The 71879-nt window shown below is 34.7% G+C and overlaps 6 protein-coding genes and 3 long non-coding RNA genes across 9 annotated transcripts in view; 5 read left to right on the forward strand and 4 right to left on the reverse strand.

The window, feature by feature from the left end:
- The first annotated feature begins 3429 nt into the window (after positions 1 to 3429).
- On the forward strand, positions 3430 to 4455 carry LOC125576878. Its single transcript, XM_048737384.1, has 2 exons — positions 3430 to 4224; positions 4327 to 4455. Exons 1-2 carry the CDS (start codon positions 3430 to 3432, stop codon positions 4453 to 4455), a joined length of 924 nt encoding a protein of 307 aa, XP_048593341.1.
- Positions 4456 to 5724: 1269 nt separating this feature from the next.
- On the reverse strand, positions 5725 to 6875 carry LOC125577016. The gene is made up of 2 exons (XR_007315346.1): positions 6075 to 6875; positions 5725 to 5914 (listed from the first exon to the last, which is right to left on the reverse strand). It is a non-coding gene; the product is annotated as an uncharacterized LOC125577016 (long non-coding RNA).
- A 2756-nt stretch (positions 6876 to 9631) lies between these two features.
- LOC106370486 (heat stress transcription factor B-4-like) lies at positions 9632 to 11045 on the reverse strand. The gene is made up of 2 exons (XM_013810485.3): positions 10595 to 11045; positions 9632 to 10496 (listed from the first exon to the last, which is right to left on the reverse strand). Exons 1-2 carry the CDS (start codon positions 10871 to 10873, stop codon positions 9768 to 9770), a joined length of 1008 nt encoding a protein of 335 aa, XP_013665939.2. The 5' UTR covers positions 10874 to 11045; the 3' UTR covers positions 9632 to 9767.
- A 14028-nt stretch (positions 11046 to 25073) lies between these two features.
- On the forward strand, positions 25074 to 28165 carry LOC106369797. Its single transcript, XM_048737385.1, has 2 exons — positions 25074 to 25111; positions 25753 to 28165. The coding sequence occupies exons 1-2, from the start codon at positions 25074 to 25076 to the stop codon at positions 26249 to 26251; spliced, it is 537 nt and encodes a 178-aa protein (XP_048593342.1). The 3' UTR covers positions 26252 to 28165.
- On the forward strand, positions 26319 to 27424 carry LOC125575406 (glutathione S-transferase T3-like). Its single transcript, XM_048737386.1, has 2 exons — positions 26319 to 26386; positions 26941 to 27424. The coding sequence occupies exons 1-2, from the start codon at positions 26319 to 26321 to the stop codon at positions 27422 to 27424; spliced, it is 552 nt and encodes a 183-aa protein (XP_048593343.1).
- A 3683-nt stretch (positions 28166 to 31848) lies between the features above and the next one.
- Positions 31849 to 33529, reverse strand: LOC106371869 (probable BOI-related E3 ubiquitin-protein ligase 3). Its single transcript, XM_013811970.3, has 4 exons — positions 33332 to 33529; positions 33141 to 33235; positions 32761 to 33056; positions 31849 to 32443 (listed from the first exon to the last, which is right to left on the reverse strand). Exons 1-4 carry the CDS (start codon positions 33382 to 33384, stop codon positions 31952 to 31954), a joined length of 936 nt encoding a protein of 311 aa, XP_013667424.2. The 5' UTR covers positions 33385 to 33529; the 3' UTR covers positions 31849 to 31951.
- A 53-nt stretch (positions 33530 to 33582) lies between these two features.
- LOC106371870 lies at positions 33583 to 34208 on the forward strand. The gene is made up of 2 exons (XR_001274656.3): positions 33583 to 33721; positions 33813 to 34208. It is a non-coding gene; the product is annotated as an uncharacterized LOC106371870 (long non-coding RNA).
- A 17213-nt stretch (positions 34209 to 51421) lies between these two features.
- On the reverse strand, positions 51422 to 53460 carry LOC106371871. Its single transcript, XM_013811971.3, has 3 exons — positions 52835 to 53460; positions 52581 to 52766; positions 51422 to 52030 (listed from the first exon to the last, which is right to left on the reverse strand). Exons 1-3 carry the CDS (start codon positions 53315 to 53317, stop codon positions 51674 to 51676), a joined length of 1026 nt encoding a protein of 341 aa, XP_013667425.2. The 5' UTR covers positions 53318 to 53460; the 3' UTR covers positions 51422 to 51673.
- A 17117-nt stretch (positions 53461 to 70577) lies between these two features.
- The window catches only part of LOC125577017, a 2137-nt gene continuing 835 nt past the window's right edge, over positions 70578 to 71879 (forward strand). Inside the window, exons 1-2 of the long non-coding RNA XR_007315347.1 lie at positions 70578 to 71386; positions 71697 to 71879. The exon at positions 71697 to 71879 is cut by the window's right edge and continues 835 nt beyond it. This is a non-coding gene — a long non-coding RNA (uncharacterized LOC125577017). The remainder of the gene's footprint in view (positions 71387 to 71696) is intronic.

The following is a 71879-nucleotide window of genomic DNA, read 5'->3' on the forward strand; positions in this document are numbered from 1 at the left end:
CGCAGCCCCAATCTTATCGCGTTCTATTTTTAGAAGAGCGAGAAAACCATTTACCACTGACCTTTTCAACCATTAATTCCGCCTAACTCACCTTACTTGCCTAACTTGCTAGGCCACTCGCTAGAACCTCACGCTGTAAGCTCATGGTTCTAACAAGCTGGGGGGCTAACTGTTGGGGTCAAAATCGGTCACGACGGAATCAATGCCTGAAAGTCCGTAAAAGTCAGCATAACCGTTTTTACGAAAAGTAATCTTCGTAAAGATATCTTTACGAACAGCCTTGCAGTAAAATATCGTCCAAATCTCAATCGAACCACTAAATACCGATTGTCCGAAGGAAACGGACATGTATCCAAATCGGCCGCGGACAAGCTCGAGTATGGATATCAGACCGCTGTCAAGCCAAGCTCGATCGATACGCGGCGACCAAGCATGCACACAGCTCGGTCGCTACGTAGCGACCGAGCATCCGTCTCGCTCGGTCGCTACGTAGCGACCGAGCGATCGTCCTGCTCGGTCGCTATGTAGCGACCGAGCTCGAGCCAAAGCTCGGTCGCTACGTAGCGACCGAGCGATCGTCCCGCTCGGTCGCTACGTAGCGACCGAGGGCTCGTCCCGCTCGGTCGCTACGAAGCGACCGGGCTCGAGCCAAAGTTCGGTCGCTGTGTAGCGATTGAACCTTTCCGAACGTCAATACGACACCAGTTCTTGCATTCTCGTCAAAACCTTCGAATGCTATCTCCCGAAGACCGTAGCAAGCTCAGTCCATGTTTCCCGCCATTCTAATTCATCGATCAAACTTCGCGGATTAGAAACCACGGAAAACTCGTAGTAAACGTGTCGAGTCGGAAGACGGCCCAAAGGGACCTAAAACACGACTCGAGGTCCATCCTATGATTTTCCTAACCAAAAGCCCGTAAACCACAGACTGGTTTACGCTTGGTCCACAAGGAAGGATAAATGTCAAGTTTCCGCGGATAAATACGGAAGTTTTGAAGATAATTGTGAAGAGCGGGAAAAATGAAATATCTTCATTTTTATGCTATGACGGCTTAAGGGCAGAAGAGTAAAAGCGTAAACCGACCTTGGAGCTAGTATATAAGGAGTCCTAGGCGCGGAGCAAGAGGGTGAGAACTTTTTAGATTCGGAATTCTCTGCACTTAGAAACTTTAGGCTTATTCTCGACAAGTTCGGTTTCTATGACTGGCACTCAATTACTTGACGAACTCGCCCAGGCAGTTCGATCTCTTGTCCAGCTCTATCAATTGAACTACGTTCGGCTTGATCCTCGAAAGGGGTACGTAGGCAGCCTTTAACAAGGTTCAGTCCGAAATCAATCTAAGCCTTTTAGATATCTTTTTCGTCCTTTGTTATCGAGCTGCGACTCAACTAGGATTAGGGTTTTATGTTGCTAGAACTAGGTAACTCGCTGACGGCACCTGCGGCCAAAGCCTTTGTATTCTCTTGTAATGATCGCAACGCTCTTACGCGGACTCGAAATAAGATCTACTGTTTTCTCTAAACTCGTTTGTTATCTTTTCATGATTTCCGCATATATTCGATCACTTGTCGTTGGCTCTCGCAGAGATCCGGGACCTCTGGGAAATTAGGGTTTTCCTAGTTTCCTTATTTAAACGGAAATCGACAGTGCGAATTTCGGTTCCCACAGATAGACCTAACTATGATATATTAAAAATGTTTATTACTCCCTCTATTTTATAAAGATTGTTATTTTAAAAAAATTTCTTGTTACACAAAGAATGTTACATCAGAATTCCTATGCAGTTTATACTTAATTTAATATTAATTTTAATTAAAAAATACATTGATCTTATAAATAATTTTATTTATCTCATATTATTGGTTAAATAAATATCATTATTAAAAACATAAATGTATTTCAATCATTTTATCAATTCATATGAAAATGATCAAATGACACTTTCATGTCAAGGAGAGAGTATAATACCAAATGACAACGTAGAATCATAAAAGTGACAATTTATTAGTTAAACAACTAATTTTTTTTAATTAAAAATCAATTGAGCCTAAAATCATGTGTGATATAAATTTATTCGAATTTAAAATATTAATGAAAGAAATAGCATTTGCAGACATGCTCATAAAGCCAATGAGGAAATAAAAAAAAGTTCAAGTTTGATAAAAGATAGATGGATAATGAGGAGTTAAGGCAAGTATTCTTGAGAGATGGAAATCTCCTGATCTCCCTTCCAATGCGACTATTATGGAACATATTTCCAGCTATAGAAAAGCCTTGAACGAATGGAGGAAACAACATAATATTAACTCGGCAAAATTAGTGGAGGAGCTTAAAGAAAAAGTGGAGGGTTTGTACGCAGATGATAATGCTACAACTGAGAAAATTGCAGCAGCGTTGAAGAAACTCTCTGATGCTCTTAAAGCAGAAGAAATATTCTGGAAACAGAAGAGTCGTGTGTTTTGGCTGAGAAAAGGTGATAGAAATACAAAAAAAATTCATGCCTTAACAAAGCAAAGAAGAGCAAGGAATAAAATCACACAGCTCCTAGATGCAAATGGAAATATAGTTGAGGATGAAGAAGGATTAGTAGCCATTGATACTAGCTACTTTAGGCAGATCTTTGAATCATCAAAAGCAGAGGACATTGAAGAGGCATTAGCTCAAGTTCCTACGACGATCACTGGAGCAATGAATGACAATCTTACAGCTCCGGTCTCTGAATGGGAGGTCAAATTAGCGCTCTTTGCTATGCATCCAGAAAAGACCCCAGGACCAGATGGGATGACTGCGCTTTTCTATTAAAAATTATGGGATATAGTAAAGGAAGATTTAATTATTATGGTTAATAAATTCCTTTTTGAGGGGACGGTGGCGAATGGACTGAATGATACGAATATATGTCTCATCCCAAAGACAACAAAGCCAATGAAATGGCTCAGTTTAGACCCATTAGCGTGTGCAACGTCAGCTACAAGATAATCTCTAAGATCTTATGCCAGAGATTGAAGAAAGTGCTACCAGACTTTATATCGGAAACCCAGTCAGCTTTTGTTGCTGGGAGACAGATTTCAGACAACATTATGATTGCTCAAGAAGTGTTCCACGCTCTGAGAACCAAACCAAGTGGAACCAGTAAAAGGATGACCATCAAGACATACATGAGCAAAGCATACAACATGATGGAATAATTTTTTATTGAAGCAGTCATGCGCAAGATGGGTTTCTCAAAAACATGGATCACCTGGATAATGCGATGCATTACGTCGGTGAAATATAAGGTCCTCATGAATGGAGAGCCAAGAGGAAATATTGTTCCAGGTAGAGGCCTACGCCAAGGAGATCCTTTGTCTCATTTCATTTTTATTCTATGCACGGAAGCTCTCGTTAGCCTTCTCAATCATGTAGAGAACCAAGGGAAGATAACGAGGATGTGCGTCACACGCGCGTGTCTGTCGGTATCCCAGCTTCTCTTTGCTGATGATATCCTTTTCTTCTGTAAGGCGGAGTCCTGTGAATGTGAAAAAGTAATGAGAGTAGTGAGAAAATATGGCAAAGCATCAAGTCAATGTATCAACTTTGATAAATCGTCCTTACTCTTTGGTAAGCGGATTAATGCAACTATTAGACAAGAGATAAAAGATGCACTTGGAATACAGAACGAAGGAGGAATGGGAACTTACTTAGGTATCCCAGAAGACATAAGTGGATCCAAGTGCAAACTTTTTGCATTTCTAAAGGTTAAGTTGATGCATAGAGTGAATGGATGGACAGGTAGATGGCTCCAAAAAGGAGGGAAAGAAGTGATGATTAAATCCATTTTGTTCGCTCTTCCGACATACGTTATGTCTACTTTCCTGCTCCCATTGGAGATATGTGAAAACCAGCCAGTGCCATTGCCCAATTCTGGTGGAAATCCACCAAAAAGAGGAATACACTGGGTGAAATGGAAAAAAGTTTGTTTACCAAGAGAGGAGGGTGGGATTGGTTTCCGTATGATCCATGAGTTCAGTGTGGCACTACTGGCAAAACAACTATGGAGACTAGTTCAATTTCCTGATTCTTTGGTTGCCCGGGTTTTGAGGGGAAGATACTATAGATTGAGTTCTCCACTAAGAGTAAACACTGCTAGCAGCCCATCCTATGTGTGGACAAGAATTTCTGGTGCAAGGAAGTTGTTATTACTGGGAATCAGACATAAGATACATTCAAGTTATGAAGTCAAGGTGTGAGAGGACCTGTGGATTCCAACGACCCCTGCGAGATCAGCTATCCCTCTCGCGCCAGTTATGCATCCTAATATGAGAGTCAGCGATCTCATTGATCAGGTATCGAAGGATTGGGATGTTGGTCTATTGGAAAACTACGTCAATATTGAGGACATACCACTCATAAGGAGTTTGGCCATAAGCTCAACTCATCGTCGTGATACATTGCTGGAACTACAAAAGAAATGACCAATACACGGTTAAATCTGGATATTGGGTGGCTCATAATTTATGAAAGACAGCGGAAGAAAATGAAGTTTTGGAGCCAAGCATCACTAAGTTTCAATCCTTTGCTTGGAAGTTAAAGTCACCTAAGAGGATATGTCATCTTATATGGCAATTGTTGACTGGTCATGTGGCAGAGTAACAAGGAACTTAACAAGACGCAATAGGAGGTGTGACAACTACTGCCCAAGGTGTGGAAAACTAGAAGAAACTGTAACCCATGCCATATTCGAATGTCCGCCAGCTCTCCAAGTTTGGTCATTATCATCGACTCCAACAAGCCCAGATATATTTCTAGTACCAAGCGTCTACACAAAAATGGACTACCTATTCTGGAGGAAAAACAGCATTATCGAGCCAGAACAAGACATGGATCCTTATCCCTGGATAATATGGTATATTTGGAAGGCTATGAATGACAAACTTTTCAGAGGGATAGATAGAGATCCTTTGGAGCTAGTTCGACATGCAGAAAGTGAATGCCAAGCCTGGTTTGATGCCAACGAAGTGGTACAACCAGTAATACAAGATAACAATAGTGATGAACCCCAGGCCATAAGCTTGGGTAATATTGGCTTGTTATACGGATCTTGGACATCCTCTGCTTACTTTAGTGGATGCAGATGGGTCTGGATAGACAGTCATGGGAACATTCACCTTATGGGGACAAGAAATTTCACTCGACGCGAATCAGCTTTGCATTCGGAAGTAGAAGCACTACGATGGAGAATATGCTTCAACATTCAACATGCCAGAGCTTCAAAACAGACTGTAAGAAGATGATTGCAATGATAAAGGAACCTTAGGCTTGCCCAAGCTTTGCGGCGGAATTGGAGAGGATAGAGACACTACAGATATGCTTCCCGGATTTTGACATCATGCATGTTCCACGGGCGCGCAATGAGATTTCAGCCTTTTTAGCTAAGACTGCTAGATCCTTCCATAGGGAGTTACATTTTATTGGTTGTTTTATTCTGGTTTGGTTATCTAGACCACCTTAAGCTTGAGTAATTGGAGAGGATAGAGACACTACAGATATGCTTCCCGGATTTTGACATCATGCATGTTCCACGGGCGCGCAATGAGATTTCAGCCTTTTTAGCTAAGACTGCTAGATCCTTCCATAGGGAGTTACATTTTATTGGTTGTTTTATTCCGGTTTGGTTATCTAGACCACCTTAAGCTTGAGTAATAGAATGACATTTCGACGTAAAAAAAATGAAAGAAATAGCATTAATAAAATTTTTTAGAACTCATTTTATTTCAGTGGCACAATTCGTGATATACAAGGTCAAATTTCTTTTTAACTAGAATTCATTTCACATTGAAGAATACATGATGTGATGAGATGCGTTGATGAGATACAGATGGTGGCAGGGATCAACCCTCCACGACCAAAGCCTTAAAACAAGGAGACATAGCCCTAAAACAAAAACCAAAATAATTTTAGCATACCAGACAGAAAATTCATGAAAATGACTCTGAGATCTACTTTAAAACATTCAAGACACACGATCAAAGAACATAGACAAATCTGATTGTAGAAGAACCACGAAACTGGATAAATATGAAAAGCTCCTTACGAAAAAACCATTAGAGGGCCTTGATAAACTGCTCCGAAAACAGAGTCCCAAGGACAACATTGACATATCCAAATCATGAGAACTCTTTATATTGCTCTGGAGAAGCGGAGCCAACGAGACTGCAAAGAAAAGCCAGAACGAAAATGCAATATATTCTTCTCGAGAGAACATAACAAGGAGAAAACTAGCGATGGTGGAGACTTCTACAACTGAAGCGAAAAAGTACTGGTAGATGAACCACCTCTGCCGAAATGAAAACGGCCAGATCTGCAACAATAACAAACCAAAAAAAGTAGCCAGATCCAGACTTGAAAGGCATAAACGATCTTTAATTTGTGTCTACAAGCAGAAACCCGGAACCAAAACAGAGAAAATACACGTCTACACCAAGTTAGAAACAACGACAAACCCCCTTCTTAAACACTATCTCCTTTCCGATTAGGTTATCAAACTAAAGAGATCTTTAGATTTCGCCATTAATACAAGAAAAAGATCCCCACCGTAGCATGAGACAAAACTTAAGCAAGACATATCTTAAAAGAACCACACCGAAATGATTTACAAACATGAGAGCACTACCGGAGCTGAAGATTTGAAAATCTGAAAGGTTTTTGGTGAAGAGAGAAGATGAAGAGTTTAGGGTAGAGAAAGAAGATAAGGTTAATTTAGGGCTTATTTGCAGAATAGCCATATTTTGAACATAAATTAGGTGACTGACAATGATTTTGACATAATGCAATGTCAGACATTTAAACTTTAAATTGTCCAATCTTATCCCTTCGCTTAACAAGTTTCCAGTTGCAAGTGAGAGATTAGATGATGTCGTGCTTTTAATGGTATATTTACAATCACATATGGAAACAAAGCGCATGTTCCCGATTATTTATCACTTAAATTTTAACGTTATGCAGTAAAAAAAATAGTAGACGCTTTAATGTAAAAAGTGTATTCAAAGTACGTAACATATGTGAACTTACATGAAGAATTGAAAGTTACAAAATTCACATTCTCTATAACCAAAATAGTATAGGACAACCATATCAATGACATAGTAACAACGAATAGCATATTACATATTGTTCAAATTTTGAAATGTTTAAGATTGCATGGAAGTAAGTAATGCTTATCCCATCATTTACCCAAACCTTCTATAAACTAAATCCAAAACATTAATCACTAAACAGAAATATGAACCCAAATCCAAGTATCAAAATATGCAAAATAGTACATATGAAGCATTATCAAAATAAAATAGTAATAAATGAACTAGCATAGCATATATTGTTCAAATTTTAAAATATCTATGATTACATGGAATAAAGTAATGCTTACCATAAACGTCAACCCAAACAGTACATAAACTAAACCCAAAAAATTAATCACTAAACCCTAAAAGAAAATATAAACCCTAACCCAAATATCAAAATATGGATAGTACACATATGAAGCACTACTAAAATATAAAACTTAAACCCAAATAGAATGGAACAAAATAAATAGAATAATAAACCCTAAACTCAATTATAAATAGAATAATAAACTTAAACCCAAATATTGGTGAAATTATGAAATGACTATGCTTACTCGAAATAAGTTAATGCTAACCCAAACTTCAACATCCGCCTTCCAAGTAATCCCTAAATCTTAATCAATAAACCCTAAACTCAATTATAAACCCCAAATTTAAATATAAATCTTAAATCCAAACAAAATAGATAGAATAATACATATTGGTGAAATTATTAAATGTTTATGATTGCATAAAAGAAGTTAATTGCTGACCCCAAATTCAGATTGATTGTAGAGAAATATGCGAAGATTAACGGCATTAGAGGAAAGAGGTGGAAAAGACAACATCATATAAATATCATTCCATTCAACATCACATTGTATTCTGTTTTATTTGATGTGATAGTCAATTTTATTCAATTTATGTTTAATATACTATTTCACTTTACCAAATCATATTCACATCAATGTAAAACACATACATACACAAATACAAAACTCATATCAATAGAACATGAAACAATAACTAACAAGATTGAACTTTTTTTCCAAGCATCAAATGAAATATAACATTGCAAATAGTACATTATATATTAATAAACATGGCAAATAAGAGAATAGTCAAATTTTAAAGAAAACAATCTATTTCATTTCATAAAATAGTATAGAATTCATCTCTTTCTTCGTCTTCGAACGCGAAATCCAAGCTTATATGTTTTCACGTTTCGTCTTCACTCAATGAAATATCTCAGATTGAGAAGTTGGATGCATAGAGCAGCAACGTCGTCGGTCATGGTATGCTCCTTGCCGCATCAGCTGTAACTGCAGCGGCGAGCTGGTGGTTTCAGAAACAGAAAATGTTGAAATTTTGGGGGAAAATTTTCGATCACAAAATACTCCAAGAAATCCCAGATAGACAATTTCATCAACAATCCCACAAATCTGAGAAGAAACAGATTCACCTTCTCCAAATTAAAAAAATTAATTACAAAGGGTGAATGAATATCAAAAAGCCACGAGTAACTTTTGACAGGTAAAATAGAATTATTATACAAAAGTGAAGTCGTGTATAAGTGTACTAGGAAAATTGGTTATGTAGCTAATTAGTGTTTTTTCATAGTCATACAGTCCAATTTCCCTTAATTTTATGTTTTAATTTAATTTTAATATTATAGATGTATCACTATTACGAAACTAATAAAATAAACATAATATAAATGTAAGACTTATCAAATTATTTATTAAAATTAAAAATTCAACATAAAATTATAGATAATATGCAAAATAGCAAAATCAATTTACAAAATAATATTTTCTCCGTTTCTTAATGATAGATTTTTTAGAAGAAAAAAAAGAAGTTTGTTTCAAAAAGATGTATTTTTGTGTTTTTTATTACAAAAATGTAAATTTCAAGAAATTTAATTGATTTTATTAAATTACTATTAGTTAAAAGTTATTGAAAATTAAAAATTACAGAAAATGATATATTTATTATGGTAGTTCAATATGTTTTCTTAATATATGTGAAAATATTAAAAAATTTATCTTTGTGGAACAGTGGAAGTAGTACGGTTGTTTGGAATATGTGCCAATACTAGGACAATCTAAGGAACTTTTTGAAGAGGCCCAAACTTGTTAGAAGTTAGGACTGAACTTTTTGAAAAGGCCCAAACTTGTTAGAAGTTAGGACCAGCCTTTTGTGCCACAATTTATTAATCAAAGATGTAGCCCATTTGAAGGCTTTTCTTTGGGTGGCTAAAATTGCAAAACAACAAAAAAAAATGCTTTATTAAATAAGAAATTCCTGGGAACTTGAAACTGAGAAAAGATGATGTGGATAGATCCAAAAAAATAAAGAGAGAAAAATAAAACACATGCAAGGAAAGAAGACGTGAAAGCATTAAATAAGAAATTAATAAACTCGATAGGTCCGATACACATGAAAATTTCGAAAATGCATGATAAAATAACCTAAAAGTAAACTACATTAGACCCCACTGACATTCTCATTTTCCACAAAACAGAACAAGCCAAAAGTTAATAACATAAAAGTTAAACGAAGATTATTAATCAGGGAATCAAAAAAGTAAGATCGAAGTCCATCATAAACATACACTAGTAGAAGTGCTATAATAATGCTGAGTCTTAACGAGATAAAAGAAAAAAAGAAAAGAAAAAAGACTTTTAACGTGTAGAAGCAGTCATGAGATTCAATCCAAGGTCTGAATTATCCAACACCAGTCGAGTTTTGCTACTTTGATGTGAAAAATGATGTGATCTTTTCTTGGTAGAAGGCAATGAAACACCAAAAAGCTTTGTCTTCCTCGTATTATTCTCCTTGTAATTAGTCTCATTTTCCAGAACACTAATGGAGCTTTGAGAAGTAGGAGGAGAGTGATTAGGGACAGTGGCATTATTGTAATAATCGAGCGGAGGAGGAGGTTGTTGCTGTTTCTGTAGGAAAGATGGTAAGTAAGAGTTACTTGGAGCAACAGGCTTGACATGATTCTGAACAAAGTAGATAATGTCGTTGTATAGTTTCTTCATATGAGCAAGCTCTGACATTAGGACCGTGTTGCTCCGTCGTAATCTCTCGTTGTCTTCGGTTAAAGCGGTGACTTGCGCATCCACGGTAGTGGGTATGGCTCGTGGTCTCGGCGGCGGAGATTCGCACCAGTAACGCTCGTCCATTGAAGCGGCGGCGGCGTCGACACGCGGTGGTAAAGGGAAGAAAGAAGCGCCGCCGGAGAATGGAATCTGCGGCGGAGGATGGTGAGTAATGAACGGAGAGTGTTGGTTTGGTATCATCTGAGATGTTTTTCTCCGGTGGATCTCGCAGAGTAAATGCTTTTCTCCTCTCTTGAAAAACTCGTTAGCGAACTCCCATCTGTCTGGAACAATCTTTCTGAAACCCTAGAATCCAAATAAAAATAGTTCCTTAAAAGAAAAAAAGAAAAAAAGCAACCAAAAAGTATATGAAAAAAATAAAAAATCGCTTTTGCTTTACTTACATAAGTATTGAGCTGACGAACGAAGCTAGAAAAGTTGTTGTGTTTAAAGTACTTAGGAAGAAGATCACGAGCAAACTCCGGTGGACGCCAAACGATGAAAGTAGTGTCATCGTCTCCCCAAGAAACGACATGATCCGTCGCTGGATCATCGACAAGCTGGTACGTCTTAGTCAGAAACGGCGCAGGAACCGCCTTGCCTTGACCTTCCACCATTAACTGTATCCTTTCTCCGGTGCCTCCACTACCGTAACCATAGCTATTCTCCACCATCATCGCCATTACTGAAAGGGATGAGATACAGAAAGAGAGGAGAGAGAAAGAGTCGATCGTGTTTGTTTTCTAAGACTGTGTATAGTGAGTGAGCAATTCTTCGGTTTTCGGCTTTATATTTATTTGGAGGTCATCGTGTGTTGCCCCGCGTGTGTAACTACTAAATACTAACTTTTTTTTTTGCTTTAAATATTTTCATTTATATATTTGTAATAGTTTAGGAATATCTCTCCTGCTATATATGAAATTGGAAGACTCGTGTATTTACTTTAGCATGTCCAGAAAAAATAATTATAATGGCTACAAAATTTGAGATGAAAAAAGTATATGAATAAAAGCATCTCTAATCCTACTCTATTTTATATCATACATTTTATTATAAAATATTTTTTTTCCAATTCTACCGTAGAAGTAGTGGATAAATTTAATCTATATGTATAGAGTAACTCATTTTTTTTTACTTTATTTTCGAGAGGAATTTTTATTTATATTTTAGTTCTTTTAGTTTTTAATCTTTTTATTTCTTATTTACATTATTTAATTATGTAAACGATACATAATTACATCCAACACAGTATATATACGTTTGAAGTCCTATCACTTTTGTGTAACAGTTTTATAACATATAATTTATTTATCACATTTGAAGTAAAAAAAAAAATGAAACACTTGAAGCATATAGTTTTTATAAGATTAGCGAAAGAAAATAAGTACTAAATTTAAAAATAAGCAACATAACCTAAAATTAAAACCATAGAGAGTAATTACTTAATATTCTGGTAAATTGTTTAAAGATTCACCTAATTTGTTAAAATATTATCCAAATTAGGTAGATGGAGGAGCTTGTTGATCGTGTTGTTGACCATGTCATTTTTTTAGATTAGTGTTTGTTCCGCTTGACCATGTCGTTTTGTAATGTAATGTTTAATATAATAAATACTTAATATACAATATCATAATTCATAAAATTTTGTCAAAAATCAAATATATAGAATCAAACTGTAAATTTTATAAACAAAATTCAGTGTTATATATTTTTATGCACCCTGAAATATAAATATTTATATAGTATATGCTTAATTTTGATAAGTATCCTAATTGATGAAAAAAAATTAAATAAATAACATTATTTTAAATTTTATATAAATGTGTTATGGATAAAACATAAAAATATTTTTTAAAAATCTTTTTAATATAAAAGTAAAATTAAATGAATTGAGAGAAAATAATTTATTTTCTACAGAGAAAAGTACATTAGAGATTGTCTTAGTTGGTATATTGACAAAATTATATGTAGGAGAATCATGTCAATTACTACAAATGTTCACACTTATTAGAGATGATTCAAAGGAATGAGATGTGGAAATGCTGGAGAATTTTGTTGTGCCAGAGAACATACCACTAATACGGAGCTTGGCCATAAGCCAAATTACACATTGAAAAATGTATTGTTGGAGCTATATGAATAATGATCAATACATTGTTAAGTCTGGATATGTAGTCACTAGAAATATCCTTAAGCATGAAACTGAAATAGTATAGTTAGAGCCTAGTATCACTAAGCTTCAAACCTTCGTTGGAGAATGAGAACATACCACTAATACAGAGCTTGGCCATAAGCCAAATTACACATCGAAATATGTATTGTTGGAGCTATATGAATAGTGATCAATATATTGTTAAGTCTGGATACTTAGTTACTAGAAATATCCTAAATCATGAAACTGAGGTAGTATAGTTAGAGCCTAGTATCACTAAGCTTCAAACTTTCGTTTGGAAAATTAATGCTCCTCTGAATATGCAAAATTTTATATGTCAAATGGTAACAGATCATGTAGCGATAACAAAGAATCTGGCACGTTGTCATATTTGATGTGATAATCAGTGTCCTAGACGTGGAGAACCTGATGAATATGTGACTCATCCTATTTTTGAATGTCCTCTAGTTTTAGAAGTATGGGCCTTATCAAGCACACTCCAAACATGTTCCAGTCTTGAGTGTCTACACTAATATGGACTATCTCTTCTTGCCGGAAACAACATTGAGGATCCGGTTTTGATAGAGATCATTAGCTATGGATAATTTGTGTCTTTGGAAAACACTAAATAATAAATTATTTAGAGGAATTGGCAGACAACCACTAGAGCTGATTAGACATGTGGAAGGATAATGTAATGCTTGGTTCTTGGCACATGCAACAACTATTTTAGAGGCTCAGTCACCAGGTATTATTAATTCATAAGTTGTATGCTTGTAGAATATATGTTTGGTATATGGTTCTTGGACTTCTACATCGGAATTTAGTGGTTGTGGATGGATTTGGAAATACGCGTTTGGACAAATCCAACTTTTGGGTTCAAGAAATCAAAGAAGGGAGTCCTCTCTGCATTCAGAACTAGAAGAACTTGGTCGGAAAATGGAAAGTATGCCATGTCATTCTACCTATCGAACCTTTAGAATGGACTGCAAGAACTTAATCGCAATGCTTAGGGATCCTCATGCATGGCCAAATTTCTCTACTAGCACAAGGAAACTGATATGCTCTTGCTTGATCAACATGGTCTTGAGGAAGGTCATGAAAATAACAACAACTTTAGGGTTTTAGAAAGCTCTAGAGGAAGATTATCAAACCCAAACACTACCAAATCGCATATAATTGAAACAAAAGTCTTGCAAGATATAAAATGGTGGAGAGTAAGAGTATTAAAGAAAATCCAAAGCTAACTGATGATCTGACTAGCCTCAACATCAAGCCATTCAAATCCTCACAAGTATTGCTCCTCAATATCATTCGTTGGTACACACGCTGAAGTATAAAAACGGGAAAGAAACCTTGACGGTAAAGGATGTTACTACATCAACTTAAGCTAAAAAAATTGAACTAAATGAGAAAAGCCTCACAAGTAGGTCAAGATCAAATGCAGAGGCTCTAATGGCTATTAGAGGAAGACCAGAAAAGAAGCTTTGGCTGAGTCGGTTAGAATGGCCCAGGTCATCTGATAAGAGTAAGATGCTCTAACAGTTTTAACATCCATCGTCTTATTCATGTGTAGAGAGAGAGAGAGAGAGAAAACATAGCAAACAGAAAAAACAAATTAAGAGAGAGAGAGAAAGAGAGAGATCTGGTGTGATCAATAGCTCGTGAGATTGATAGCTTTCTATTGGTGGATAGGATACGAACATTTGTTCCGGTTGACAAAGTATCATTGGTTGAGTACGCGATGTTGCTGTCGTCTTCACTGTTGTAACCTTCTCTACTAAGCTCTTCAGACAGGTAACACCTGAAAGAAACAGTATATGAGTTAACTAATGTATCAAATTGATCAATAATGGATGATGAGAGTTTTGTTCCCTCTCTAGACATGTAAAAAATAAAGTATGGTAAACATTTGTCTAGTGTTCTTAATTTTTCGTGTTGCGGTTGACTGATCAATAAATTTAGATCGAAATTAAGATCAAACTTGAAATTGAATCGGATTTAACTTGAATATTAACACTGTTCAGCTGAGATTTGAAGTAACAACTTTCAAACATTTAAGCTTTAGTGGTTAAAAAAAATTGGAGACATATACAATTTATTTTACAATATATCTTGTTTCCAAACATCATATCTGCCTTTTTTAAAAACAAATCCGGCCATAACATGAATGCATTATAAAAGGTGTTGGAAATATTCAAAATAGAAACTTTGGACTATATAAAATTAATTCATATTTTGGAAAGCATTATGCATCCTCTCCATTGTTAATGGCCAAAACAATTTGGAATGAGCCTGAAGAAATTAAAAGTGTTATCAAAGAAATAAATTTGAAAAAGGTAAAGGATATCATTTCTCTAAATCTGATGTGCTCCTGCCCGGTAAGTAAGGAAAGTTAATTAGACTAATTAGAATATGTGTATTTGTAAATTTCACAAAATATTCGATACAAATAACCATTAACAACCGTCGTTTGTTGTCCATATGGATATGGAGCTATTAGTTTGTTTTACATAATATGTATGAGTCTGTTATGTTGCTGACAAAAAAACCGTTAACATGTTTGGTTATTTTTAAACAAAATACAATAAAATATTTCATGTAAACGTAAAATAATTGTAAACGAAATGAACCACCATATTTTTGGAACTGCTAATTTCAGTTGTTGGAAATAATTCGGTCTATTTGTAGTTCGAATTGTTGGAACTGCTAATTTCAGTATTTTACCAAATTTTTACTTGTAACTTTTTGTAGTGATAACCTTTTGGGAAATATTAATAAATATTTACTTTAATTCTTTTTTATAAAAAGTGACGATAAAAATTGTAAAAGATACTTTAATTGATATTAAATTAAATTACTCTAAATAGGGATGTCAATATATTTTACATTCAATTTATTACTCTGTAAAATTAAGTCATATTGCTTCTCAACAATCATGTGGATACATATTTTTGTTTTGGGTCTATTTGCTTATTCATAAAATAATATTTCTAGATATGAATCTTTGTTTTCGGTCTATTTGTATATTCAAAAAAAAATTTTAAGTTATATCTTATTTTAAGGATTAGCTTAAGCTATTTTAAAGATCAATGATACTTAAATTAATTTAAATATTTTTTAATTTTGGATCAGAGCGAATGGGCTGAAAAATAAAGAAATTTTAAGCAAAAAAGTGAGTAAAATGTAAAAATATGTTTTTGGAAGTTAGCAACCTCGATTGATGAGCAGACGGAGGGAATATGTGTCTGAGTGTCTGAAATTAAAATAAACTAAATTAAGAAAGAAAAAGTGGCTTTCAAGGCAAACCCGTGACGCCTTCTTCCTTCTTTCTTTTCTGACACGACGATCCCTTCCGTCACCCACCACTTCCTTCTCTTGTTTTCCTAAACAATCCAATAATACAAGCTTAGTAGTATATAGTATATATACCAATTCTATGACTGTATTTACCCTTTTTGCTATATTTTTTTGTCTGTTGAGTCAACACTTTTTTCTTTATGAGGTTTCTTCTATGTTCTTCTCTACATGAAATGGCATTCCTTCGTTTCATCCACAACAAACTGGTTTCTTTTCTTTCTTTTATCCCATCGAATAATCAAATATAAAGTCATTTTCCATATATATACAGTTTGCATCTTTATTTGAATACTTCAGCAAATATATTATCTGTAAAACCTCACACACAGACACACACAAAAGCTCTTAAAACTTATACATATCATTCATAATAATATTACATATATCATTGTTAAATGAACTGTCCATTGGTAATTTAAAAGTCTATACGAGTTCCTTCATCTTTCTGGATCTTGCAAAGTGTAACGTTACTTATTAAATCTGACATAGATTTATGTGAATAACATAAATTATGTAATTTTAAACTAAAAGTATGTCATGTGTATATCCCCTCTTCTTTTAGTTTCCTAGGTCATGTGTCTATCACATGAGGCTCTGCTTTTCCTCGGGCAACTAGCAGTTGTTTCTCCCTCATATTATATCACGGTAAATAAACTTTTTCTTTTTGCTTTAAAAATAAGAAGATGAAGTATACGTAAAAGTTCTTAAGCAGCCAACAAAAGAATTCGTGATATAATATGAGGGAGAAACAACTGCTAGATTTCATCTGTTGGCTCAGTCTTTCACCTCTATCTCTTTTTTTTTTCATTCCAAGTTTAGCGAAATCAGCGTTGTATCACCTAAGTTCTTCTGCTCTCGAGTAGAATAAACATCGAGCTTAATATAAGCTTGTTTTGATCAAAAGAAATAATATATATAGTGCTTTCATATCATCTATATTTTCATGTATTCTATAAAAATGTCATTTCTAAATTTATAGAAGTAAATAGAAAATAGCATCTATATTTTCATGTAAAACAATCCTTTACTTTTGAACTTGTGCCTAGGAAAGCCTTAAGAGAAATAAAATTTCACTCAATACTGAAAAATGACAGCCATAAAAACAATCTAGACGGAAAAGGAACAAAAATAGACAGAAGATGAAGTATATGTAAAAGTTCTTAAACAGCCAACAAAAGAATTCGTGATTTAATAAGAATCTATAGCGGGAAACTTACACAAAATGTAGAAAGATAAAAGCTTTAAGTGGTGGTGGCTATTAAAATAAATTATGATGAATTTATTGTTCATCAGATTTTATACCAATTAGGTTAAAATTTTGTAAAATTATTGATACATAAACTTTCATTTCATTTTTTTCATTTTTTATATCAGAAATTTTTAATTTTCTTTTTGTATGTATAGTCACTGAGAATAAATTGCCAAATGTTTTAAATAATATTAAATAAAATTTATTATTGTTTATCAATCAATCACCAATCAAATTAGTTGTTCTTTTTTAAGAGAAGATAAGCTTAGCCATTTTGTTGATAAATCAAAGACAAATATCCCTTCTTAAGAAATTACAAGTTAAGTTAATATCCCTACTATACTCATAAATATCCTTACTATACTCATAAATATCCCTTGTTAAGAAATTAATCTATGCCCCGTGATATTAATGAAAATGTTGATATTGAATATCAACTACACTAGAAAGAGACTGTAAACACAATTTGAATATATAACTTGATCAATCATATTTTCATCTATTCAAACAAAACGAGAAGAGAGAATCTAGAGGGATGCGACTCCTATTTACATCTTTTACCCCTTTTTGGTCTGCGCCCATTCAATAGGATCAAATGGTAGTCAACATATTGAGTCGTTATAGAAAACGTTCGCTCCCACCGAATCTGATTTACATGAGAAAAGAAAACACTATTTTTTGTCTGCTTATCAAGAGAATCTGCACGCACATTTCTTGATCCAAAAATATGAAATATGTTGAATTCCAAATAAATGCCAGCCAGTCAACAGGATTAACAGTCATCTACATCAGATTATCTAAATATTTTGTGACATTTTTTTTTTTTTGGTTTTGAGCCATCAGACTCGCTATGAACAATTTGGATTAAAACAATAAAATGTTTTTGTTCTGCATAATTTAGATAACTAACCCCACATCATACTATCTAAATATTTATCAGTCTTAATTATCTATATACAAAGTTGGTTTTATTCTCTCCACAAACCTCCAGATTAGTAAATAAATTATCATATTTCTGATATGTCAGCATGCCAGAAAACATCATTTACACGAGAGTGCTAAATGGGTTTGGCTGATTTGTTTCATTCATATATAATATATGATTTTTAAAAAAAAAAATATCATTGAAAATATAATTTAAATTTAATTTTTGCAATTATAAATAAAACAGATTAAATTTAATTAGTTACACCATTTTGATAAAATTAAAATTATCTAAATATATAAATATAACTTATAGGAATATTGTGAAATAACAAAAAGTTCTAAAATATGTTACATATTGAATGAGAGAAAATAGAATATAGTCGGTTATGTAAAATTGTTTATTTTGGTTATTTTGTTTTGTAGATTTTCAAGAAGAACGATTGAGGTTATAATAGAATATACTCGGTTATGTAAAATTGTTTATTTTGGTTATTTTGTTTTGTAGATTTTCAAGAAGAACTATTGAGGTTTTCGATGGAGAAACAGACATACTCCAAACTTTTCTTGCAAACTATTTTTCTCTTCGAGCCCTTTCATATATGATTTTTTTTTTTATAAAAGGCTAGGACCCTTTCATGATTTCGATACAGGAGTTCACATATTATATGTTCTTAATTACTTCATATTTGTTATATTCTATATTCTATAGTGATTAAGAGTATGGTGCATATCTCCACAAAAATATCTCATTAGAGAAAATGAAAAGGATATCGAACGATACGATTTTAAGAGATAACTAGATTTTGATCCGCACGTCTGTGCATATATTTTTTTATTTTATAAATAAATTTGATATTATTATAAGTTTTTTAAATATATATAATTTTCATTTTAGTGTTATATATTGTACAACTCTATAATTTTAATCTATTAATTTATTGTCATGTTTTTATCTACTATTAACAAGTCATAGTAGCATCATTTAAGGAATTAGTTAATATGATATATTTGATTATTTACATTAATATTAAATCAGCTATAAATTTAATTTCTTTAATTGTAATAATTTCTGTTCAGAAAAAATCTAACAGAATGTTACTAAATATTTAAGTATTTTTTATAAAATAACACGTTAATTAATTTCATTATTGGTAATCTAATATTATTATAAATTAGTGCTAATTAGAATTTTATTTTAAAACAAGAAAATAAAAAATAGATACTATATTTTTATAATTTTTTTAATTATATTCTGTATTATATAAAATAAAAGTGATTTATGATTTTTTTTTGTCATCTACTTATACAAACTCGTACTGACTATGTAAACCAAATCGGAAGATCTTGAGCCATGTGAACTACGAAAAATTGTTGTTTTTTGATACTGCGTGCTAGGCTATCCGTCTTTGTATTTTGCGTCCTTGATACATAGATAATCTCTGATTGGAGGAAACTTTCTTTCATAACCTTAATATCTTCCAAATAATTTGCAAAAGCTGTCCATTTTTCTGGTTCCGAAACCATCTTCATTAATTGAGAGCAATACGTTGCAAACGTGATCTAAAAGTGACGTAATTTTCTCATGCATTCCATTGTCAAGAGTAGTGATTCCATCTCCGCATGAAAAGGAGAAAGACTAGCCCGAACATTCCTCGCCCCTAACAGCCTGAGAAGTGATTTATGAATTAAATAGAACAAAATTATATTAAATAAGTAAATTACCAAATTTTATTTTTTAAATTATTTCTTTTAAATAAATTATCACTTATCGTTAAAATGATTTAAAATTGGTAAAATAATTAACTTTTTATACAAAAATAAATTTACTAACATAGTTAAGCTTTTATACTACAACTATATGTTATCTCTTTTTTTTTGAAACTCTCAACAATATATTGTTTAAAAATGTTTATACACAAATATATAATAGTATATAATAACTTTTTAGTTCATATAATATGTTATTAGAAAACTATAAAACTTTCCTTAAACATCACCTATTTTGAAATGAAGGGAGTACTTTTTAAGTGGTCCCACTATGACTTGTTAATCCCCTATATATTAATCGAAGATCATTTAAAAAATTATAACCTTAATTTTGTACTAATTAAAAAGAGACCTTGCTTAGATGTTACTCAATTAGGATGTCAGTTTATCTTATGTGGCAGCTTAAGAATAAATTGAAAAAATATTGGTCCAAATTAAATTACTAGAGAATATTATATTAACGCAAAATATAAGAAATATGTATTATTTCCTTAATTAAAAGCTACGAAATTATCTAATATGATTAACATATATATGACAATTAATGACTATGAATAAGAAAGATTTGATAATTTTTGCATCTTTCTTTATTTTTGTTTAATTTTATATTATTAAAGAAATTAAACAATCACATTAACCATATAATAATAAAAATAGATTTTTATATTTTAAATTTTTTAAATGACTTTAAATTACAAAAATGAGAAAACCTTATATGTTATAAAAATTTTAAAACGACTTTAAATTACAAAATTGAGGAAACCTTATATGTTATATTTTTCTTAATGTTATATTTTGAATTTTTAAAATAACTTTAAATTACAAAAATGTAAATATTACTTAAGCATACGACTAAAATCATTAAAATGATATGTATCAATTCAATGGTTGATCTGAAACCTTTCAAAACCATATGGAAGATAAAAGTTAAATAATTCAACTGTGGAAACAATACTGTTCACTTTGTTCATAAGAATGTTTTCGGAGGAAAAAAGAATAAGATTTTTGTGTCATAATTTGCTTAATGTCCAATCCGATCAATTCATGATATATTAATTATAGTTTAGTTCCATAATTTTTAACAAAAATTGATCCGGTCTATCGAAAAAAAATTATATAATAACAACAAAAAATATTGTATATGTATAAATAAAATGATCAAATATATAAAAAAAATTATCGATAATATATGTAAATAAACTCATATTGTGCAAGGCGCATGTCTTATCCTTGTAGTAGATAAAAATAAGAATTTAAATTAATAGATTAGATTACTCAACAACAAATATCATAAAACGCGATGATTACAAGAAAATTATATCATAAAAACGCGATGATTACAAAAAGATATAATTTAAGGAAAAAAAAAAGATTGTGGAATGTGGAAACGAAGATCAAATAGACAAAAGGGAATCGTCTAGTGTCACTAAAAGTAAATAAAAACATCCATATCAATAGTGACTGTGACAGTTGAGTTAAGTATTGGGCGAGTTTTTTTTTTTTTTTAAATATTGGACGAGTTGAATATGTTCGTGCTGATACTATATAAAATAATAATTAGAAAATCAAGACAAGCGCAGACTATCTTTCCTTTCTTGTTCATTTTCCTTTGTTAATCCTATGAAAATGTTTTTTCATGCATGAATTTGACTTGATACAATCATATAACTTGAATTTTTGTTGGACTCTTGATTATTGCATACGCACCACCTTTTGGCGATAGTGGTCTCATATATAATACGTCATGTGTGTGTGCGCGCGCGCGCGCGTATCAGTGCATTACATGCCCCTATGGTGTTTGGAGAGCTAGAAGATTCTATTCTAATCTCGAAAGTGAACTAAAGTTTGAAACCACGAATGGCTTCTTTCATCACATGACTTCTCTGCTTCTTCTAAAATCTAATGTATAAGATAATAATTCACATTCCTGTTTTCAAAATTAGAACGTGAAGGGTAAAACAAAGAGAAAAATACAAATCGAATGGCGTGAAACTATGAGTCTAATTTATAACCCGAGACACGTGAATCTCCAAAAGTTCACAAAGCGAATAAGGATAAAAGGAAACATCTGCACCCAAAAGTTCTTTTTTAATTAAACACATATTTTATATATTTCCGCAAGATGTTTTCATTTGTTTTTTTTTTTACCGAAACCTCTTTTGTTTGATTATATCTCTTTATATTTTGTCCCCAAATACAAATTAATAATGTAAATAATATACAATTTTAACATTTCGGAAGACTTAAAATCATGTGGTATGTACGACAAGGTGGGTACCCCTACAAGGTTCTCTCTCGTGTCTCTTCTACTTGCTTCCTTCTTTTGTCTTATTCAAGAACTTATTCAATGACACGAGTTTCCATGCTTTTGCTTAAATATGTTCTCTAACAACTCAGTACTATTACTAAATATGTTTTGTAATAAGAAATTTCATAAGAAAGACATATGAATCAAATTTATTCTTTAGTTACAAATTATTACAAGATAAATATATCAAATATATTTCATGCATTTGAATCATGGTCTTTTGTCATCCAGGTGCACACATATTTATCAGTTTAGTTTGCAGAGTCTTAAAAATCTATTTATATTGCTGACGAAAAAAGAATCATTGACTTGTTGAAAAATGTTTTCCAATTTGAAAAATACACTTAAATTATGTATCAACCGAAAACGTCAAATAGGTCATCAATATAGCGCTAGTTGTTGGTACCAAACTGCATTCAGATTTATATTTAGGTCGCTTGTTGGCCTGCCATCTACACGTCAGATATAGTAAGACCGTCAGGTCGTGTGTTTGGTATAATTATATTCATGATTTTTTTTATTGGGGGATGTCGGAGCTGACCTCCAAACTATTTTTAGAGATTGATACCGACTAATACGCAGTAGCTCAGTTTTAAGTTTTGTTTTTAGATAAATCTTAAGGCATATATGGTTCTATGTTTGTATGTTTAGGAGGCAGATATCTTTTCAGTACCAAGTATTTGCGCTAATATGAATTATCTCTTCTGGAGAAAGAACATCATTGTTGAGCCATGATTAGACAGAGATCCTTATTCCTGGACAATATGGTATATTAAAGATGAATAGCTATATTCAGGTGGTTTGGTGAACAAGACAGGTTTGGTGAATAATGCAGTTGTTCAGATGATTGGTTTTAGGTTTTAAGCAATTAAAGATGAATAGCTAGATTCAGGTGGTTTCTCAGATATGACAAGTTATGCTTTCTATGAATTATTAGGAGTTTATAAATGTTAATTGTTCTTGAACTCAAACTTAAATTATAATCTATCAACTTTTTTTTTATTTAGATTATCTATTGTCTAGATCTCAGATTTCAACTCTCGTTTGTTAATCATGAGAAAGTGTCGATCAATGTTCTATTTGAATGTCGATCAATACACCTTTTAAAACGTCAATCGATATAACAACTGTTACGTCGATCGATGTTTATTCTAGCAGGCTTTACGAGTGGGTTTGATAGGTTATCTAGTCTCATAGACAAACTTTTGTGTGTATCTACTTAATTAGATCATACTAGTTTAGTTTCATGTAATTATCCAAGCTTCCGCTTGCGCCAATTAATCCTAAGATCTAAGTTCAGGGTGATCAAGCCTAGAATTAGCAGTAAAAACAATTAGATGAACAACTATTTACTTTTCTAATTATTATTCATTTTAGCAATACATATATCAACCTTTGAAGAACCCTAAATCTAACAGTAAGACTACTCAGACATATTCATAAGAAACATTATGATGGTCTGAATAATACTCAATAATATAAATATGAAAAGCAAACAGAATAGAGTAATAGGACAAGGGAGTTTAAGATCTTTTATGTTTATGAAGTTCAGATCTCTCTCTCCAATCCTAAGCTTTCTTCCTCATGTAAAAATTTCTGCCTCCAAAAATATCTCTCTCTAAAAGTTTGTGTCTAGGTAAAACATAAGAAACCCTAATAATTAGCCTAACAGGCGGCCAAGGATTTATGGTGCAACAAATCATGGAACTTCTGAGTAAAACTCGTAATTTCCTTAAGTTGGTTTCGCGGATGGCTTGCCGTCGATCGACATTGATATTGATCCATCGATCGATGTTTTCTTTAATCGACTCCGCTTTGATGTTTTCAGCAATGCTTTCATAAAAGCTCCAAATTGTCCCAAAATCATCACTTTACTCCAATAGGTACATGAACCTGTAATTACTCTAAAAGACTCCAAAATGCATATATAATACTCTATAAACACATATAAATTATGGGTAAAAGTGAGTAAAATCCAAGGTATATCATGTAGCCAAGGTCGGTCTAATATAGCGTCGAAGGGGATGAAATGCTTCGTTACTGCAAACTCGGCCTTGAGTTGGAGGTCGCAGGTTTTGACGATCAGCGACGCGGTTCCTAACGGTTGTACCATTACTCTGCCGGCGTTGTTCCGTGAGTCATTATGAGCTCAGGATAGCAGATTGTTTTGAAGGCTTCCAGTAAAAGGATGTTACTTGCGCTCGTTGATTAGAATCTTCGAGAAGGTGGTCCCTCCTAAGTCCAATTCAACGACTAGGACATCGTCGTGAGGTTTATCGATTTTAATCGTTTCATGTTCATGTAAAACAATCTAATCCTTTTGGATTGGTTATCGTCGGAAATGGTGAGTCGTTTTCGAACAGATTTTTCTGTTTTGGCTCGGCCATCGCTTCGTATTTTAGCGGTTAGGCATGTATAGTTGGGCCCCCATCGATGTTCGGTTTCTCGGTTCTGGTTTAGAGAAACAGAAGTTAGTTACTCCCGGTTTGACGGAACTGAATGGGATTTGAGTGGGATCCATGATCGTGCTTAGGAACCTTAAATCGGGTTCTTAGCAAGGATGTTTTTCTTTCTCTTGTCCTGCAGAGGCGCCAAAATGTGGATCCTAAAACTCACGCTAAGTATTTGATATTGATTGTTTGTAAAGATTTAGAAAGAAATAACGCGGGCAACGATCTAATCAGATTCCGGTTGACCTAAATGGACTTTTATTGATAAAGTTTGGCAAATATAATGGTGAGATGAAATCAAAAATATAATTTAAGAAAAACTAAGATCAAATACAAAGTCTGAAAAGCAGAATAAGAGAGCTTGAGATTGAGGTCAATATGTTTGAGGTAAATCGCTAGGGTTTTATGTGTCTTCTCTACTTTGGTTCCCTCCCTTCTTATATGATCGGGATTTTGCCCTCATCGTGTTGACCTTGTCTTCCTCTTATTAATGGAGTGTTCTCGACCGGGCCTCTCCTAGGCTGAACTGCTAACCTCCACTATCTGTAACTCGTCTAAATCGGGTTTGGTCGAAGTCAAACGCTAATGGGCTTGGGCTGCCGGTTTTTTGTTTATTGAGTCCAACAATTATGTGGTGATGAAAAGAAGGGAAGTAATAAGAGCACCCGCAATGGGGGATGATAACGAATCCTTAGCGCTAATTCTTAGGTTAGTTCTGATATAATAATATTAATTATCCTAATTAATCTAAGGATTGGTCCGTCGCGAAGGATTTTAAGGACTTGATCCTTGTGTACGTGGCAGTGTGTGAGTGGGTCGTGGTCGGTTTGTGTTTGTGTTGGGTCAAAAAAAAATCTTCAGTCTCGACCGAAGCCGGAAAAAAAAGAACTCTCGAGGGAAAGGCGACATCTCGGTGATTTCTCTCTGTTGGCTTTAGCAAGGAGAATCGAAGCCTAAACTTGTAGATTTCTCGATTTGGATCAGTTTTCATCTTGTTTCCTCTCAATTAAGGGTTGGGCTATGGGGTTTCAATCGATTTGGGTTTACTTTTGAAATTAGGGTTTCAAAACGATTTGGGTATAATTCGATTTGGGGATTCTTTGTGTTTGTAGATTGGGTTTCGAAACTATTTTGGTTTCAATCGGAAGCGGATCTTATTTTTTTTTCTTATACGGTTTCAAAACCCATTGATTGTCATTTTTGTTCAATCGATATGTTATTTGCTTTCTTGCTCGATGATTTCGTTGCTCTAAGATGTACTCTTCTCTTTATGTTTTCTAACTCGTTGCTTTCGTTGGTTTCGTGATGATTATTGTTGTTTAACAATGTTCTTACATCATTTCTTTCAGGTTAACGAAAATCGGAAAAGATTACAGCTACAGCCAGCCATCTTCATCATCAGACTCTCTAAACATAACCTCCCTTCTTCAAGCAGAAGCTGAGATGTACGCCGATGAAGCTGACAGTAGCGACTGCAATGCAGAGCCGGTTCAGTACCAACTTCAACCAGAGGCTGATGATGGAATTCCGGCATGCTACTGTGGTGCTGAGCCTGTTCTCGGATGCTCTTACACTCCTAAAGATCCATACAGAAGGTACTTTACGTGCCACAATGTTGACGATGGAAACTGCCACGTTTGGAAATGGTGGGACGTGGCAGTCATGGAGGAGATGAGGGACTTTCAGACACAACTTAGGCAGCTCAAGGAGGAAGGTGATGAGAGTGAGCAGAAGCTGCTTAATCTTGAGAAGACAGTATATGAGCTATCAAAGAAGAAATCAAGAGCTAAGCTAATGGTGTGTCTATTAGTTTTAATAGGTTTGGTCATATTGATTCTGCGTGGTTAGTATCTGTCCTTATGCTTTTTCGTTGTAGTTTATGGAATTTGGATAACACATTTGACTGTTTTATCTCATGTTTTTCAGGAATAGTTGCAAAGGGTTCAAAGGAGCGTGGCGTACCTCGCGAGTTTCTGTAATAAGGTACCTCATAGTCTTTGTTCTTTGAATTTTTTTAAAAACAAATAGTAATCTACTTTTGCTTTCTACCTTCCTATCAGAAATAAAAGCTAAAACTCATTTAATGAATTGGTGTGAAATGTTAATTATTTACTTTCTACCTTCCTATCTGCTCTGATTTGATTGGCTTTAATGGGTTCTTAGTTAGTACTTACTCGGATTGATAGTACTTAGTCTAGCTAGTATAGTACTTAGTCGAATTAGATTGGTGTTAAATTAAACTTATTTGCTTTCTATCTTCCCAACTGCTATGATTTGATTGTTTTTAATTGGTTCTTAGTTATAGATGTCTTACTTAATGCTCTGTGTCGCTAGTAGAATGGCACAGAGCATCCTCTAACCATAGCTAACACGTCTAGCTATGTAGACCTACTACATAGTCAAATTCCAGTTGAGCTTGAGTCACCCGAACCTGTTAGGTTTGGTATCCAAGTTCCTGATGAGTCTGGTGTGAAGGAGAGGAGGAAATAGTCTCCGAAAGAGGATAAAATCCTTATTGGTGTTTGGCTTAACACCAGTAAGGACCCTGTCGTCAGCAACGAGCAGAAAGCTGATGCTTTCTGGAAGCGGATTGTCGACTACTTCAACGCAAGCCCTCACCTGGTTGGGACAATACCGAGAGAGCTTGGTCCTTGCAAGCAGAGGTGGGCTAGGATTAACGAGCAAGTATCCAAGTTTGCTGGATGCTATGATGCGGCTCTGAGGGAGCAGAGAAGTGGTCAAAATGATGATGATGTGATGAAAGCTGCGTTAGACATATTCTTCAATAATAACGACTACAAGTTCACCCTGGATCACTGCTGGAGGGAGCTGAGGCATGACCAGAAATGGTCCTCTACCTATCTGGCTAAGGACGGAGGAAAGGAAAAGCGCAAACAAGTGTTTGAGGGTGATAGAGAAGAAGAGAAAGTGGGAGAAGCAGAGGGTAGACTTATCGGGGTAAAGGCTGCGGAAGCTGGTAATAAGAAGAAGAAGAGTGGTAGAGAAGAGGAGTTGTCATAGCTACATGGTCTTTTAGAAATGAAAGAAAAACTCTCTAGACATAAACTCCTTGAGCGTTTACTCGCGAAGAAGGAGCCACTCTCTGAAATGAAAACAAGTCTTAAACTCAAACTAATGTCTGAAATGTTATGATGTATTAATCTTGTTTTCAGGTATTAATCTTGTTTTGAGTACTTGCGACTTTAAAACTATACTAACTGTTGTCTTATTTGTTGTGTCAGGTTCAGCTCATGTGAACCAAGTCACGGGTTCTTCTTGGAGGTGTGAAACAAGTCACAGGTGCATTTGGAGGTGTGAAAGTCTTTTGGTATTTAGCTCATGTCACGGATTCTTCTTGTCACGGGTTCTTCTTGTTTCACGTTATGTATTATAAGTAGTAGTCATGCCTCAAGTTGTATTCTCAAGTTGTATTCTCTTGTTCATCAAAACTTGTATTCTCTTGTTTCCTCAAGTTCTTGTGTTGCTCGGAGAGTTTGTAATATTTTGGTACAATGTACTTGTAAGAACAAGAAGTTGCTTCTCTTTCTTCTGTTGCTTCACTTTATATCCCCAATATCGCAAACACTTGCTCTTCTCTTGCGCCTCAGTTTAGGTAACACAAACACTTGCAAACACTTGCGCCTCTGTTTAGGTAACACAAACACTTGGGCCCTGTTCGTTTGTACATCTGGAAGATGCATCCAGATGGTCCATCTAGATGTCTTATCAAGATGCTCCATTTGGGTGTTGTTTGTTTCTTCATTTCGTCCATCCATCCAGATGAATCATCTGAATGCAACTATGTTCGTTTGCTTTTTATTTTTTAACTTCCATCTGCATCCAGGTGGACTTATTAATAAAATGACCAAAATATAATTTTTTTACGTTTCGCCGGAAAAATAACATTTTTACGGTTTTGGCCTTTGCGGTTTTTGAGGAAATATGTGTTTTTCGCAAAAAAGTGAATTTTTATGGTTTTGGCAGAAAAATACGTTTTATGGGTTTGGCGAAAAAAATACGTTTTTACGGTTTGGACGGAAAAAGTGTGTTATGAAGTTTTGGCGGGAAAAGTGTTTTTGACGGGAAAAGTTTTTTTTTACGATTTTGACGGGAAAAGTTTTTTTCGCGATTTTGGCAGGAAAATGCGTTTTTGCGGTTTTGGCAGGAATATACATTTTTCGGTTTTGGAGGGAAAATACATTTTTCCGGTTTTGGCCGAAAAATGCGTTTTTCCGGTTTTGGCGGGAAAATGTGTTTTTCCAGTTTTGGCGGGAAAATGCGTTTTTCCGGTTTTGGCGGGAAAATGTGTTTTTCCGTTTTGGTGGAAAATGCATTTTTCCGGTTTTGGCGGGAAAATGCGTTTTTTCTGTTTTAGCGGAAAATGCGTTTTTCTGTTTTGGCGGGAAAATGTGTATTCCGGTTTTAGCGGGAAAATGTGTTTTCCGGTTTTGGCGGGAAATTTTCATTTTCCGGTTTTGGCAGTATAATTGTGTTTTTCAGTTTTGGCGGGAAATTGCGTTTTCCGGTTTTGGCGGAAAAATTCTGTTTTCCGGTTTTGGCGGGACAATTCCTTTTCTGGTTTTGGCGGGAAATTGTATTTTCCGGTTTTGGCGAGAAAATACGTATTTTCTGGTTTTGGTGGGAAAATTGCGTTTTCCGGTTTTGGCGAGAAAATGCTTTTTGCGGTTTTGGCCGGAAAATGCTTTTTGGAGTTTTGGCGGGAATATGCGTTTTTGGGTTTTGGCGGGAAAATGCGTTTTTTTTTGTTTTGACGGAAAAATGCGTTTTTTCGGTTTTGGTCGAAAAGTACAGTTTTACTGGTTTAGCCAAAAAATGTGTTTTTATGAAAAATATGTGTTTTATGTTTTTTTTTTTGCGAAAAAACGCATCTTGTGGTTTTGGCGGGTATGTTTGTTTTTTTAGTTTTTGCTAGAAAATGCATTTTTTGGTTGTAGCGAAAAAATGTATATGCAAAAAATTAGAATTTACGGTTTGAAAATAATATTTTGATTTTAAAAGGTCATTTTTGTCATTTATCATTTTGGACTGAACTAGATGCATATGCATCCATATGCACCATCAATATTCGCCTTCATTTGGGTGATAATTTGAAATGAATTTTAAAAAATTCAGCTGGGTGATCCATTTTGATGTAGCATTATAATGCACAAAACGAACATCAATTTGCATCTTCACCCATATGGATCACCTGGGTGAGCAAACGAACAGGGCCTTGCTCTTCTCTTTAACTACAAGAACTGGAAATATAAATGAACCCATTCACATATAATTGCGAGTTGCGACTTTAACGGTTATTAGTGTAGTATATAACTTGAGACTTTAACTTGAGATATAAATGAAGACATTCACATATAATCGCTTCTGTATAGTTATAACTTGAGATATGACTTTAACTTGAGATATAAATGAAGACATTCACATATATAAGTTTGGAAGTTCGGTTCCTATTAGTTCACTTATATAACTTGTGTACTAAATATATTTTAGACAATAATTTAGTAATGTTTAAATTTATATGATTGAAAATTTGTAACTAACATTTAAAATTTGTAACTAAAATTTGGAACTAAATATATTACAATTTAAAATTTGTAACTATAAGTTGGAACAAAATATATTTTAGAGAATAATTTAGTACATAATATTTTTTAAAAATATATGATTGAAAATTTTGAACGGAATATTTTTTTAAGGAAGGATACCTAAAATGTCATCATCTTCATCCGATGGAGTCAAAGAAAGATTGGACGAACTTTTCGACGAAATCTTCGAAGATACATACGACGACATAGTGGAGGCCCAAACCAGTAAGCACAGGAAACGGTATATAGAACGAAACCGTGAAGCGGGACACGACCGTTTATGGAATGACTACTTCAGCGAAGATTCGACATTCTCGACATATTTATTTAGGCGCCGCTTCTGCATGAATAAGGAATTATTCTTGCGTATTGTCCATGGCCTCTCAGAGAACGTTCCATTCTTTCGACAAAGAAGAGATGCAGCCGGGAGGTTTGGTCTTTCTCCACTTCAAAAATGTACGGCTGCTATTCGTCTCCTTGCTTATAGTTCTGCGGCTGCCACGGTAGACGAATATCTCCGACTTGGTGAAAGCACGGCACTTTCGTGTTTACACCATTTCACTGACGGAATAATAGGGTTATTTGGAGAAGAGTATCTACAAAGACCCACACCAGAGGATCTTCAACGACTACTCGATATTGGAGAGAAACGCAGGTTTCCTGGCATGGTAGGAAGTATTGACTGCATACATTGGGAGTGGAAGAATTGCCCAACCGCTTGGAAAGGACAGTACGCACGTGGATCAGGAAAACCGACAATTGTCTTAGAGGCTGTGGTTTCACAAGATCTTTGGATATGGCACGCTTTTTTTGGTCCTCCAGGTACCTTAAACGATATTAATGTCCTCGATCGATCTCCTGTTGTTGATGACATTTTCCAAGGCCGAGCTCCCAGGTTAGAGTACGTGGTCAACGGAAACCTGTATAAGTTGGCGTACTACCTCACAGATGGTATATATCCCAAATGGTCAACATTTATCCAATCTATCTCGCACCCTCAAGGTCCTAAAGCAGAGTTATTTGCTAGAATTCAAGAAGCAACCCGAAAAGATGTGGAACGGGCTTTTCGAGTATTGCAAGCTTGATTTGCGATTGTGAGAAACTCGGCTCTTTCATTAGAGAAAGAAAAGATAGGAAAGATTATGAGAGCATGTATCATACTACACAATATGATAGTCGAAAATGAACGAGACGGATACATTTGATACGATTTATCTGAATTTGAAGAAGAAGACGTCACCAGAAGTTCACGGGTAGATACCAACAGGCCTACAACTATCGCTAATATGCTCGGCATTCGGAATGATGTTCACGATAAGCGTTTACATCAACGATTGAAAAATGATTTAATTGAAAATATTTGGAACAAATTTGGTGATTGAATATTAATAAATATTGTATCTTTATATTTATTCATATAATAAATAAAATAATTGAATTTCATTTATTAATTAAAAAAATTATTTTTTTATTACTAAAGACTCCAAATTAGATAATACCATCGGACATGGCATTTGGATTAGGGTCCTTAACTATTCAAACAAAAATTTTTAAAAAAATATTAGTATAATAAGGCTAAGGACTCCATGATGAAGCTCACCATTGCGGGTGTTCTAAGTAAGAAGAAAAAAGATGATGAAATTTAAGTTGTTTGGAAAAACTTATATTATAGGGAGGGATCAGGTCTTGTCTTGCATTGGTTCCAAGCGTCATATGGATTTTTCTGGGAGACTCCTATCGGGGTTCGGAAATGGGTACTTAGTGCTATAAACTTTGGTATGACTTGTATTTTGTAAGAAACAGTTTTTGTATGGTTTTTTTTATCGGTATGCCAATCTAGAAAACGAAACAACAGAAGTTAATATTAACAAACAAAAGAAAGCAAGATAAGTTACAAACGAGTTCGTTAGCTAATTAGAGTTTTTAGCTTGGATCAAATATCATCTCACATGTAGACTTCCATCCCTAGAAACTTAGAAGATTGACACAAAGGACAAGAGCTAAGCTTCCTCTCACACTCCTTACACAAACACATATGCTTACACGGCAACAACAACATACACACCTCTCTCACTCCACAAAACCTGCACATCATCATCGTCGCCTTACCATTGAAGCAAGAGGCTGTGTCATCCAATTCGCTGTCTCCACATCCTTCCTCCATATTGCTCTCTCTCGGCCAACCGTGAGCGCGTTCGAGATTGTAGTTGAGAGCAGCGATCATGTTCTCGTTGTAGTTCGCACGTTGTTGCCATGCCTCGGCTTCCAGTGTCAGCTGTTCAATTCGCACCTCGAGTTCCTTGTTCTTTCGGTTTATCATCTCGAGTTCCTCGTCTTTTCCACGAAGTTTCTGGATCACTCTTTCCTCCATGAGTGACACGGTTTTACGCTGACTCGTCTGGATCTTCTCGAGGATAGATTGCCGTAATTGGTCTCCCTGTTGAAGATACAGAGACTTCAATAAGTTAAACGTAAAAAAAAACAAATCAATTAATCTTCCTCATATATCCAAGAAGCTATACAATATATGGATTAAAAGCATATATATGCAGAGAAACCATTTCATACAAAGACACAAACATGTGTCCTATTCAAACAGATCGTATTTTATTAAACCAATAACAAACTGGTCAAAGAGCAGATAGAGACAAGTCAGACAACCTAACTTGATCAAACAAGATCCACTTCATACAAAGACACAAGAACGTGTCCTAATCAGACATCAAACTGTCATAAGAGTATCAAAAAACTCACCTGAATCTTGATAAATCGATCGATTTCTGAATCCTGCCTCAGTAACTCGCGATCAACATCGTCTCCGACGAGCGACAACAAAGCCGAGCCATTAGCATTGTCAAGGGAGAGACCCAAACCGGTTGAGACAGACCGGCCTTGCCAAAAATCAACCGAAGATAACTGAGAATTGTTCTCCATGAAATCCATTTCCTTTAGACTCTTTCGACCATAGATGCCGTTCCACTCGAAGCCAGCGCCAACATCAGCACCGTCGGTTTGCAAAGCCGGTCCAGGTGCAAAACCGGGAACGTGGACTAATCAATTCAAGGAGACAGAAGAGTTTAGAGCTTAAGAAACCTAAATTAAAGAAAGGGGGAAGGGGATTCAGGTGAGATTACAAGGAGGAATATACGGAGGATGCTCATGGAGATTCGTGGAGCTTTCGAACCCTAATGCTGGTGGTGAAATCTGACCGTCGATCCCGCAAAAGTCTCTGACGAAATTAGGGTTTTGTTGTTAGGGCTTTTTTTAAAAAATCAGGATTGCTTACCTCAAAAGGAGAAAAAAAACAAGACAAGAGATTGCTTACCTGAAAGACTTGGAGTCTTGTAGGTGAGGATCGAAATGGTGAGGAAGCGCCATGGAAAGAGGTAAACTTGGCGAGAGAAAGAAAAGGAGAGAAGGATACGGAATTGTTTTGGCTTCTGAAACTGGAACCTCATAAGAGTTTGTATTTACGATCAGCTCCTCATATTTCTCTCAATCTTTGTTTCCTACCATTTGACTTCGTTTTGTTCCATTATTCATCTTATATTCTTACAAAATCAAGCCTTTAGCCCGGTTTTGGTTCAACCCGCACCCAGCCTAACTTATTAACATCAGGTTGAAGCTCAACTACAGAGCAAGGGTAATCATTCTTTCGATCTTGCTTGTTGGTCTTTTCATGGATATCTCTTGGGTTGGGTAAGATCTTAATAAGGTAAAGTTTTAGTTGTGATTTGTGAATTGATGAGTTAGAATTTCTTCTTTTTTTAAGTTTTATGTTAATTCATCTCAAGACTTGTCTTCAGATATGAACGTCGTATAGTGAATCAGTGGATAGTTTAGCGAAAACTATTGATAAAGTTTTCTTTAAGCCTTAAGAACCAGGTCGCCGCTGGTCCTATCATACTTTCCACGACGAGTTGCCAATATCCGAAATTTTTCTCTGTTGCGTTAAAGTGTGCTTGTCTCATGGATATGTTGTCATGTGATCACTACAATCTGTCTCGCATGAAAAAGATGAGATCTTGATTTTGTCCAAGTGTCGGATCTTGATTATCTTTGTCGTGAACTGCGTCTTCTGTATTTCAGCGAGAACATGCTCTATTTCTGGCACTGAACTTGTTCCTCGATGAACCTTGGATGAGATATTTTGTATTGAATTCCAAATAAAATCGATTTCTTGGTTGGTTGGTTGGTTGACCTATTCAATCCACTGCGAGTTGATATCCTGCCGAGTTTTGATTGGTTCAGAATAGATCTCTTCTTGCAGTTTTGGGATCATTATTTTGAAGCAATGATTGTCTATAGACTGCAACTAGGGAATTGAGCCGTTCATTAGTAGCTTTTTGATGCATCTTGTCTCTCGAAGTGCTCCACCATATTTTGCATCATAGTCATCACCACGGCCAAGTCTGGCTCTGCAGCTGATGCGGCTTGGCCTCCGGTTCGAGTGTTATCTTCTTTGACCATCGTAGATTTTCTTTAACGCTTATTTATAGTTTCCACTGATGATGTTAATTATTGAATTTGAATTTGGCATGTTCGAGATGAAATCACAAATTTTATGGTGAGTTAATTGAAAGATAATTATTGGAATATTAACGATCGATTACAAGGAAAAAAGGTATTGAAATTGCTTAAAAACAGTGATTTTCAAAGAACATAATAAATCTATAAAAATCCTATCTCTTGTGCCGATTTCTATGTGTCTGTGAATGTTGTTTATCTTTGCTAGTTCTCTTTTATTTGTTGTCGACTCACCGACGTCCTCCTTTTTTCGTAAGCCGACATGGTATTCCTCGACTGCATCTTTCTTTAACTGTTGTTCCAAATTCATTTACATGGCTTTGTCGAAGGACTCCGTCCATCTTCAACTAGAACAAAGTTGTGCCAAATGGCATACAGTTGTCGTAGCTTTGGTAGAAGGAGGGACAATGAAAAATTGCTAAATAATACGAACTTGGTCAAATTTATATAATAGTCTAATATCTCACATGCGTACAAAAAAAACTCATTTATCATGCTAAAGTAGTATGATTTGGAGTGAAATTTATTGCTGGACAACCTACTCAATGGCTTTGAATGTTATAAACCGCCATGCACCGCAGTTAACAGTAATAAAAATCTTTACATATACTATATATCTATACGTTTTTATAACTGTAAAAACTGCACCGCAGTTGAACCGCTTGTCCCGCACCGCAGTTGAACCGCTTGTCCCGCACCGCTAAACCCACAGTTACCATTCGAAGTCAATGTATTGCAATGGAGATGATTGGTTGAGTTGTAACAAATTTTTTTAGCTTTAACTTATATTTATAACCTAATTGTCAATCAAGCTTTATTTAGTTTTAAAGGTTAAATCAGAAAAATTAACGAAATGGACATAGAAATCTTCTTTTTAAAGCATTAGACATGATTGGTAAAACCTGTACATGATTGCATAGTCTCATTTATTCCACAGCTTTGAAAGTAAAGCAATCAAGCTGTAATTTATTGTTCAAACCCTACAGCCAGTTCAATTTTTTTCTAAAATCTATAGCTTTGAAAAGCAATTTTTCAAAAGCATTATTTCAAGTTATTTCAGAACATGATTTTTTTTTCATTTGACAGACATGTTTCTTTCACTTGACACACATAATAATATATTTAAAATACTTATTTATAAAGACGCCTAGAATATTATAATTGTACTGTGTAAAGATTATGAATATCATATAAATTTAAATTTAAGTTTCACATTTATGGATTTATATGTCATATATGAATTATATATATATATATATATATATATATATATATATATATGATACTCATTATATATTAATAAAATATATTTAAATTTTTTAATTTTATCAATTTTGCTATGATTTTGAAAAATCATAACCTAATATTTAATATATTTTTTGTCAACATCCATAATAGAAGATCAAGTGGTGATCGAGTTTGAATCGTTCCGAAGAGACGATAGATCTTATTCTCTCCGTTGATTACTATTTTCTTGATCCGCTTCTGAATAGAAGAGATTTAGAAGAGAACATCACTACTTCTTGCCTCTTTTGCAAGAGAATCTGCCAAGTTTTTTTAATCTAATATTTAATTAAATTTATATAATTAGTATTTCTTAAAAAAAATCATAGTTCAGTTTATATAACTACACTACAAAAACCTACAACTTAATTTTTATAGTAAAAAAATCTAAAACTACAACACATATCTATATCTTAGATTCTATAACAAAAAAAAACAAAGCTATAACGCAAAAACATACAGCTTATATTCTATAAATAAAAACAATTGATGTATAAACACCTTTCTTCTTCTCAATTAATTCTTACAGCTACATCAAATACAACTAAGTCAAAAAAGTCATAGAGAAGAAATTATACAGGAAAAGTACTAAAACTAAAGTCCAACTAATCATCCAAAATATTTGTAGTTAACATACACACACATATATATATATATATATATATATATATATTGATTTATTAATCTGGAAGTATTCCAAACCTATAAATGTGTCAAGACTAATTTATAAAGAAATGTGCAGGCCACAAATGAATTTCAAGTATTTTTTGTACGTGTGCACACTTTACGTACACAGTTTTTATACCCATGCATTTTAAAAATAATTATTAAAATATATATGAAAATGAATGTTAAAATATAAAGAAAAGAAATTATAAATTATTGTAGAAATTATATTTTTATATACCTTAAAATTTGAAAAAATCAAATATAAACATATATGGAATGAATAATAGTAACATTAAAAAACTAACTAAACCAAAATGTATTGTTTGACGTTAACATCTCTAAAATCAAAACCAAGTTACACTGTATAGTAGTATATATATATTTACCCTAACTCTAATTAATGCACTAACTTAACTAACTAAAGCATCACCATTTTTTTTGTTACTCTAATGATGAGCCACATAGGAACATAATCTTTGTGTTCTAGGGTGTTGATAAGATGCATTATTGTATATGTGGTAAAAATAGTGTGGTCAAAATCTTTGTGCCAATTTAACGGTGAATGAAATAATTGATATCGTTGAACCAAAAAAAGAGAAATTTGCCAAAAAAGAATTAAGAAAACTCATTTATTGTCCCCTTAGAATCATTTTAAAAGTTCGTGTCCACTTAGAATGAATATTAATGTTAAACTCATTCTAACCCTCTAATTATACAATTAATTTTTATTCTAAAATTAAAACTAATTAAAACTAATTAAAACTAAACGAATTCAAAAACTCTTTTGCAAACGCACAGCATTTCACAACATCGTACATATAACATATCCTCTCTCTTGATCTGCCATGCAAGCTCTTCAATCCTCATCTCTCTGTGTTTCTCCACCGAACCCACTCATCAAACTGGTCCGTCAATCGATTCATTTCTTCTCACGTCTCTGGCCTTCTTAAGTCCGATCTCGTCTATGTTTGTACTGAGCTTTCTTTTACTATATTTTTTTACTACATGTTATTACTGAGTTTTAGAGGCAAAACCAAGTTTTCCTCTGTATGAAGGTCAATGAAACTGCTATAACTTGTTCGAACTTTCTTGGATAAATGATCTTCATGTGGAAGCAATGAGATTGTTCGGTTTGTGATGATTCAGTGAAAGAAAATCTATGTTCACTACACTTGAAATTCAATTTCTGATTTTGCAGTGGCAAATTATGATATGTTCAGCCAACGCTTGTTTTTTTTTTTCTGTTTTTGGTTGTTCTTCTTAATAGCTTTACGAAGTTTTTTTTTTTTTTTTTTTTGGTAAAAATGTTAAGATTATCATTACCAATTTTAAGTTTTTGACAGAATACAGAGATAACGAGAAGCAGAAAATTTAAAAGCAACTATACTAACTAAACAACAACTCAAACCGAACCAAGAAGTGGAAGATACAACCAGCTAAGAGCCCACACGAAGGACCCATCAGAGTCGGTACAAGTCGCTTGCCGCAAAAGGATGAACCGCAGTGAATTACGAGACCTTGAGCCCGGGAGAATTTGGCGAACCCGATGAACAAGTCTTAATGATAGGTACATCCAAGAACAGCTCGCTAATGACCTTTTAATCCAGTTCCAACACGCACAAACCACTAACTAGAAACCTAAACCCACCTACTAGCCAGCCGAGCCTTATTCCAAACACCAACAAACAGGCTGCAGATATACAAACCTGAAAACAACCACGGGAACTGCACAAAAAAGGGTTGAGAGACAGCCGCCAACCCACACGAAGCTCTCCAAACCTACCAACCTAAGAAGCCGGAAGAGCACATCCACTGGAACTGCTTCGCCATGGCGAAAGGTTCCAGAGCAGGGATGATGTGATCAACACACGGAGACACGAGCACCTACCCAAACCGAATGACCACGCGGAGAAGATAGGACTCACCATGGACAGATTCTGAAAACCAGAGGACTGACCGGCAAACGGAGCAAGAACGAGACAATGAGGCACAGCCGCAAGGAGGAGGACTGGAGGAGACTCACAGCAGAGAACCACCACAAGCGCTTCAAGAGAGAGGCCGCGAGAGGAGGAAGACAAATAGGAATCATTTGAACCAAGCCGGATCCAGAGCCATAGACGACTCGTTGTCCAAAACCAGGTCGACAGTGAGCGCGCTAAACCAGGAACCGCCGGCTCGCCACACGACGAGAACCAGAGATCCGAGGAACACGCCGACGTGGAACAAACCACGCCGCAACCTCTCGAGCAGAAGCAGACCGAGAAACCACTTTCGACAAGACACCAAGTGAAAGAGAGAGACACGCGCCGCCGCACCAATTCGCCGGGATAACGGAAGAGAGAAGAGCAGGTAGACGAGCAGATCCAAGGCGAAGGAGCCACCTCCTGAAGTCACGCGCCGTCAAACAGAGGGAACCGCCGTAGATCTAAAGGAAAAAAGAACGTCCGGCGAAACCCAACCCAAAAAGCCGACCACAACCTCCAACCTGCCACTACACACCCACCTCGCAGAGTCACCAGAGACCAAACCAGCGCCGGAATCAGCCTAGGTCTTCCGCCAGCGAGAGCTCAAACCTCCAGAGACGACCACATATCGGTGGGGAACCAGATGGGGAGAGAAGGGCAAAAGGAAGACGAGATAAGGGTAACTAGGAGGAGCCCTCCGGCGTCAAAAAAGGCACGACTCGCCGGAAGCAAACGGCGACCAGCAAAGAAGCGAGCGTTTGGAGAGAAAGTAAGAGGAGAGAGAAACTCTAAAGTTCTATCGTGTGTCCCATATTGATTTCTTTTCGCTTTACGAAGTTATAAAAGTCGACTTTTGAAATTAGCTTTATCACACTCTATATGTATTACACAAGGTACGTCTTTCAAGACTTCGAACATGACTGTATCAATGATTGTGGACTGAATAACCCCTATTTCAATGCAAGGAATCTAATGTTTTTTTCGTGGTTCATCACAAAGTTGTTTACGAGTAATCACAAGTATATTTACAAAGAAAGGTGAAAAATGTTGGAAAAAAAAGAAATCTGTTGATTTTTGGCAACAAGTTTCTAAAAGGAAATAAATAAGATTTAAAGAATATTTCCTATCCATTTTTAACATTTACTACATTTTTAGCCTATTTTTGAAATTGGTATTCCAGAAATAATTTCAAAACAAAAATATTTTTCCTAAATGCACATGAATGTTAATATCATATTTTATATTTTTCCTTATTTTTTTTCCTAGTAAAAATATTTATTTGAATTTTTATAAAAAAAGAAGGATAGTGAAAATCCAAAAATGACAATATTTGGTTTTGTTCTAAAGGGACAATAAAGGAGTTCAGTTGTTCTTTTTTGGCAAAATTCCTTAAAGAAAACTGCATTTCAAGTAGACTGCATCCCTCCTAGATCTCCATTCAATCTGAATGTTATGATTAGGCATGAGCATTTGGAGTCCCAATCGGATTTCGGTTTTATCTTTTTGGATTTCGGTTTTTTGGATTTATCAAAATCAGCTTCATTCGGTTATATGAAAGTTCGGTTTGGAATCGGTTCGGATTCTATCAGGTTCGGGTCAGAGTTAGTAAATCTTCAAAGAACCGGTATAACCCATTGTATTTTCGGGTTCAGGTTTCAATCGATTTTTCGGTTTAAAAAATACCTAATTAATACCTACGTAGTAACCAAAATATAAGTGAAATCGGTTTTTCTGATTTACAGTACATGATTTGTACCTATTTTAATAGCCAAAACATAAATAAAATCGATTCAAAACTAAGAAGGTAAAATAGTTATTGATAGAAAAAAACTAAATAAATGAAAGCATAAAACAAAAACTAATTTCAACATTATTCAATGAAAACAAAACCAAAATCTAAAAGTTTTAAGCTTCAACCGCCACCTTCAACCATCAACATTCATACAATACCATAATACCATAAAACAAAATCCATTTGGTATTCATGTCGGGTTCGGATCAGTTCAGATTCATTTTTATCAGATCGAATTTGGTTTGGATTCGGCAGTTTTGATTTGCTTATTTACGAAGAGTATAAGAAGCATTGTCATCATTGCATTAAGTTTTTTTTTTAATACTGATTTATTATGATTTTAAAATTATGATATAGAAAAAAGGGAAATTTAGAAAATTAGACAACTTTTAAGTTTGAATTAGAAATTTGGGCAAACCCATGTTTTAATTAGGTTGTTGGGCAACCTCAACAACCTAGTAGGAGAGAGAAGAAAAAGTGGACAGTTTTAACCTTTTTGCCCAACAATCTTGAGCTGAAATTTGTGGGACCAGGCTGTGTTTTTGCCCAGAAAAACTTGCCTCAGAAATACCGACACACGCGCGCCGGATATGCGTGTAAGAGACGAATTGAATATTATATTATTTTAATTTCAGAAGGAAACATGATATTGCGCTTCGTTTTTGGGCTATTTGACCCCAAAACTTGAAGGCCTTATATGTGATGATTTCTCGCGGGAAACAACGGCTCCAAGGTGGACGAATGGCCATTAATGAGTGGTGACTTTGGAAAACATGTGTTTTACTTTAATTTATTAATTAAAAACATGGCAAATATTAATTATTTAATGCAAAAACATACGAATCCTATCTCTTTGCATGTCTCCTTGTTGATGAGTAAAAATGGCTAACGAACTCGGGAACTTGAGGCTGCGAATTTTACACACAGAGGCATGAGCTGCATCCGATATGGTGAGGGAGGAAAGGGTATGGCGGATGGTGGGTGTTCTGTATCTAGCATCGAAGGTAAATCATATATAAGCTGTACACCATTGCATTTATGACATTATAGTTATGGCTGAAATCATTTATTACAGATTTGAGGGTGTTCGGAATTCAGGTGTTTTTTTGTACGAAACTATATTTATTGCTTCTGATTAGCACATTGAATTTTTAAATGAATTTATGTTCTATTTTTCGTAGGTGTTCACGATTCATACATCGTTGTAATCTCTGGACGGTGGATTATGTACGACACTGGTGACTGGGATTTTAAACTTGATAGCGACCGTATGGGGAGGGCTGTCTATGCGAAGTTGATAACTTCTGTTGAAGACTTGAAGCAGGCCATTATTGAGGCATACAGTCTAGTTGGAATGTTTGTTGCCGTTGAGATGTCATATTGGCTTGGTGAACACGGATCTTGTACTGTTGGTGAAAGAGAAGCTCCTGTTCAAATTTCAAACGACAAGGATTTCGACTTGTTCACTTCGGCACGTAAGATGGACAAGTACATCAACGTATTTGTCACATTCAAAGAGGAAGTAGATGGGAAAATCCATTTTCTGAGGTCAATGGAGAATCTTTTGAAGTCCAAAGAAGTTGCCAGCAGCAACGAAATGCAAGTTGGGAGTACGTCTGCTGATGTGCACACCCGGAATGAAGTTAATAACGGTGAGACTGATTTGACCGAAGATGAAATAATTCTGATGGGAGTTGCGGAAATTGAAGCAGTTTATGCCTCAAATGGTTTTGGGATGCGTGAAGTGGATGTAACTACATGTGAAGTTCAGAATAAAGTGGACACGACTGAAGATGCTGTGTTAGGGGAAGGCGAAGATGACGACGATGAGAATTATGATTGCAATTTATGGCATGATTTTGTTGGACGAAATTGTGAATGAGACGATGACAAGGATGAGGATGGAGGGGTAGGTGGTGGTTGTCGAACGAACGTAACATATGGAGGTGTACGTGGTGAGGTGGTGACTAAAACGAGGAGTGGACGAACTAATCCTTCTTCAAACAAAGGCAGTGGTTCATCTACAAACAAACAGCGTACCGCAAACCCACCATCAACTTTTGAAGATTACGTAGATGAGGGTAGAGATTACATAGGCTCATCTAGGATTTCGATGGAGAATATTGAAGAAGCAAGTAACAATGTAGGTGTCAAGTCAAGTGATCAAGTGGCCGACACTGAGAATCATTCAGATCCAAATCAAGAAGAGGACCCAATTTTGGACAACAACTCCCAAATGTTGGTTATCCAGACTCCTCCAAAACCGTTCAACATGCATACTCGGGAAGTTGACGACAGTGATGATTTCGTTGGGCAGGTCCCTCAATGTGTTTCGTCTAGACCGACACATGATACATCTGATGGAGAAGACGAGGATGACGACTTTGTCGAACCGGTACCTATGTGTGTTTCGGTTGGTCAGACACATGAAACTCCGGATGGAGAAGACGAGGATGACGACTTTGTCGAACCGGTACCTCAGTGTGTTTCAGGTGGTCAGACACATGAAACTATGGTAGGAGAAGACGAGGATGACGACTTTATCGAACCGGTACCTCAGTCTCGAAGCCGTGAGGAAGACGCAAGAAGACGTCGTGAAAAGGATAAGGCTGATGACGAATCACTCATGAAATCCGTTAGAGCCGTTGAGCTATATGGATTTGAGGATGTAGAAGCTTCGTCTAACAACGAAGCAGTTAACGACTATACCGTCGATGAAATTGACTTCACTCTAGCAGATGCTGATATGTACACTGGGAAACTATTCAATAGCAAGCAAGAATTCAAGATCAGTTTGCACATTTATGCCTTAAAGCAGGTGTTCAGGTTCAAGTTCCACAAACATGCGTTTAACTACGTCGCAGCGAAATGCATTGATAAAAACTGCAAATTTTATGTTATGGCTAAGTAATTGGGGGAATCTTCGGCATATCAGGTGAGGAAGGCGCAACTGAAGCATGTCTGCACATCTGATGCTAAAGCGCAATATAAGAAACATGCGACGTCGAAAGTAATAGCTGCACTAATGAGATCGAAGTATGAAAGGCTCCAAGCTGGACCGCGCGCATCTGAATTACCCGAGATGCTCCGGACTGAGTTCTTGTTTACGGCCACATATTGGAAATGTTGGAAAGCAAAAGAGTTAGCCACTGTGGCTGCACAAGGAACAAAAGAGAGCTCTTACAATCTCCTGCCGAAATATTTTTATGTTGTAAAGTATGCAAATCCTGGGTCCATTACTCATATCAAAACTGAAAAAGATGATAAGGGTCAGACAAGGTTTAAGTACGCGTTCATGGCGCTGAAAGCTTGCATTGACGGGTGGAAGCATCTACGGAAGGTTATTGTGGTGGATGGTACTCATATGTTTGGGAAGTACAAAGGGTATTTACTAACTGCAAGTGGGCAAGATGCCAATTATCAGGTATTCCCTATAGCGTTTGCTGTTGTAGACAATGAAACAAATGAGTCTTGGAGTTGGTTTTTTGAGAAGCTGAAAGAGATCGTAGAAGATGGCTCCGATTTATCTATCGTGTCTGATAGAGCAAATCAAATATGTGTTGCTAAAGATAAGTGGTATCCTCTTTCACACCATGGGTGCTGCCTCGTACACCTACAGAGAAACGTCGACGCAAAATTCAAGAAAAGGAATCAGAAGCAAATGGTTGGCAGGGCAGCTGAGGTATTCAAGGTATCCCACTTTAAGAGACTTTACGCGGAGATCAAACTTACAGATAAGCGCTGTTGGGATTATCTTGAGAAGATCGATCCTAGGCATTGGACAAGGTCACACTTTGAGGGCGAGCGGTACAATCTAATGAGCTCGAATATAGCTGAGTCTCTCAACAAAGCACTAGTTCCTGCGCGCGATTCCCCGATAATGGCGCTATTTGAGTTCATCCGACGCATGATTAGTCGTTGGTTTGTGAGTAGACAGCGAAAGATATCGAAAATGAGTGGTGAGATCCCCCCGGCTGTTGACGAGTTGATGGAGAACAATTTAGAAGACGCAAGAGCGTACGCTGTGATGCCTCTGTCTGCTTTTGAATTTGAGGTAACTCTAAAAATAACCGGCTTCGGGAGTTCTGTTAATTTGGAAACCAGGTCTTGCACATGTCTTGAATTCCAGAAAGTTGGAATACCATGTCGACATGCCATTGCTGCGGCCATGTTTCGAGACTTGCAGCACTCAGAGTTCGTTGCAGACACCTATCTAGAAAAGACATGGAATGAAACAACAAAGGGTGTTACACTCCCGGTTCCAGATCCGCAAGATCTTTTCATACCTTCGGAGGTTAGTGACCTTATCATGTTACCACCAAAGACGAAGAGACCACCAGGACGTCCACCGACCAAGCGTAAACGTTCTGCAGGAGAAATACCGGTACGACCTAATCTCATCTGACTGTAGTCATGGATATTTTCTGAATAAAGGCTGTTATGTTTTTTTCAGGAGGGGCCGAAGAAGAAGAAACTAAACACATGTAGTCGATGTCATATCTCAGGTCACAACAAAAAGTCTTGTAAAGAACCGCTACAATGATGGGTTATGGATGGAGGAGATTTTATGTATTGTTGACAAGGGAGTTCTTGTTTTTTGGAAATTTAAGTGTTTACGTGTTTCCTAATAACACATGTATAATGCTATTTTGCGAACTGATGAGATATGGATTACGCAGTGCCTCTTCTTGAATTTATTAGATATGTATGGTTTTATTGTCATTCCTTAATATGGTGTTCATGTTTATGATTTGATGTAACTTGTTTATAACTTGAGGTGTACAATATCTGTGTAGCCAATGTAGCCGTTAGAAAGACATTTAAATACAATGTAGCCGTTGTATTGTGGTCCAATAATATTATAGCCGTTACAATCTCAATCTATTTAAGTATGAGTGCTTGTGTCGTCTATATTTCAGATTTTTTGTGATTCTCTCTTTACTCTCATTTTTATACTAAAGATGGGACTTGATTATAGCTATAGCCAGCCTTCGGAATCAGAGGACTATGGTGGGAATGACTCCAGCGACACAGAAGACCGTGAGGTTGAAGATCTTATTCGTCGGGACCAAGCTGAGCTAACTTACAATTCTGCTGCGACGGTTCAGTATCCGCAACTCGAGGTCGAATTTGGATTCCCGCAGACATGCTACTGTGGTGGTCGGCCTAAGCTAGCAACATCTCGCACTGTAAATGATCCAGGTAGAAGATACTACACGTGTGATAATGTTAATGATGGAGACTGTCATGTTCATAAATGGTGGGATGAGGCGGTTATGGAGGAGATGAGAGCCAGGGATACGCACACACTTCAATTGTCTGAAAAGGTAGATAATCTAACCTTTTTGAATGACTATGACCCACAACTTAACAAGTTTAAGGAACTCCAGAATGAGACTGAGCAGAAGCTGGTTAGGCTAGAGAAGGTAGTGTCTGAGTTAGCTGAAAAGAAAACAAGGTTAACCAATGGCTTCGAATACTTTGTTGATGGAATGGTTATTATATTAGTTTTACTTGGGTTGGTGATCATATTCAAGTAACTATTTATTTTGTAATGTAATAAATCGGATGAGTAATGAACTCTTGATGTTGTTTTTTGTAATGTGTCATTTTTTTTATGATTCTACTAAAATTCTATGAACCAATAAACACGTTTGAAATAAAAAATGGTGAATATATCCCTCTCAATATTACCGTTAGAAATGCTTTTGAAGTAAAATATAGCCGTTACAATCTTACATTATATAAGTATAATTCAGAACACCCAACAATCTCTCTTCACAACACTCAACAATCTCTCTTCACCACACTCACCAGTACCACAAAATGACGGATCCTTACTATAAAGAGATGAAGCACCACAAAAGGGAGTTTGACTGGGTGAGCAATTGTGCCTATGCCAATTACAAAATTCCAACGAAGTGTATCTGCGGTGGAGCTATCACCGTGGAAGCTGATGACAGAGGAAGAAACTATTACGTATGCAAAGATTTTAAGGTAATATTGGAGTTCACAGTACTTAAATTTGCCTCCATTGTTAACGGAAATGGTTTTTAGCTAACAAATCTAATATATTTTTTTGTAGAACGATGGTTTGCACATCCGTCATGACTGCCTTACCGCCCTCGAGGAAGAGCTGGATTGCTTGAGAAGTCAGTATGCTGAGGAGGTGTCGCTCCGCCGTGAGCTGCAATTTGAACTTGCGCAAATGCGTGAGGAGATCAAAGAGCTTAAGCAATTAATTATGGTGGATCACTGATCTTAGCATTTCTCGGATCTATTATGTAATTTTCGTACGCTTCTATCAAATTGGTACTGTTTATGTTAAGGTTAATTTGTACTCTTCTATCAAATTTTAACTGTTTATCTCATAATGGGCCTATCCATATTCAATTAAAAAGCAAACCCATTTGAATTAATTTAGTTTCATAATGTGTACAAAAGTCATCATTATACACCCTCGGTTAAGGTGTATGAAGTCATCATTATACCCCCTCGGTTACGTAAGCTTCATAATGTATTTTGAAATTAGGGATACCTTCTGACACGGAGAAGACATTTTCTTTATACATATTTATACTAATTTATGTATGAACTTAAGGTATTCTCATCTCTCTCTTCGTTGGTGTACGAACACGCGTACACTTATGGTTTTAACACGAAAATAAATTTAAGTGAACTCTGTCTGCGACAATAAAGTTTCCTACTTTATTTCGTATGGTCAAATCAGTCGGAGATTTAATTCTACGGAGGAGTCGCAACGATTTAATTCGCATGGTTTAAACCGAAGAGTAGTAATGGAACGCCGCGTCTGTTACCAAAAAATTAATTAATTATTTTCGTAATATATATACTAAGTTGTCATTTAATATCTTTTTGATCTTTCTAAACATATTCTCTGCAAACCTCTTTCTGTGCAAACCTCTTTTATTCCAAAAATGGTTTATGATATCAGCCAAGGCAAAATGACCGTCGCAAAATACAAGCGATTCTTTTACAGTTTGCCTATAGTCGGCGAACGCATCGAGCAGCAGTTGATCGAGTTAGCCAAGGCCGGATTGAAGGAAGAGATCCGCGAGGGTCTGGAAACTGATGAGTTCGCCACACTCGAGGCCCTGTTCGAGGAGGCGGAGGAAGTCGAGGAGGGGTTAAAGGAAACACCTCCATCCACCCCTCGCAAACGCCGCCGCACAAGCCCCAACCCCCGCAGTAGCAAAGGTGCTCGCAAGGCGGAGGAAAAAGGTGACCCGGAGGATGACAGTTACGGATATGACGGCGAAGGAGCGTCGGGGTTTAAGGACGATGAAGAAGGTGAATACTGGGACTGGATGCAGATGGAGACGGACGTGGATGACGACGCGTCCGACAGGACCGACGACACATTGGGTTATGGGCAGTTCAGGATGGACAACTACCCAGCCAGCTCCGGCACCGACTTCAGCACCTCCGACTCCGATTAGGAACCTCCTCCTCTTTTAATATTATTAAATATTTTGAATTTTAGTGTTTTTTGTAATTATTTTGAACTCTTTTTTTTCGAACTTTTTATTATATTATAATATAGTTTATGATTTCTGTTTATTATTGCTGTCTTTTATTGCATGTTTAATATTGGTAAAATTAGGATACGAATACTTAAGGTCTACGAATACTGAAGGGTTACGAATACGGACAGTATTCGTATACCGACGGTATACTAATACTGACGGTACACTTAAGGTATTCGAATACTTAAGGTCTACGAATACTGAAGGTATTCGAATACTGACGGTATACGAATACTGTCCGTTTACGAGTACTTTAGGTCTACGAATAATTTCATTAATGGGCGTAATGACCATGGGTTAACCAAGAACAAACCCAAATGGTCTGACCATATTTGGCCCAAAATTTAAAGTTGTGAAATTGGACTGAAACCTATTAAGTCCAAATTAGATGGGCTAAAACCATTTGGACATGGAATGGTTTATGGTTCTATTTTGGGTTTGGACAATTTGGACTACGTATCTCCCCCTCGCCCTGACAACGTTCAGATATAGCTCATTCAAATACTTCGATTCAGATGTAGTTTATATGTTCACCTAACAACTTGGATGTATACCTGACAAACTAAACTGAACTCCTGATAAAAAAATCCGAACACCTAATCAACATAATCTGTACACCTGGTAAAATTAGCTGAACACTTGATTAACTAAGATGAATACCTCTGAAACTCACCTGAAAACTATAAAACAGATCTGTATACCTGACTACTTAAGCAAAAGACCTCTTAAATTAACCTGAATACCAGACCAAACAAATCAGTATTCCTGTACACCTCATAAATTAACCTGAATACCTTAACTAAATAACCTGAATACCTGACCAAACAAATCAGTATTCCTGTACACCTCACTAACTAAAACGAACAACTGATAATCTACGCTGAATACCTGGCCAAACCAAGCTGAACAGCAAACATAATATATCTAGAGCCTATAAATTCATTGTTATAATCTATTTACCTCCAACGGTTCCGGGAGAGTTGGTTTTGTTGGCTTTGATACAGTTTCTGGTCCAATAGGCGTTGAAACATCGACTTCTGGAATGTTTGCCGACTTCGAGAAAGAGGGGCCTTCGCCCGCCATTGAATCTACCTACACGTTGAATTTTCCTCAAAAAAGTTAGACCGGACTTCAGGCATTGTTTATCATTAAAAATTGTAGGAGCAGTTTGATTACCTTTTCCCAGAAGCGAGCATTTGGCGTACGACCATCACAATGATTATCATGCATTCTCATCGTCTCATCGTCGCTAAATCCATCGCCGTTGTTTTTCTTGTGTTTCTTACTATAAGACCCAAATATTTCAGCTTCATCATTACCATCACCACTGAACGGACGTCGTTTCTTTGGAACTTCCATGCCGGTTGGGTCAGCGTGACCGTTGTCTCTGTTTGTTTTACCGGCTGTTGTGTTTTGCGGAACCGTGGACAACCCTCCCCTATCATGATGCAACCAGTCAAAAATCTCGTTCCGCAATTTACCCAACTGGGTTTTCAGTTCAACTCGTATCCACTCTTTCAGCTCTTGCTCCTTATCTGATAAGTTTCCTGGTTCAGCCTGTTTACATATCCCACAACGAGGTCGAATAGGACGCTCCGGCGCCTTACTCGAACTTCCAGGTTCATCACAGGCTTTCCCAAACCGCCTAGACGGCTTTTGACACTTTTTTTACACCAACACCTTCAGCCTTTTCGGCTGCCTTCAGAGGTGGAAGGGATGAATCACCTCCTCTAAAGTCTGTTGCTTTGAACTCGTGCCCTTCCCGCATTCGACGAACTAAGTTATCTATTCGGGGATCGATTACTTCTTTCTTCCACTTTGGATCCCCACCTTCATCTGGGATTGAATACGTAACAATAACCTCAAACAAAGAACACAAACATTCATAAGTACACAAAGTTTGAGCGTCTTAACTTCTGTTTTGCAAATAAGATAGACAACAGCATTGTACCTCTCTTTGGGTTTCCACCAGAAGTATGTCTTCAAAATTCAGAAGTGCATTTGTTGAGTCGCATCCTTCTGGTTCTTGCAAGAAAGAAGTGGTTTTATTAGGTTCGGGAATTTTCTCAAGCAATGAAGGGATAGATTTTAAAGCAAAAAGTTGCAGCGCCAGAGGGAACCCATAACACGCTGTTGACTGCTGTTTCAAACGAAGGCGCATGACCGAAAGGGATTTATCCATTTTAGAAGGATCAGAAGGTTGAGGTGGTGTCAATCTAGACAGAGTGCTGACGAATGCCTCTCTCCCCCATGGATATTGAAGAAATGATCCGGTGTCTTCCAGCATCTCGACGTAAGCAGGCGTCACACGAAGAAGTTTGTGACCACAAACCAGGAGCCCATCTACAAGCGCAATGAGAGCTAGTGGCAACCGCTTCCACTCAGGAAGACTAGGCTGTTCAAGCATACGAAGAACATCTGGTACAGTCACGTCTTCATTTTCAGTTTCAAACAACTCTTTCCACATACGTCCAGGTGTGGCATCGATAGATTCTGACCCGTTTCCAACTTTTTCCCTTTCAGGCTCGCATTTCAGCCCCGTGATGTCTCCGAACTTACGCAGAGAAAAGTGTAGTGGCTTGTCTGCAAACAAGAACCAGAGTTCATATAGGCGCATCGTAACCAGCTGACGGCTGAGGAGAGAATGTACAAGTTTCGCTAGTTAGAGCAGCGCGCTACAGGTAAGTGGAACAGAGCTCCAAACTGACTTTGTAGCAGACAATTCATTTCAGGGGAGCCTCTTAGCAACTTCACTAACGATCCAATGATACTCGCCTTTGAATAGATGTTCAGTCGAGGTTTGGCAGGATAGCAATTACGTCCGAACAGTCTTTCCGGGAAAGTCGGCGTGGTGACAATAAATTCCGGCTCGGTGGATGCAGCTCCGTCTTGTTCAGTGGATGCAGCTTCTTCTTGGTCGGTTGATGCAGGTTCGTCTACTTCTGACTCCGTGGTCACTACTGAAATACAATGACCAAATCCACACATTTACCCAACGCTTTATTTTAAAAAACTTTTTCCAAAGAATTTCACAGCGAAGCTTAGCGAAAGGAGATACCTTCATAACGAGTTCTAGTTTTGCCTGCACGGGAAATTTTTTTGGGAATTGCTTCTCTATCACTGGCGGATTGACTACGAGTCACCCTCCTCGAGGGCGTTACGCTGGACGGGGGGATACCATGCCCATCTGGGTTCAGTCGAGGGTGGTTCTTATGTGAGAATCTTCTTATGTTTGGTTTTCAATTGCAGCTGTTTAGAGGTGGTTCTGGTATATTTTGATGGAATGTTTTTGTTTTTCTAATTTTAATTTTTTTTTGACTTTTATTAGGTTTTTTTTGATTTTTTAAATAAAAAAACCAGAGGTGGCACGGTCGTAATATCAAGAACCACGCGCGCTCTCTGTCGACAAATCACAATTCTGGAAAAGGCGATTTGTCCAATTTGCTAATTTAAACTTGAGGTATCCCAACTCCCTAATATCAAACTTGCGATTTGCCCAATTTGCCAATTTTTTCTAAAAAAAATTACATCTACGATTCGACAACCGACAATACTACATTTTTTTATGACGATCTATGCCTAACAGCAAATTACGTAATCATTGCATTAATTAAAACAAGTAAATTAACATATTCAAAAAGGAAGAGAAAATAAATAAATAAACCTCGTGCTTAGTGAGATAATACACATAATTATAAAATTATATATTCTCCACATACAAATAACCAACCACTCAAGTAAATTAAAGCCACCGACGATGGTTCTCTCCTTCGGGCACTTTCCACGCGTTGCCCCAACAACCCAAAATGCTGCCCGTTGAGCTGTAAATCACGTTACCCTATACGACGACGCTTTTTCCTCGCTAAAAATGTTTATTTCCTTCTTCAAACAGTAGTGACGGTGCAATTCTTGGTGATGGCTATATGCTTATTGAGAAGTTTGTGTTCGAAGTTGATGTCACACTCGATTTTCTTGAGGAACTTGGGCTTCACTAACTTCCCCAACACGTAACCTCGTGATCGGACAATGAAGCTCAGCTTCATTGGCACCGGTGCAGGAGGTGCGGGCGGGTCAGGTATAACGACGGGAGCTCCTTTCTTCTTCTTTTTAGGTTTGGGAAGTGGAGCTGGAGGCGCTGGCGGTATCAAGGTCGCGCCACTTCCATATAACGGAATCTTCTCTCCGGTTATATGTACCAATACCGTTCTCTGGCTCTTCCTTGACTGATAAAACTTCTTAATCTGCAAAATATCATAAATCAAACCACCAAAAGAACAAACAAATAAGAAACCCAATTTTGTCTCACGACATTCAAAGCTCAGACCATTATGTGTAGGGATGCGGCTTCGGATAGAACGGTTAATCCGGTTCGGCTAATTCAGATTTTGGTTGGTTTGATTTGCACAAAATTCTACCGAATTGAGCCAAACATAGACTCGTTTCAGTTCCGTTTTTGGATAGTTTTAAAAAAAATAAAACAAATATTCGGTTTTCAACTTGGTTTTATCTGGCCAAAATTTGGGTAGTTTTGCTTAAATCCCCAGCTATTTTGGTAAAATTGTGTTAAATTGGATATAATTGTGGTTTGATATAAATCTATATACTCCATTTTGTTAACAAAATTAATGAAAAATTAAACTAACCAACTAGCAAAGTAAACCAATTCGATAAACTGTAACCAAACGAATCAAAAACCGAAAATTTCGGTTCAGTTAGGTTAATTTTGGCCGGCCTAATTGTGTGTCAGAGGTTAATCTATGTTCAACATAAACAAGTTAGGTTAGGACTTACAGATCCAGAGCCGATTTTCATCTGAGAGAAACTGAGATCGATTGGAGTTGAAGTAACATGGACACCAAAGAAAGTTCCCGTGTTCCTATACAACATTCTCAGAGTCGCGTTCATCGTGATCATATCCGTTCCTACGCCACCAGCATCTTGACCAGCTTGGACCTTAAGCGTCTCGAATGTTATACTCTGCAAATTTTGACCAAACAGTTCAGATCTGAGAGTTTGGATCAGATCTGAATAAGTTGAAAACTAACCTTGACAGTGATCTTTGGTTTCTGAGGCTTAGCAGCTCCATACAGAATCAAAGAGAAGAGACCCAAGAGTATGAAGAAGCCAACGATGAAGGCCAAGACATAGCACCGACGAGGCAGACCACGATCTCTCTCGCCATCATCTAACAGTCCTTCTTCTTCGATCATCGCACACTCTTTCCACTGCTTCTCCCCGCCGTGTCCTTTCCGCTTCGAGCCGTCGTTGACTTTCCGAGACCCGGGTTTCAAAGACCCGGAGAATCGGGTCGAGGAGGACTCTCGTGAGTGGCGACCCATGGAGGATTGAGAATGCGGCGGAGATCCCATCGGACTTAGCACCGGAGTTGAGTGGAACGATGTCGCCGTTTTCTCTCCGTCGTGGGAGTCACGAGACGGGGATTGGACATAGTAGACTGGTCGGCGAGGGGATCTGGCTGGTGACGACGCCGCGATGCTCGTCACCTCGGAGTCGGTTTTGGCGTGCATCTCCGATTTGGAAGCTGGAAAAAGCTACAAGCTTCCTCTGGGAACTGAGACGGAGAGAGACGGAGAAAGAGGAAAGTGAAGCCTGTTAATGTAACGATGACTCAATGTGTTAAGTATATGTTTTGTAATATTTACCCAAACGCGTTCGGTACTATGCAGTTGTTGTGGACTTTATATTGTCTTTAAAAATTAATTAGCATGAAAAACAATTCAAAATCATTTTCCTAGAGACGATCAATCTTTCTTTTTGGCTGAAACAAATTGATTTTCGTTTATTTTTATTTTCTCCCTGCTATTAAGTTCTCTGTTTATTTAATGTGGTTAGCACAACTGATCAAAGAAATAGATATATCGAACTTTGGTGTAAAAGAAGTTTAATCTACTTTGTTGCTAGTAACAATAATGCTACTAGTTACAGTAATTATTGACCTTCAAATGATAACATATTTAGAAAATTCCAATGTAGGAGTAAAACATAAAATGTATGGTTAACATAATGACATATATCAAATGTCAAAAACCGATAATTCAGTATTGAAACACCGATACAAGCCAACTAAAAACCAATCATATGAATTTAACTAATTTAAACCAATTAAAATCTACTATTTAAATTAGATCATAGCAATTTTTTTATTTAGAATAGATCAATTATTAACACTAGATTACTGATTTTGACATTCCGTCCACTATCCTGGCACTAAAAATATGATGGTGTTAATTATAGGGTTATACATGTTAGTTAATACTTAATACATGTCATTTTACTTATATAATTCGTATAATTAAAAAAATACATAATACCATCTAGTGGTCTATGGTCAGTATATTTAATAATTAAATTTTTTTTGTCAACTAATAATTAAAATTTTTAACTGCTCAAGAAGGACAATTATATATTTTGTTTAGATGAAAACCATTAATAAAAAATTTATATAAACTGTCGGTCATTGTTGAGATGGCAAATCACAGAGAATATATAAGTAAAATACTGCAAATGGAGTCCGGGTCCGTCTATTTTAAATAACTAGATAGTTGTTAGCTCATCTCAATGAAATGTATAAATTCCAGATTGAGATGGATGATTATCTTGATGGAAGCATTGGCAAAGGTGAATGAAACGAATTAAATTCGATAATGTGGCTCTGTTTCATATACGACTTGCGAGGTTGTGATGCAAGTATTGGCAACTGTAGATAAAACGAATCAAAGCATATATGACTTAAGAGGTTATAATGATTGATTAATAATTTAATCATCCCATTTTTGTTGCTCTACCGAAAACAAAAGGTCACTTTAACTATATAACTTTTAGTTTGTGAAAGAAAAAAGATACTCAACACCGACAAACAAACCAATCAAAACTAAAGTTTTATATTGTTCCAAGATTACAAATTGTTTAACGGAGAAAACTGGTTATAGATTAATTATATATTCGAGTGAATAGTAATGTATAGACCTGGAAAAGTTGGTTACTTTCACCATCATCCTATCAAGTTATTGTAGAAAACATGATCAGAAGTTGTAGTTTCACTTTCACCATCATCCAATCAAACAAATCATGACCGCGTTAAAGTTGGATATAGTTAATATTTGTTCTGGTCCAAGTTGTTGACAACAAGAAAGAAGTGTGTTTATTAAGCGGTGAGTTTCATGGAAGAAGCAAGGAACAAATAATATAATTATTTTATGACAGTAGAAGGTAGAAGAATACAGACATGCTCCAGTTGGCGGTCCACCCCTTCATTTTGTCTTTTCCCTTTTTCTTTTCTCTTTTCTCTTTTTCAATGTATATTATTCACATTGTCATGTTTCATCATGTATTATGTAAAATTCAATAAACTAATTTACTTAAAGAATTAAATAAGTCATACCATTAACATACAAAATATTCAATCGCGGCTTTGAGATATTCGTGGGAACCGAAATTCGCACTGCCGATTTCCGTTTAAATAAAGAAACTAGGAAAACTCTAATTTTCCAGAGAATCCGAATATCTGCTAATACCATACGTCAAACAATCAGAACACGAGAATAACAACGATAAAGTATAAGAAATCGAAAAGAGAGCAAACTAGATCTTATCCCGAATATGCGTATGAGCGTTACAACAAGGTATAAGCCTGGGCTCGAGAGCTGTCGGCAAGATTTCTAGTTCTAGCAACCCTAAGACGGCTAAACCTAATTGAGTCGCAACTCGAAATAACAAAAACGGAAAATTGCCTAAATGCTCTAAGTGCTAAGTTTGCTCTGAAAAAGTCTCTCTCCATGCCTCTCGCCTAGGACTTCTTATATACTCGCTCCAAAGCCGGTTTACGCTTTTACTCTTCTGCCCTTAAGCCGTCATAGCATAAAATGGAGATATTCTATTTTTTCTGATCTTCGTAATTATCCTCAAAGTTTCGTATTTATCCGCGGAAACTTGACATTTATCTTTCCTTGCGCGCCAAACGTAAATCGTACCATGATTTATGGGCTTTTGGTTAAGAAATCGTAGGGTGGGCCTCGAGTTGTGTTTTAGGTCCCTTTGGGCCGTCTTCCGACTCGAAACGTTTACTACGATTTCTTTCGATAAAGAACGAACTTTCCGCGGTTTCAATCCGTAAAGTTTGATCGATGATTTAGAATAGCGGAAAACATGAACCGAGTTCGCTACGGTCTTCGGGAGATAGCATTGAAGGTTTGACGAGAACGCATGGACTAGTATCGTATCGACGTTTCGGAAGAGCTCGGTCGCTACGTAGCGACCGAACTTTGGCTCGAGCTCGGTCGCTACGTAGCGACCGAGCGGAATGGACGCTCGGTCGCTACGTAACGACCGAGCGGGACGGACGCTCGGTCGCTACGTAGCGACCGAGCTTTGGCTCGAGCTTAGTCGCTACGTAGTGACCGAGTGGGACGGACGCTCGGTCGCTACGTAGCGACCGAGCTTTGGCTCGAGCTCGGTCGCTACGTCGCGACCGAGCTTGGCCGAACTCGGTCGCTACGTAGCGACCGAGCGGGACGGACGCTCAGTCGTTATTTGGCTCGAGCTCGGTCGCTACGTAGCGACCAAGCTTTGGCTCGGACTTGGTTGCTACATAGCGACCGGATAGCGTGCATGTGCGGTAGTTCCGCAATGTCTGAGCTTGGTTTGTCCACTTTGAGCTTTCAAGGATACTTCCTCGTAAAAACTTCGTAATTGTTATTTTTTTACAAAAATCATATTTTTCTTTTACTATCTTTTCGGAGATACGGTTTTCGGGTGTTAATTCCATACCGTTTTTGACCCCAACAATATTTAAGATTCGATAAAAACTCTAAATAATAGTACATAATATACTTTATTAGTTATTAATAAACGAAAATATTACTCCTTCCGTATTATTTTAATTGTCATTTTAAGTTTATTTACACAGATTAATAAAACACATGATCTTGTATATTTCCAAAATTAAAACACAATTACATATACGCAACTAATAGAAAAATGAAATAAAAAATCTTATTAATAAATTTTGTATTGAAATTCTAAAACAACACTTAATTTAAAACAATTTATTTTCTCTACAACAACCGAACCGGAGGGAGTAATTACGATACATAAAACTAATAATTTTTTTTTATCAATTTTGTAGTTTAAAATAAAGCTTACAATCATAACTAGAAAAAAGCTTTTATATTGTTGTTAGCGTTAAGAGTAAAAAAATAGGGGTTTTATGAATATTAAAATTTGGTGGGTTCAATCCTAACATCATGCCACACATTATAAGAGGGTGTCATACCCATCCCATCTCTCTGATATTTTTATGTAAACGCACTTGTCTTTGAAGACTTCATTCTTTGCAATTCCCAACCAATCATGTCGCATATTTAGGCCCTCTCTCTTTGACCAGGGTCATGCACAAGGAATTCATTGTTAGCAGGAGGGTTGGAGCCAGATGCTCCAGGTTGGTCAGTGTGTTCTCACTTGTCACGGTCGTCCATCTATAATAAAAAAAACCAGAAAAGTCCGTCAAAATTCGTTACAACACGGAGGGTGTCGACAGACACTAGATAGGTGTCAATCGACACCACTCGTAAATTTGTATTTCAAGATTAATAGAATCTTTGTGGTTCAAACAGCAAAGAATCATCACAAGAATCATTCCACAACACCAAATCCATCACCAAATCACACTAATTATGTTCTAAACAAGCCCAACTCAAGATTTCATCAAGTTCTCCTTAACACAAAAAGTTCCAAAATCAAGAGATTTTGAGAACATACCTTGGTAGATCGATGGAATAAATGAACTAATCAAAGAGAAGAACCGTTCGTTGTGGTCTTTTGCTGCAGAGAGACAATGAATATATTGCATATCAAATACCTTTGGATGCCATCTCGCTACAAATTAAGTGAAATAACTCAATCATTTCATAATATGTTTTGTGTCCACCAGTTGAAAGTGTAAAATTTACAATTGAAAATGTGAACATCTCAAAACATTTACTTGCTTGATTCTTCTCCAACGATATCTCCAAAGATTTAAAAGTTTTTTTCTGATAATATAACAAATAAAAAAGGTCGATAACTCGGCCTAATACCAATTCTTTACACATATAATCACCATTGATCTTGGCTTCAACACTTGCTAAAATGAATACATCAATATTTCCAACATAAATAACTGGTCTATCCTCACTTAGGTAATTATCTAACTTAAAATGAGTCAGATATAATTTCAGCTCTCGATGTTAGTTTTTGAAATATTTCTCATCAATTTTCTCAGGCAATATTTCATCAGTAAGAATACTCAATTCCTAATTCATAGTTTTCTCACTTGTTCCTCACTCAACTTCGTTAATATTCTTGCGTATTAGAAAAATAATAATAAATGTATTAGTATACCAAAGATAGTATGCAAAATATAACAGATAAACAACTATATATAGAGAATTTTGTAAACAGAAAACAACCATATAAAGATCAAGGAATATAAAATGAATCAATGGCACTATAAAAAGGGTAATAAATACAATTTAATGAAGAGAAAGATAATACAATTTAGACATGTGGAAGTGTAAGGTATGAGTAATTAGGTAGGGAGTTTGATTCTTTATATATACAAACTAGGTGATGACCTGTACCTTGGACGGAGTGAATAGAGTACACAATTTTTTTTTTTTTTTGAATCGTGGAGTACACAAAATTATAAATTTTAATCTACAGATATTGAAAAAATAAAAGAAAAGTGACATATTATAATGGTATAGAGTAGCATAAATAACATTTAATATATGGATTAATGTAAAGAAAACCAATTTGGGATTGGAAGTTTACTGAAGTTTTTAATCAAAAAAAGTTACTGGAATAACCAGGTAACGATAATATTATTATGGTAAAAAAACAGTAATTTTCTTATTATCGAAATTTTATAGTTATATTTTATTAAAATTATATTGGTTCTGGAGTACATAAAACTGTAAAAGAATAAAAATAAATTGAAGTAAGTAATATTAGTTTAGAAAAAAATGAAGTAAATAATATGAATTTTTAAATTTAGTGGGCTGATTAGGATTCGAAATTGTGAAAGAGGTTCATTATCGAACCTTAATATCCATTATGACTCAAAACACATAAGGGCCTATTTTAATTTACTTTTATTTTAAAACGAGTGTTTTTACTAAAAAGACTCCAGGGGGTACAAGATAATGGACTATGGTTCAGTTGTTGGATTTGATCTCTCTTCTTATCACCTAAGATATCTAGATGTTGCCACAAAGCAATGTTGCAAATCCCTAATTGTTCATAAATTTCCAGACAATTATATAAAGTATTATATGCATATAGCAAAAATTAAGGAAGTTCACATTAAAATGATATTTTCCTTAAACTTAATCGGAAAGAATTATATCAATTTCCAAATTTTATGTACGTTACCATTTATGATAATTTCATAATCAAAAAGTCTTGTTGCAAAAATAAGAGATTTCAAGAAATTTAATATGGTATTCCTTTTTGAATGTATTTTATAATTTTTCAAGAATGCTCATAATTTTTTGGGAAAATTGCCAAAACGGAACAAAAAAACAGCATCGTTGTCCCTTTGGTATAAAACATTTTTTGTCCATTTTTCCTCCTTTTTACCCTTTCCATTTCTAAAACTTAATGAAATAAATAGTTTTATGAATAAAAAAAATTTATAAAAATAGAAACAATTGATAAAATACCCATATACACAAACTTGTATTTTTTTTATTGAAAAACTTGGTAAATTAAAATTTTAGTTTACGTTCTACAAAAAGTAGATTTCGTCTTCTACGGAAAATAGGTTAGTAGAAATTGAATTCCAGATTAAACAAGTTCATCTACTTGTTTTAGAACGGACAATCTACTTTTAATTAAACTTCTAAATATATGGAATGTGAATTCTACTAACTGTAAAGTTAGCTACTTTTTCTCATAATGCAGTTTCTACTTTTATGAGATATTCTAAAATTCTCGGAATGCGAAATCTAGACAATACTCAAACGTCTACATGAGGTAGAATCTGCTTATAAGATTTTTGTCTTGGTTCTACCCAGTGTAGAAAGTACATTCTACGGATAAGAAAACCTGATTTTGGCAAAAAATATAGAAGTTTCCGTTAAAAATATATATTCTAACTTCCTATCTTAAAAAATATATATTTGTAGTAGGAGGTTTAGTTAGATGATATATTTGCATTAAAGGTACTGTATATGTAGCTGGCTCAGTTGGTGAAGGAAAGACTTATAGCTAGGGGCTAAGGGACCCGAGCTCGAACGTCAAATTTGAATTTTTTTGTTCGTGTTTTGGATTAAAAATTATAATAAGACAGTCTTAGGTCGAACACACGACCTTTAGTATAATGACCAATATGCCAAACCACTAGGATGATCAAGTATAATTGCTTTCATAGTAAATCTGTAAATATATAACGATGGTTCACCTAACAAAAAATGGGAAAAGTTAAGAGTTTTTGTTCTTACATATGTTGGGTAATAGGTTAATTGTGGATCTCAATCGGGTCGGGTTTTATGACTGAGCTGGATCCTAATCTCGGGTTTATGAGAAACATAGTCAAGCGTGTTGTATTTCAGTCATGATATGAACTCGTGGAAGAGAATTAGGCAAATTATTTTGATAACTTTGCGTCTCTAGACTACTTTTGGGACGATTCTAATTAAGGAATTAATTTTGCACTGCCTTAGGGTCTATTTGTTGTGTATTCTAAAGTTTTAGTTTACCACTACAGTTGTGATTTAGGGTATCATTTAGGGTTTGTTTAGGGTCCCATTTAGGTTTGTTTAGGGTCTCATTTAGGAGAAACTTATCTTTGTTCATAAACAAAAATACGGGTCAAATATCTCTAGATGGGTGCGTGCAGTGTTGAATTGGTTAAATTTGAGATGTGGGTTTGAAAAATTGGAAGAAACGTTTCTATAGTAACTGTCATTAAACTACACCAAGACATTCAATTGCATCTGGTACAATATAATACAACTTTAAAAGAAATCAAGCTTGAGTATAGGAACAAGCCTAACTTGATATTGACATGGAAAATAACTAAGTTTGTAACAAATATACCAAAGTGAAAATGTGATATCGAACAAGCATGTGCTCAGTGTCGGATCTGAAGCATTGAATCTGGTCAGCCCGTCAGCCTTAAAACTCCAATTGTAGATCGATAACAGTATGGTTGTACGTGTTCATCTTCGTCGCATCCTCCTGAAAGGAAAACAAGCCAATACAGACAAAAAAAATAAACATTGAGAAATGCAAAAGAAAAGTCTTTTGAATTAGCATCAAGACAAGCACTCTTCCCACATGGATGATGAAACCAATGCAGCTGTTGTAATCAAGGAACTCCTTCTATTGTCTCCCAATAGAACGAACTACAAGTTCATTATTCCCATTGAGAGAAAGGTTCTCAAGAAAGGAGAATACAAGAAAGTATATATACACACGAGTGCACAGCAATACAATAGCATCCAACACTAACCAAATAACTTTTTGTTCATCTTCTGTTACCAACAAAAATACTAAGGTGTAAAACATTGATTTACATCGAACATAATATCTTAGCTATCTTTTTAAAAACTTAACATATAAGCTTGTAGTTACAAATTCAAACATCAAACAAGTAATTCTTCAGAAACAGATAAGAACGATGACTTCATGTGATCTAACCCATCAACAAAGAACATAACTTTCCTCGAGAAATCTAAATCCAAACCAAAACCCAGATTGTAGAATTATTGGAAGAACGAAAAGATTGTTTTAAAGCACCAACCTCCAGAACTCCTCGACCGTGGAGAACGTGAACGCGGATCTAAGGAGCTTCCCCAAGTCGTCTTTTCGTTAGAAAGTCAACGAATAAAAAGAGGAACTGTGGAAAGTCCACAAATGCTCCAACGGATGCGATTCAGGAACTGTGGATTTGCCCGATTCGTCAACATCTCCGTCTACGATCTTTCCTTCCTCCGCATCGTCGCCTGGTCCAATCAGATGCTCTACATAATTAGGTTTCGCTTCCTTGGTAGCAACAACAGGCTTGAGAGGGTCGTCTACAGCCATCGTATCTCCGTCTTCTCTTCTCCGAACGATCTACTTCTTCTCGAAGGGATCCACATCTGTAGCCGTCTCAGTTTGTGGAGAGAGAGAGAGAGAGAGAGACGGAGTAATCTAGGGTTACGGAGAAATGGGTTTTTTAATTATTATTTTTCTTTTATTTTTAATTACGTTTTTAATATTTAAAGTAGTTTAAATTATATTGTATTTGATTAATCAAAGGCTAATTTTGGAATTACGAAAAAATTTATACCAAAGGGACAAACTGAGTTTGATATCTATACTATACTAAAAGGGGATATAAGCCATGGAGAGGGTGTCCACATAGGATAGAAAAATCAACCAATCAGAGAACCCGAAATTGCCATGTCATCTCATTTATTTTTCGTAAAAAATAAAAAAAACAATGCGAAGGTGAGAATCGAACCCGGATTGGTATGATATATATATAGGACAGTTACCACTAAGCCATTGACACTTTCTTGGACACATATAAAGAACCACTAAGTATATAATCACAAACTTTTATGTACATTTACAATAATATGAATTCAACTTTCAAGACTCCGATACTTTGTTTTGTAAAAAAAAAAAAGTAAGTGGCTAAGTTTATATATTCTTAGAAAGTGTGAGAACGTTGACAAATATGAAAAAGCATAGATTTTTGTTTTCGTGACAAAGTTAAGAATTTTGTAAAAGTAAGTTTAATATATAAATTTTCGTGACAAATATGAAAAAGCATAGATTTTTGTAAAATTTTGACAAAACAACTCAAAACATACTTCTCTAATGTCTTAATAAAATATTATTTAAGGGTGTAATAATTAAATATATTAATTCAATAAATTTTGTAATTTATAGACAAAACAATAACACAACAAATTTTGAAACATTTGTTTAACCTATTAATTTTTTTTCATGAGAATCCAACTAAACAAGATAAAAAAAAAATTAGATTTACAAATATTTAATTACCATTTTATTCAATTTTGATTAATTTCAAATTGTCATAATGTATCTTTTTGAAGTTACAAATATGAAAAAGCATAGATTTTTGTACAATTTGACAAAACAACTCAAAACATATTTTTCTAATGTCTTAATAAAATATTATTTAAGGATGCAATAATTAAATATATTAATTCAATAAATTTTATAATTTATAGACAAAACAATACCACAACAAATTTTGAAACATTTGTTTAACCAATCGATTTTTTTTTTCATGAGAATCCAACTAAACAATTAGATTTACAAATATTTAATTACCATTTTATTCAATTTTGATTCATTTCAAATTGTAATAATGTATCTTTTTGAAGTTACAAAAAAATAATGTTCTTTCTTTATTACACTAGCATTGTATATAGATTCTATATACACAAAATAAATATAATATAACAACATAAGCTTGCTTTCCCCGATTCATATGAAAACTTTTTAAGTTATCCACCAAAGCAAATTAATTAAATCAATGAAATTGTTAAAATACAGCAAATTAATATATAATTTTATTTTAAATTAAATTATTTAAAAAGTGTATTTTCGTTAAAACAAAATAATAAATAAGTAAAACTGATTTGATGGTAATTTTTATGATATATATACATATATATATCAATTCTGTGAAAGAAATAGAAGCTTAATATGGAAAAAAATCTTAAATACAAAAACCTCTAAAAATTAACAAAAAAAACTAATAAATTAAACTATGATATCACTTAAAAGCTTCTTAGACCATATTAATAAAATATTTAAGCGATAATTAGACAAATTTGATTTTTTTCCAGCAAAAAATTTATTATTAATTAGCATTAGTTATTTCAAGATGTTTAAGAAATGGTGGACAAAAAAAATAAGATGGACATTAATGATATATGAACTATGAATAGTACTTTGTGAAGCAGACTTAGATAACATATCTGCACATCCATTTCCAGTCCTTTTTGATGCTTAAATTCAATTTCTTCAGAGTAGTTATTCCACAAATAGATCGTATGAGATATTGTTTTGATATGTAGATTTGTTTTTTCAATGTTAAGAAGATTGATAACTGTAAAAATGTCTCTTTCGAATATGATATGTCTATAACTGAGTCCCCAACATGAGACAAGTTTGTTTAAAAAGTAAATAATTTTATTTTTCTTATATTATATAATCAATATATATTATTTACTGATAATAAAAATATAGTTAGTCATCTATCACAAATATCTATGCAAATATGTGAATCAAGTACAACAATCAAACAACATAATGATTTCCACAAAGAAAATTTAAAAAATATATTTATGTTATGAAGTCATATTTTATATTCTTTAAATAATGTAATACAATATTATACATTATTTTTTAGAATTGAGAAATACATATATCAGTTAGACAAATTAAGCGATAATTAGACAAATTTGATTTTTATTTTGTGAGTAAAAAGTTTATTATTAATTAGCATTACTTATTTCAAGATGTTTAAGAAATGATGGACAAAAAAATAGGATGGACATAAATGATATATGAACTATAAATAGTTTTTTGTAAAGCTGACTTAGATAACACATATGCACATCCATTTCCAGTCCTTTTTGATGCATAAATTCAATTTCTTCAGAGCAGTTATTCCACAAAGAGATCGTATGAGATATTGTTTTGATATTCAGATTTGTTTATTGATTGTTAAGAAGATTGATAAGTGTAAAAATGTTTCATTCGAATATGATATGTCTATAACCGAGTCCCCAACATGAGACAAGTTTGTTAAAAAGTAAATAATTCCATTTTTCTTATATTATATAATAAATATATATTATTTACTGATAATAAAAATATAGTTATTCATCTATCACAAATATCTATGCAAATATGTGAATTAAGTACAACAATCAAACAACATAATGATTTTCACAAAGAAAATATAAAAAATATATTTATATTACGTGGTCTTATTTTATATTCTTTAAATAATATAATACAATATTATACATTATTTTTTAGAATTGAGAAATACATATAATATCTTATCCGCGCGTAGCGCGGTTAAAAAATCTAGTTATACTAAAGGGACAATTATGCTATTTTTTTGTTCTGTTTTGGCAATTTTTTCTAATTTTTTTATATATGACATTTTGAGTTTACAATATAAAACAATTTATATTGTCCAGTCCCAAAATAAATGTCACGTATCTCATAAAATACAAAAAATATTAATCAAAATAAATGTCATGTAACAAAGTTTTAAAGAAGAACATAATTATGAATTGTTTATATTACTCACTGAAGGTATATTATCTCACAACGTCAGAGCCATGGCTTCCTCTAGTACTTATTATATATAGGGAATAAATTATACCCTATAACTATTTTATATATGTGAGCTTGATATCAAAAAATTTAACATATTATATATCATGTACTGTCACAACCATGGCTTCCTATATATCATGTTTCATATGAGTTTTATTATATGGGTTGGTTTTATAATAAGTACAATCACTGAAACAGACATGTCAACTTGCGAAAAATCTGTAATGTATGGCGTATGTGTGTAATCGATTATATAGATAGGAAGCATATAGTATATTAATAACAGTATATGTAGGCTACATTGTAATGAATAATGACAATATACGTAATTAGTCTAGTGAGAAGATGACTTTTAATTATAAGATGTGAGAATGATTCTAGTGTTTCCACCTAAGTAATGATAATTTGGTTAATAACACATGAGCTCAATGTTAGTTTATAATAATGTTCTTCCTTTAATATAACGAGGATTTGTTCAGGTTAAGCTTTCCTCAGAAATTACTAGATAAAATTGGTAAAATAAATGTTCACATTTATAGAATTATTAGGGGCGTGTCCACGCAAAGCGTATAATATTGTTTTATTGTTTTTATGAGTATGATTTTTTCGGATAATATAACTATGTGGTCATTTTCATTTGTTAAGAGCATTATTTGGTGTTTTATTTTGTTATGTAGTAGTTGTGATATGTTAATATATTTTGTGTGTTTTTAGAATAATGTATTTTGTGAGTATAATACTTGTTAGTAGTGAATTGCATTTAGGCATTTGTTGATTCTAAGATTAACGGTTTCAGCGTCAAAATTGTCTTTTATTTTTTTTCATATTTTCGAACATTATAACTTTTAAGATGTTTTTTGCTCTCTTCCCATATTTTGACGTTGAGCAGTCACCATCTATATATTTCGTTTACCTTTCATTATTGTGGGGCTTCTCACCATCACGGGAAAAAGACTCACCTCCTCCTCTTGTTCTTCATCGTCTTTTTCACCTTGAGATTATCTGGTATATGTTGTAGATCGGGTTTATGAGTTTCTAGTTGTGTGGTTGTTTCTCGCGGCGTTGTAGGCTGTTTCAGTCAATATTGGCAGCTCCTCTTCTTCTTTAGGTTTCAGCTGATGTTTGGAACTGTATCTCTTTGGATTGGGTCAGAATTTACTCGTCTTTGATGTTATCTTCCTCGTTGTTGGCTTACCGACAATAGTCTCTGCTCGTTTTGGTTTTTAAGATCTAGTTTTGGTGATTTGACTTCTATGCTCTCTTTCATAGCTTGAGAACGGTTCCACGGTTTGCTGATTTCGTTGGTGCTTGATCAAGCTTCTTTGTGTTTGGAGGATTACTTTGTTTCAGATTTTATCTTTCTATCCCTTTTTTATTTCTACTTGTTTTGGCCAATACACTCTATGGCACAGTGAGGTGAGTTAGTCTTCGGTCTTCATCTCCTTTCAGGTCTAAACCTTTATTGTGTTAGTGTTAGTGTGGCATTTTGTTTTTTTTTTCTCTTTCCAGTGATTGTAGAGGTTTTAGGCTTAAATTTTGTGTTGTGCTCTAGTTTTTTATTCTTAATTTGGTTATTTTGTATGTTTTTTTGAACACCTGTTATTTTGTGATTTTAATAGTAAAATAAATATATAATTTAGTATAAATAATAAAATAGTGAAAGTTTATGCTATTTTCAGTTGTGAATAAATCAAACATTTAAAATACATTTATATTATTTTATTTATTTCTTGAATTATTAGTGAGCAATAAAATAGATTCTCAAATTATGATGGTTAGTGTGAGAAGGATTAGATAGTGCACAATTAGAAAATGGTGGGCCAAATTACAATAATTTAGAAAAAGAAGGATCTAAAATACAAAAACAAATATGGTGACACATGTCAACAAACCCCCTTTCCACATGTCATAAGAAGAAAAAAAGTCTACTTTATATATATAGATCGACTAAGGAGTATCCGCGCTTCGAGCGGAATACTGTTTTATTGTTGATAGGTATGAGTTTTTTTGATGATGTAATTATGTAGTCGTCTTTATTTGTTAAAAGCATTATTTGGTATTTTTATTGTATTATGTAGTAATAGGTGATATGTTAATATATTTTTGTGTTTGTTTTTTCAATAATGTGTTGTTGTGTATATAGTAGTATTTGTTAGTGGTGACGTCAACCTCTCATATAAAGCATATTTAATTTCAATAACTTTTTTTTTGAATTATATAGAGGTATCCTGGCCCCACAGAAGTGATCCAGACTAGTAACGTGTTGCCACGTGTCGGTCCTCTGTCCCTGGCGATGCCGAAATGTTAATTCCCCAGTGGCCAGGATTTATATATTTGTTGATTCTAAGATTAACGATTTCATAGTCAAAATTATATTTTACTTTTTTCAAAATTTTGAACATTATTCTTTTGAGATGTTTTTTTTTTGCCATATCTCCATATTTTAACCTTACCTATCACCATCTTTGTATTTCGTTTACCTGGTGCTTCTCCGAGGAAAGATTGTTATGTTTTGGAGCAGAGTTCTTATTGTCCGTCTTGTCCTGTGAGATTATCTCGTATTTGTTATAGATCGGGCCTATGAGTTCCAAGTTGTGCGGTTGTTTCTCACTGCGTCGTAGGTTGTTCCGGTCAATATTGATTGCTCCCCTTATTCCTTAAATTTTGGCTGATGTTGGAGAATGCATCTTCTTGGGTTGAGTCAGAGTTTAGGCGTCGTTGATGTTTTTCCTTGATCTAACTTCTTTGCTCTCTTTCAATGTTTGTCACTCTAGTTTTTGATAGTGTTTTCCTCTGTGTATGCTCAGTGGGCTTGGAAGGTTGTTTATGGTATCAAGCTTGAGCTCTGGTTTCTCGGTGGATGGCTTCCTTTCTCACTCACTCAGGTTGTTTCTTTTCTTTCCATGTTTCCTTTGGTATAGGTGTATGAAGTTAGTCTCATGGAGCTTTGGTCCTTTTTATCGAAAGTTTTGTGGTTCTTCGCTGGCTTGGGCGTCTTGCTTTAGTTTGTGAGGTGCTTCTTACCTTTTAGCTGGTGGCTTGACTCTTGGGGCTTTAGGCATGTGCCTTCCTACTTCGTGCTGACTTTGGCGTTTTGGTTATTATTTTTCTTCTGACTCGCTTTCTTGGTTCTTTGCGTTGGTACTCTATCACACACATTTGTGTTCGGAGGAATGCTTTGTCTCAGATTTTATCTTTTTGTTTTTTTCTGACTTCTGATTATTTTAGCTAAAACACTCTATGGTAAGATGAGGTAATTTATTCTTCATTCTTAATCTCTTTTTAGCTTCGAACCTTTATTGAGTTAGTATTATTATGAAATTTTGGGTGTTTTTTCTGTGATTGTAGAGGTTTTAGGTTTAGACCATATGTTGTGCTCTAGTTTCTTCTTTTTAGTTTAGTTATTTTATGATTTTTAATAGTGAAATAAATATTTAATTTGTAAATTAAAAAATAGAAAATAGTAAAAACTAATAAATAGTGAAAGTTAATATTATTTTTAGTTGTTCATAAATTAAGTATTTAAAATTATTTATATTATTTTACTTATTTCTTTATTCATCTTGAATTTTACTGACCAATAAAATAATTATCAAATTTCATATAATTATTCTTTGTGCAAGAACGATTAGATAACTACATTTCTTAGAAATTATATTAGATTCAAAAATTTTGCCTTCTTTTGTTATTTGTTTATTTATTCTAATTTTCTGAGTTTTTGCATTATTCAAGTTCCATCAGTAACTTTTTAATATAACAAACATGTGAATTTTGATGAAAAAATAAAAGAGGACACGTGGAAGCAAACCCCCCTGCCACTTGTCAGAAGAAAAGAAAATGTCTACTTATATATATAGATAGATTACTAGGGTAGGCCCGCCATACGGACGGGTAAACAAATGAACAAAGAAAATAAATATATTTAAAATTTTTTGCTTATTGTCATCTGAAATTTTAATTAATTTTCATGTTTTTTATTAAAACAAATTATCTATTTATCTGAGTATTTATTTTAAAATTTGTAAAATTATTTAATTATTAAAAAAATTTATAAAAGATAATTGTTTTGTTTTTTCTAATGTTTGTTTTAGCTTAACTATAGTAATAGTTAGGATTAGTTTTTAAAATTGCATAATGGGTTTAGTGAAGTTATAAGTAATAAGTCGTGCGAGTACCGCGAGGTCTTTTCATAGAGAACTTTGTTTTGTTGGTTGTTCTATTTCGGCCTGGTTACTAAACCATCTCAAGTATGAGTAATATAATAACCGTTCGTTGCCAGAATAATATAATAGCTTTTGCAAAAGAAACATATTATAATATTTAAAATTTTTAAAAATGTTGGTGTATAGAGGTCATATGTTAGTTTATTCTTTAGTTTTTTTTAAAAGATTTAAGAATATTATTAAATTTAGCCGGTTTCTTTTTGATGTGAAGATAATACTTGAATTCTTTAACATAAAGATTAACTATTCTGAATTACATAAATAATTTTTTTTTTACAATTCAAGAATAACTTTATATATTTTTTATATATTTTGAACCTATTATTTATATGGTTATGATCAATACTTTTAGTGTTTATAATAAGTCTTGCATATATATTTTTATTCTATGTTTACAATATTATATATTAACTTATTAAGCTATGCTGCTGTTCTTCTTTCTATATTTCTACTATTATTTGCGAAGTGACTTTTCCATTCAAGCTCCCACGTTAAAAGTTAGACTTGTTAATATTTTTTATACTCTTAATGAATAAAGTATATAAATTACCTACAAAACGAATTTAAATTATTTTGATTAGATAAGTGATTCAAATTTATGATAATAAGAATTATCCAAAATCTAAAAAAATGTGTTTTAAAATAAAAAGATAACATATATACATTGTGTTATTATCTGAAAAAAAATCTTTTAAATTTTTTTAAAAAACCACATAAATAAATATTAATGAAGTTATTTTTTAAAAAACATAAATAAATATTAATGAATTAAAATTATAAATTTTATATAATTGAAAATAGAATATTGAGTAATTTTAAAATTTATCTATTAATAATAAATATAGCGTACAAACAAATTTCAAAAAAATTATAGGTAAGAATGTCCAAATAAAACATTAAAAATTGGTTATAAAATAAGAAAATATAAATAATTAGTAAATAATGTATTAATAAATAATTATAATTTTTTTATGTCCGCATGCGAGAGAGAAACACCTAATATTTGAGAATTATGATTTTTATTATGATAATTAGTTAACAGCTTTTCTTATAATATCAAAGCACTTTCAAACCACGTTCCTGAAACAAACTTCTGTTTGTTGAAATATTCTATTAAAACAACAGTGTGACCCATTGATAAAAATAGAGTCCAAACAATTATTTCAACAATACATACTTTTTTATATGATAACTGCAATGTCCTTTTAATTTTTGAAAGTAACCACCGCGTGATATTCTTTTTCCAAAGTAACCACCACTCCTTAATAGTTTGAGCATAACGTTTATATAAATATTTTGTAACCTCCGTTGTGATTCCAAAGTTCTCGGATCCACTTCTCTAATATACATATTATAGTCAACGGTACATAATATATGTGTGTTGAAGAAATAAATGCATAATATTTGGTCGACAAATCTAACCTATACTAAAAGCCAAATATAAACCCCATTTAGCCTGCCCACGTAGGACTATAAATTCTAGCCAATCATATAGCTTCATCTCTCCACATCACCACCGAATATTGGATCATCGAATTGGACATTGTTTGTGGGCCAATCATATATTGTTTTCGGCCTATCTGTAAGAAGCTTCGGTTGCGTCTTTACACGTTCCTTTCTAATTCTTCGAAACGTTAGAGGTTATTAATTCATCGCTTTAACAAACCTCTTAATACCATCAATCCGCGTCTGAGCATGATCTGAGATTGATGCATCTTATCCCTCTGCAAGTTGGTCTCTATGCACCTATAAATGGTAAGCCCTCTTTCCTTGAACATCATCCTCTCAATCCGTGATAACACCAAAGTTAATTTCATTGTGTGAATGGCTAACTAATCAATCTTTCTTCTTTAGTGGCTTCTCGCTGCAACACAAGAAACTGCGATGAACGGAGAGTCCTCATCGGTTCGAATCAGCCCTAAGCACGAAGGAGTCGTGGAGATCTCTGATTCTGTACCTCTCATTCCTCCTCTCGGGATCTCGGTCATCATGGTCACTCTCTTCTTCTTCTTCTTCTTATGATTTGAATCTGAAATTGAAATTTGATATTGGATTATGGATTATGGAGTTTTAGTTCGTCTACGAAATGAAAGTGTATCCTTGATGTCCTGAATATTGCTTGATTGTCTGTAAGGCTTATTGTTTTGTCTATTTAACATAGAAAGTTTAGGTCTTGGATTGTTTGTGTTTAACCACAAGCGCAACATTGTTTTGTAGCTCTGTTTGAGAGAAATTTAGTGTTTGAATCCATATGTGTTTTTGATGCCAAAAATATAATTTTCTGCTGTTTATCTGTGTTTAGATACGTGGCTATGTGAGGAGATGGAGTTGAGATGAGGATGATAGCTCTCACTTCACCTTGAAATAATTGATCGACCCGTTCAAGATGACTGACTACTCGGTTACTCTCGGTTGACAAGGAGGCGTTTACTCACTGAAAAATCTCTTCCGAAGTGTTTTCCTTTCCAAGAGTCTGCTCAATTGA

Source organism: Brassica napus, chromosome A8 (assembly GCF_020379485.1).
Source record: "Brassica napus cultivar Da-Ae chromosome A8, Da-Ae, whole genome shotgun sequence".
Lineage (NCBI taxonomy): Eukaryota > Viridiplantae > Streptophyta > Magnoliopsida > Brassicales > Brassicaceae > Brassica > Brassica napus.

Excerpts from the sequence above, each read along its gene's own strand:
- LOC125576878 (XM_048737384.1), top strand. The coding sequence starts at position 3,430 with ATGTGCGTCACACGCGCGTGTCTGTCGGTATCCCAGCTTCTCTTTGCT. Across the intron at positions 4,225-4,326 it reads ATTCAAGTTATGAAGTCAAG|GTATCGAAGGATTGGGATGT; the intron begins GTGTGAGAGGAC and ends CTCATTGATCAG.
- LOC106370486 (XM_013810485.3), bottom strand. The coding sequence starts at position 10,873 with ATGGCGATGATGGTGGAGAATAGCTATGGTTACGGTAGTGGAGGCACC. Across the intron at positions 10,497-10,594 it reads TTCGTCAGCTCAATACTTAT|GGTTTCAGAAAGATTGTTCC; the intron begins GTAAGTAAAGCA and ends TTTGGATTCTAG.
- LOC106369797 (XM_048737385.1), top strand. The coding sequence starts at position 25,074 with ATGGGGGATGATAACGAATCCTTAGCGCTAATTCTTAG. Across the intron at positions 25,112-25,752 it reads TCCTTAGCGCTAATTCTTAG|GTTAACGAAAATCGGAAAAG; the intron begins GTTAGTTCTGAT and ends CATTTCTTTCAG.
- LOC125575406 (XM_048737386.1), top strand. The coding sequence starts at position 26,319 with ATGTTTTTCAGGAATAGTTGCAAAGGGTTCAAAGGAGCGTGGCGTACC. Across the intron at positions 26,387-26,940 it reads TCGCGAGTTTCTGTAATAAG|TAAGGACCCTGTCGTCAGCA; the intron begins GTACCTCATAGT and ends GCTTAACACCAG.
- LOC106371869 (XM_013811970.3), bottom strand. The coding sequence starts at position 33,384 with ATGGCGCTTCCTCACCATTTCGATCCTCACCTACAAGACTCCAAGTCT. Across the intron at positions 33,057-33,140 it reads TCCTCCGTATATTCCTCCTT|TCCACGTTCCCGGTTTTGCA; the intron begins GTAATCTCACCT and ends TGAATTGATTAG. Across the intron at positions 32,444-32,760 it reads ATCGATTTATCAAGATTCAG|GGAGACCAATTACGGCAATC; the intron begins GTGAGTTTTTTG and ends TATCTTCAACAG.
- LOC106371871 (XM_013811971.3), bottom strand. The coding sequence starts at position 53,317 with ATGCACGCCAAAACCGACTCCGAGGTGACGAGCATCGCGGCGTCGTCA. Across the intron at positions 52,767-52,834 it reads AACCAAAGATCACTGTCAAG|AGTATAACATTCGAGACGCT; the intron begins GTTAGTTTTCAA and ends CAAAATTTGCAG. Across the intron at positions 52,031-52,580 it reads TGAAAATCGGCTCTGGATCT|ATTAAGAAGTTTTATCAGTC; the intron begins GTAAGTCCTAAC and ends GATATTTTGCAG.